We start from the raw sequence: 72,089 nt of genomic DNA, 5'->3' as shown, positions 1-72,089 counted from the left end.
TACATCGAGATGACAGGCTGGACCGCAGCAGAACGCTGCCATCCAGCCTGTCATCCCGCAGACACTGAGAAGCGCAGGCTTGCTTGCGCTCCTCAGTGTCTCTGTGTGACGGCATAAAGATGAGCCGAGGTCATGTCCAATGAACTCAGCTCACCTCATGCACGTCACTGACAGCGTGGGAAAATTCTCACGCTGAAGCGCTGAGTGCAGGAGAATTCTCCCACGCTGTCAGTGATGTGCATGAGGTGAGCTGAGTTCATTGGACATGAACTCGGCTCATCTGGATGCCGTCACAGCCAGACACTGAGGAGCGCAAGCAAGCCTGCGCTTCTCAGTGTCTGCGGGATGACAGGCTGGATGGCAGCGTTCTGCTGCGGTCCAGCCTGTCATCTCGATGTAGCAGAGCTGGAGCCGTCCTGGGAACCATGGAAAGGTAAGGATGAGGTAGCTTTATTATTTTTCTTTTATTGCAGGAGATCGTTGGCTTCAGCTGGAATGGGCATGATGGTAAGTAGAGTTTAATTTAGAACAATAAAGAATTGTGTGTTTATTTCAATTAAAGGACTTTATTCTGGGTGTTTGTGGGTTTTTTTTAACTTTGACTATGGGGTTAGTAATGGGGGTGTCTTATAGACTCCTCTCCATTACTAACCTGGGCTTGATGTCAGCTGGCATTATAAGCTGACATCAACCCCAGCTCTATTACCCCACTGCCACCGCTACAGGGCAGTGGGAAGAGCGAGGCTAAGTGCCAGAATTGGCGCATCCTATGGATGCGCCATTTCTGGGGCGGCTGACGGCTGGTGTTTCTAGCCTGGGAGGGGGCCAATATTCATGGCACCCTTCCTGAGCTATTAATATCAGCCCCCAGCTGTCTGCCTAGCCTTTGCTAGCTATTAAATTAGGGGGGACCCCACGTCATTTTTTTGAGGGGGTCCCCCATTTTAATAGCTAGTAAAGGCTAGGTATTCAGCTGGGGGCTCATATTAGTAGCCTGGGAAGCTCCGTGGGTATTACCCCCTTCCCAGGCTTCAAACATCTGCCCCAGCCGTCTGCTTACCCTCCTCTAGAGACTAAAATTACGGGGAACCCCACGCCAATTTATTTTAAAATAAATCCTTTATTTTAACACTAAATGACAAGTACAGTAACCAACACTATCACTGTACTTCATATATATGTGACTGACATGTTTCTATCTATCTAATCTATGTATGATTCTCTATTCCTTCTATTCTAAATTGTCGGGTACCGCTGCTGAATTGCCGGCCGGCTTTTTTAAAGAGACGGTGCATGAAAATACTATTATATTTTTAAATAAATCCTTTACACTAAATGACAAGTACAGTAAGCAACACTGTCACTGTACTTCATATATATGTGACTGACATGTTTCTATCTATCTAATCTATGTGTGAAGCTCTATTCTTTCTGTTGTAAATTGTCGGGTACCGTTGTATGCCGCTGCTGAATTGCCGGCTTTTCATGTAATACATTCTACATTATTCTTAGTTGTTTTACTTCATGTAGAATTAACCTACAAGGAAAGAAAGGGTTTATTTTCATTCCGATATTTGTGTCCCATTCACTTGCATTGGTTTCCGGTATCGGAATCGGCGATATCTGATACTTTTTGGGTATCGGTCCGATCCAATCCGATACGATATTTCCTGATATCGGAAGGTATCGCTCAACACTAATTATGTTGCATTATTATTTTAATTTTGTTACGGGAGACATGGGCTTCAGTGGATTAGGCATTAGGTAAGTAAAATTGTTTTTGGTAAATTAAGAATCATGACTAAAGGAGTCTGTGTTTTTATTTCAAATAAAGGATTTTTTTCTGGTTGTGTCTTTATTTCACAAATTTTACTATTGGGTTAGTAATGGGGGCGTCTTTTAGACGTCTCTCCATTACTGATCTGGGCTTCATGTCAGCTGCCAATACAATTCTGACATGAACCCCAACCCTATTACCCCACTTGCCACCGCATCAGGGCAAGTGGGAAGAGCAAGGATAAGCGCACCACTTCTGGGGCTGCTGAGGACTGATATTATTAGCCCTGGAGCGGACCAGCGTCCAAAGCCCCTTCCCTGGCTGTTAACAGGGCTCCCACCTGGAATTTCAGGGTCCCATACTGGGAAAAGTTTTGGGCCCCCTTCAGACTCTGCCAAGGCTCCACCCCAGCTCCACCTCCACCCAGCTCCGCCTCCACCCCTCAAACCTTCCATAGTGCCACCGCCCACTCTTGGAAAAACTCCACTTCTGCACCACGTCCTCACCAATCACACATTAGCAGTTCCCATCGAACACCATATCATATACATAGCCAGCAGCTTTTGTTTTGGCCAAAAGAATTTTTAAGCCGCCACCAGGACAAGGTAGACTCTAACCGGGCCCTACTCTACTCTAACCTATTAAACGTTTCTTAAATATCCAGTACTTTTTGATATATTTTTCTTTATGGAAATGTGTTACATAGATTTTTAAAAAATGTCCAATAATACCACATACAAGGGACAAATACCGCCACACCATGACCAGACCACATATTACCATCACATAGTGATGGAATACTACAATACTGATCATTAATAAAAAAAAATACTAATATTACCATAAATGCCATTATACACAGGAGCTCTGTATATAGTATACAGTGTATAGTGTAAGTGTACGGGTAATACAGGGATAACCAGTGACATTATACACAGAAGCTCTATATATAGTGTATAGTGTCAGTGTACAGGTAACACACCAACTCACCAGTGACATCTCTAGGTGAAGTCCTTCATCTTCGCTTTTCCCCTTCATCCAGCGCAGACTGCCATCACTTCTTCCAGCCAGGACTCGTCTCTGCAGAAAATAACAGTTATCTAGAGCAGTTTCCAGAGCACATTCCCCAATTTTTCCTCAACTTCTACACTACACCAGATGAACAAAAAAAGTGACATAGTGCCACCCTGCACAGTAACAGGACCTCCCCCCACTGAAAACAGTATCCTCAAAAATAAAATACATCCTGCCCCCACTTGTCTCATCATCACCACCCTGCCCCCACGTGTCTCATCACCACCAGCCTGCCCCCATGTGTCTCATCAACACCAGCCTGCCCCCATGTGTCTCATCAACACCAGCCTGCCCCCATGTGTCTCATCATCACCAGCCTGCCCCCATGTGTCTCATCATCATCCTGCCCCCATGTGTCTCATCACCATCCTGCCCCCACGTGTCTCATCACCATCAGCCTGCCCCAACGTGTCTCATCACCACCAGCCTGCCCCCACTTCTCATCATCACCAGCCTGCCCCCACATGTCTCATCACAACCAGCCTGCCCCATGTGTCTCATCAACACCAGCCTGCCCCCATGTGTCTCATCACCATCCTGCCCCCACGTGTCTCATCACCATCCTGCCCCCACGTGTCTCATCACCACCAGCCTGCCCAATGTGTCTCATCACCACCAGCCTACCCCAATGTGTCTCATCAACACCAGCCCGCCCCCATGTGTCTCATCACCATCCTGCCCCCATGTGTCTCATCACCACCAGCCTGCCCCATGTGTCTCATCATCACCAGCCTGCCCCAATGTGTCTCATCACCACCAGCCTGCCCCCACATGTCTCATCACCACCAGCCTGCCCCCATGTGTCTCATCAACACCAGCCTGCCCCCATGTGTCTCATCAACACCAGCTTGCCCCCATGTGTCTCATCACCACCAGCCTGCCCCATGTGTCTCATCATCACCAGCCAGCCCCATGTCTCATCACCACCAGCCTGCCCCCATGTGTCTCATCAACACCAGCCTGCCCCCATGTGTCTCATCAACACCAGCCTGCCCCATGTGTCTCATCAACACCAGCCTGCCCCATGTGTCTCATCACCACCAGCTTGCCCCCATGTGTCTCATCATCATCCTGCCCCCATGTGTTTCATCATCACTAGTGGTAGGTGAACCCGAACACTAAAGTTCGGGGTCCGAACCGAAGACCTACTGTTCAGGCACGGACACCGAACACGGACTTCCTCAGGAAGTCAGTGTTAATGTTCGGGTGTTTCCTGTGCTGTCATTTGTGTGACAGCGCAGGAAACACATGCTCTGATTGGCGGTAATAGCATTACTGTGGTCAGAGCGCTGACAGGTGTCAGCATGATGCCACATCTGTGACAGTGACCCGCGGTAAAAAGCTTACCGCGGGTCATAGGCGCCGGCTGATTGTACTACTACCACCATCAGCCGACGCCTACTGGCATAGGAAACAGAGAGTGCAGGCACCGCTGGATGGGAGCAGTGGTCTCCCATCCGCCAGCGCCTGTGCTCTGCTGAAAGTAAAAAAAAAATGTTAAAATGAATAAAAAAAAATGAAAATAAAAATAAAACACATTATACTCACCTACACCTTGTCCCCGGTGTTCTCCGCCCTTGCAAAAAATAAAAAGTAAAAAACACCATATACTCACCTTACACCTAATCCCCGAAGCCCACGATCACCTGTAATAAAAGTAAAATAATAAACTAACCTCATCCTTACCTTTCCAACGCAGTCCAAATAACGAAAGTCCCACAAAGATCCCATGAACAGCTCGGCCACAATGTATGTGACTGCTCTGTTCATTTCCCGGCAATACACTGACGCTCAGTGTATTGCTGGCAAATGAGGTCAGCGCATGCGCGGTGAGTATTTTCCCACGCTGCACTGACATCAATGAGTTGAACTGAGTTCAACTCATTGACGCAAGCATGGGAAAATGACAATGTGGGAAACCAGGTAAATTCGGCTCCCCATTCACATGAATGGGGTCCGTTTTTGGGTACGGGGTTCGAGTACTGTTCTGTTACCCGAGCTCAAACTTTTAATAAACTGTTCGGTGTTCAGCTCAATTAATCGAACCCGAACAGTATAGGGTTCGCCCATCACTAATTCATCACCAGCCTGCCCCCATGTGTCTCATCATCACCATTCTGCCCTCATGTGTCTCATCATCATCCTGCCCCCATGTCTCATCATCATCCTGCCCCGATTTGGCTGTTCATCATCCTGCCCCCACGTGTCTCACCATCATTTTGCCCCCACGTGTCTCATCATCATCCTGCCCCCATGTCTCATCTGTTATGCACACGACCCGGACTGACTGGCGTGTGCGTGATTAGTGATCCCACTGTACCATGAACCGAGGAGTGTCTGGAGGGGCGTAACTAAGTATCAAACCGATCCGACCAAGGTCGTACGGCGGCTCAGTCGACTCCGTGAACCAAGGAGGAACCGAGCAGAGGGACCAGGTGCTACTCCAGGTCAGACCCTGGTCACAGCTGTTGACCCACACCGGGGAATGCAGGAACAGGCAGGTTAGGCTGGCATACAGACAGGTGGGTATTGGCAGGCACAGCTGGTATGCAGACAGGTGGGTACTGGCAAGCACGGCTGGTATGCAGACAGGTGGGTATTGGCAAGCACGGCTGGTGTGCAGACAGGGAGATACTGGCAAGCATGGCTGGAGTGCAGACAGGGAGGTACTCGCAGGTTGGAGCGCAGGCTGGATAGGGTCCAGTACAGACTGGGAGACAGGAACAGAGCCGCAGATGCGCTAGACAAGCAGAGTAAAGCGAAACTGCCAGAGCGGAGGACAAGGCAGAGCAGAGCGGAACCGCCGGAGTAGTGGACAAGGCAGAGCGAAACCGCCGGTGCGGTGAGTAAGCAGAGCAGAGCGAAACCGCAGGTGAGGTGGACAAGGCAGAGCAGAGCGAAACCGCCGGATAGGTGGACAAGGCAGAGCAGAGAGGAACCGCCGGAGCGGAGAACAAGGCAGAGCAGAGAGGAACCACTGGTGCGGTGAGCAAGCAGAGCGGAGCGAAACCGCCAGATCGGTGGACAAGGCAGAGCAGAGTGAAACCGCAGGTGCGGTGAGCAAGCAGAGCAGAGTGAAACCGCAGGTGAGGTGGACAAGGCAGAGCAGAGTGAAACCGCCAGAGCGGTGGACAAGGCAGAGCAGAGCGAAACCGCAGGTGCGGTGGACAAGGCAGAGCAGAGAGGAACCGCCGGAGCGGTGGACAAGGCAGAGCAGAGCGAAACCGCAAGTGCGGTGAGCAAGCAGAGCAGAGCGAAACCGCAGGTGTGGTGGACAAGGCAAAGCAGAGAGGAACCACCGGAGCGGAAGACAAGGCAGAGCAGAGAGGAGCCACTGGTGCAGTGAGCAAGCAGAGCGGAGCGAAACCGCCGGAGCGGTGGACAAGGCAGAGCAGAGCGAAACCTCAGGTGCGGTGGACAAGGCAGAGCAGAGAGGAACCGCCGGAGCGGTGGACAAGGCAGAGCAGAGCGAAACCGCACATGCGGTGAGCAAGCAGAGCAGAGAGAAACCGCCGGAGCGGTGGACAAGGCAGAGCAGAGAGGAACCGCCGGAGCGGAGGACTAGGCAGAGCAGAAAGGAACCACTGGTGCGGTGAGCAAGCAGAGCGGAGCGAAACTGCCAGAGCGGTGGACAAGGCAGAGCAGAGCGAAACCGTAGGTGCGGTGAGCAAGCAGAGCAGAGCGAAACCGCAGGTGCGGTGGACAAGGCAGAGCAGAGTGAAACCGCCGGAGCGGTGGACAAGGCAGAGCAGAGCGAAACCGCAGGTGCGGTGGACAAGGCAGAGCAGAGAGGAACCTCCGGAGCGGTGGACAAGGCAGAGCAGAGCGAAACCGCAAGTGCGGTGAGCAAGCAGAGCAGAGCGAAACCGCAGGTGCGGTGGACAAGGCAGAGCAGAGAGGAACCGCCGGAGCAGTGGGCAAGGCAGAGCAGAGAGAAACCGCTGGAGCGGTGAGCAAGCAGAGCAGAACAGGGCTGCAGGTGCAGGCAGAGAGGACAGGGCTCTGTTCACATGGAACAGACTGGGAAATACAGGAAGATGGTTAGAACACAGGAGGTAGATACGGAAGAAGGGAAAAGGGACAAACAGAACCAGATACACACAAGGTACTTACAATGAAGTAGCAAGTGGACACAAAACTCACAAACAGAAGTACAGAGACGAGTTGGAGTTAGGTGCAGGTTCAGACACTGCAGGAAAAGGGAGGGTACGGACATAGAGACAGACAGGTAACAGGCTAGGAGACAGTTCAGACAGGAACTGATACTGCAACGAGATACAGGAACAAGCCTGGGTATACAGCCCCCAGGGTGGCAGAAATGGACTAGAAGTCACAGATAACAGGCCTGGGTATACAGCCCCCAGGGTAGCGGAAACAGACTAGAAGTCAGAGATAACAGGCCTGGGTATACAGCCCCCAGGGTGGCAGAAACAAACTAGAAGTCAGAGATAACAGGCCTGGGTATGCAGCCCCCAGGGTGGCAGAAACAGACAAGATACAGGACAAGACCTGGCAACTCAGAGGCGGAGAGCACACTGATAGTGTTGCTCAGGCACCTCCTTCTGGGTGGAGGGGGTTTAAATATCCAGTGACTCACAGCAATAGGCTGGGGATGCATTTGGAGTGCTCACTGCAGCTATAAGAATCAGGAAGTAACCGGGCCGCCGCCCTAAGCAATCAGACAAGAGACATGCACACAGCATGAACTGGAGCAAGGTTTGCAGGCTGGACTGATGGGTAAGATTGCGGTCTTGCATGGTGGGACGTGGTGCACTATGCAAGCACGCCGCCAGCGATGTTACATCATCATCATTCTGCCCCCATGTGTCTCATCATCATTCTGCCCCCATGAGTCTCATCATCATCCTGCCCCCATGTGTCTCATCATCATCCTGCCCCCCTGTGTCTCATCATCATCCTGCCCCCATGTGTCTCATCATCATCCTGCCCCATGTGTCTCATCATCATTCTGCCCCCATGTGTCTCATCATCATCCTGTCCCCATGTGTCTCACCATCATTCTGCCCCCATGTGCCTGATCATCATTCTGCCCTCATGTGCCTGATCATCATCCTGCTCCCATGTGCCTCAACATCATCCTGCTCCCATGTGCCTCATCATCATCCTGCCCCATGTGTCTCATCCTCATTCTGCCCCCATGTGCCTGATCATCATTCTGCCCTCATGTGCCTGATCATCATCCTGCTCCCATGTGCCTCAACATCATCCTGCTCCCATGTGCCTCATCATCATCCTGCCCCATGTGTCTCATCCTCATTCTGCCCCCATGTGTCTCATCATCATTCTGCCCTCATGTGTCTCATCATCATTCTGCCCCGATGTGCCTGATCATCCTGTCCCCATGTGCCTCATCATTTTGCCTCCATGTGCCTCATCATCATCCTGCCCCTATGTGCCTCATCATCATCCTGCCCCCATGTGCCTCATCATCATCCTGCCCCATGTGTCTCATCATCATCCTGCTCCCATGTGTCTCATCATCATCCTGCCCCCATGTGTCTCATCATCATCCTGCCCTAACGTGTCTCATCATCATCCCGCCCCCACCAAATGTTCCTTTTTACCTTGCCATCACTCCAGCGGCAACTTTCCTGATCTGAGGCGCGGACACCAACCAGTCACAGGCCGGCAGTGACATCATACGCCGGTGAAAAGCGCACTGACATCAGGCAGCTGCCAGCCTGTGATTGGCTGGCGGCCGTTAACTATTGCCGTGCGGGAGCGCTCCCGCACGGTAACAGATTTAAAGTAAACCTGGGTCCGAGGATGCAAGTTCAGTTCACTGGGGCCCGGTAAGCAGAGGGGGGGCAAGGCAGAAAAGGCTAGGCAGACAGCTGTGAGCTGATATTAATAGCCAGGGAAGGAGCCTTAGGATGCTGGTCCCCTCCGAGGCTAATAATATCAGTCCTCAGCGGCCCCAGAAATGGCTCATCAATAAGATGCACCAAATCTTGAGTTTAACCTCGCTCTTCCCACTTGCCCTGATGCTGTGGCAAGTGGGGTAATAGGGTTAGAGTTCATGTCAGCCTTGTATTGGCAGCTGACATGAACCCAGGTTAGTAATGGAGAGGCGTCTATAAGACGCCCCCATTACTAACCCCATAGTAAAGGTTTTTAAATAAACACACTGCCTGAAAAAAATCCTTTATTTGAAATAAAACTCCACATGGTTTTACTAATTTATTTAAAAATAAAAAACACAGTATACTCACCTAACGCCTAATCCGCTGAAGCCATTGTCACCTGTGAAAAACAGCGCTGCAGTAAATAAGGTCACCGGAGCTCTTCAGCTGATCATCAGTTGATGAACTCATGTGACCTCTGTCCCGGCAGCTCAGCGCTATACACTGCCAGGAGCGATCGCACTCCTGTCAGTATATAGCCAGCTGCTGGGTGATCAGATCGTCGGGGGAGTCTCGGGATTATGGCGGATAGGTGAGTAAAATGTGTTTTTTATTTTAATATCCATTTATTTTAACTTTTTCTTTTTTACACTGTGAGTACAGATGCCGGCTGATGAGACTACTATTCCCATCAGCAGCGCCTGCTCTCGCTATTATCAGTGGCAGCAGCCGTAGGCTGATTGGAGGAGTATTCTCTCATCAGTCGACGCCTGCAACCCGCGGTCAATTCTTTGTGCGTTTTTGTTGCATTTTTGACCCATTGACTTCAATTGAGTCAGTCAAATACTCAGCAAAAATCAGCAGCAAATTCGCAAATATTTTTATGCCTGCGTTTTTGCTGCGGATTTCACTGACTCAATTGAAGTCAATGGGTGAAAAACGCTGTAAAAACGCTCAAAGAATTGACATGCTGCAAATTTAAACACAATGACGATCCTGACAGGAAAATTCCTGATAATGTGCATCAGCATTGTCATTGCATTAGCTGACACAAGGACTCGCTAGCGTATTTGGCCCTTTTCTGTGCAGAAAAAACGCTGCACACAGCTTAAAGTACTTTCAGCACTGATTTCTCCTGGAAACTGCAGCAGGTGCCATATGTGCAGCAGGTAGCCACTGAACAAGGCTATTCTGCAAAGAGATCTACAGCAGCTGAAACTGTAAATCCACAATGAAAGGATCTGCCCCGAATTGCTGCCGCTGATCACATTGCAAATGCACAATAAATAATTCCACAAAAATGGAAAAAATTATAGTATTAACAAAAAAAAAACTACTTTGTAGATAACAGAGCCCTAGGAATACATTACTGACATACCAGGGTGCTCTGCTTCTTGTTCCAGGCATTAAACTCGAGGAGGCTCTTAGCCTGGAGTTTCTTACACACAGAATCAGACATACACTGTATCTATGCAATTACTGATTCATCTTTTTTAAAGTAAAATATAGTTTATGGACATTAATGGTTATCACGAATACCCAGGACTGTTATCAGATCGCTGTGTATGATAGGGGGACGCATGGTGCATCTGCATCATTATGTCTTACATGATTATCGCTTTGTATAGAAAGATGTACAAGTTATCCATAGAAGAATGCAGGGGAGACAGCACTGGAGATAAGGGCTCAATAGTTTTATAAAGTTATTCAGACACCGCAACACACATTAACCCACATTCACTAAGGTCTTGGAGAAAAGGGGACAAGAGGAAAGAGGAGAGAGAAGAGAAAAGAGAGAGAGAGGCGAGAGAAGGGAAAGAGTGAGCAAAAGGGAAAGAGAGAGAAGAGAAAGTGATAGAAAGGGAAAGAGAGCAAAGAAAGAGAGAAAGGTGAAGAGAGAGAAAAGAAAGGAAAGAGAAATAGAGAAGACAGAGAAAAGAAAGAACAGAGTGAGAGAGAACATATCCAAAAAGATATATACATGGGGAGAGAAAGAGAGAGTGTAGAGAAAGAGGAGGAAGAGGAAGAGAAAGAGGGGAGAGAGAGAGGAGAGGAGAGTGAAGAGAAAGTGTGAAAAGAGAAAGACAGCACAGAGTGAGAGAAGAAATCAAGATAGAGATATATACATAGAGAGAAAGATACGAGAGTGACAGAGAATAGAGAGTGAGCTGGAAGAGAGGAGAAAACGAAAGGAAGAGGCAAGAGAGAGGAAGGGAAAAGAGTGAGAGCTAGTTTCATTGAAGGAACATGGGGGCGCTTTGCACATATAGATATATACTAATGAGCGACTGCGAGTCCGGCACTGGGAACTCATTAGTCCGACCCTCGCGCTGCCATTGTGACAACCGGCTGCTGTGAACTGAGATTACCTTACTGACGTCAACTCACAGCAGCCGGGTATCGCGGATCACTTTGTGAGGCTTGGCAGTGGCTGTTGTTTCTTAGACTGAATAACGAAGACTGGGATCATCGTGGGACATCCATATTATGGATTACGGCGGACCCTGTGGATGATTTTTAGTTTAATAAATGGGAGAAAGAGGAAAACTGTTGGGGAGTTTTTAGTTTTTTTTCAAATAAAGTTTTTTTTTTGGTTTGTTAACTTCTATTTTTACTTACTGGGTTAGTAATGGGGGTGTATTATAGATGCATCTCCATTACTAATCCGTGGATTTGATGTCAGCTGACATTACACAGCTGACATCAACCCCACAAGCCCATTACCCCGACTGCCATCGCACCAGGGCAATCGAGAAAAGCTGAGGCAAAGCACCAGAATTGGCGCACGTAATGGATGTACCATTTCTGGGGCGGCTGAGGGCTGGTGTTATTAGTCTGGGAAGGGGCCAATATCCATGGCTCTTCCCAGCTTATTAATATTAGCAGGGCTGTGGAGTCGGTGTCCATTTTGGTGGAGTCGGTATAAAATGGACTGACTCCGACACATAAAATACAAGTGCTTCTCACTAAATTAGAATATCATCAAAAAGTTAATTTATTTCAGTTCTTCAATACAAAAAGTGAAACTCATATATTATATAGAGTCATTACAAACAGAGTGATCTATTTCAAGTGTTTATTTCTGTTAATGTTGATTATGGCTTACAGCCAATGAAAATACAAAAGTCATTACTAGTGTTGAGCCACCCCCGTAGTGTTCGAGTTCGGTTCGGTTCGTCGAACACCCGTGTGTTCGCCGAACTGTTCGTCGAACTGTTCGTCGAACACCTTCGAACACCGTTAAAACCAATGGCAGGCAAACAAAAACACATAGAAACACATAGAAAACACCTTCAAAGGTGTCCAAAAGCTGACAAACTGCTCAGAAGACATAACTAACACATGGAAAAGTGACAAGTACATATAGTCATGCGAAAATAAAAGAGGTGGAGGAGTAAAAGGAGGGGGAGACACAGATATAGGCATGTCATGCCCTTCTAAAATCCAAAAAGTGAGAAGCCGACACGGCCAGTCCGCTCCTGCCCGTGCCACCTCCGTGTCGCCGGGTTTGTGCCAGAGCCGCGGTGAACCCTGATGGCCAGCCCCCATCTCCCAACACTGGTGTCTGTACGCTGGTGGGTCGAGCGAGCCCCCCTGTGGTGGAGGCAGCTCTAAGCTTTTTAATTTAAATTGTTTCTCTAATTTGAATGAATACACTTTAAATCCATTTACAAGGATCTATTGGAGGGCAAGTCTCATGCCAGCAGCCGCGGTAATTCCAGCTCCAGTAGCGTCCACTAAAGCTGCTGCAGTTAAAAAGCTTTTATAAGGATCGAGCTCGGCTGTCCACCGCAAGGCATCCTACTGCCAGTCCCAGCCCCTATGCCTTGGGGTGCCTCCTGATGCTCTTCACTAAGTATCCCATGGTCCCGAAGCATTTCCTTTGAAAAAATTAAGTGTCTAAACTACAGCTGGTGCAGCTTGCTTAACAGCCGGGATAATCCGCTCACTAGCAGACACTGCTACTAGGCACAAAGTATTTCCTGGGCTAGATGCAGTTAAAAATTTGTAAGTAGATACTCTCGTTGGATGCTGAGAAAGCATTCCATAGAGTCTCCTGGCACGCCATATATGATTCTCTTAAAAAGCTTGGGGTAGGGGTCTAGGGGACCTTTTTATAGCCAAAATCACGGCCCTGTATCGCAATACGTCACCTAGGCTGAAGATAAATGGAACTGTAGCACCCTGAGGGCTCGGTTGCTACAGACGTATTGCACCTCACCCAGAGGTGTGATATCTCACTCTCAGGTAAGGATGGAGTGTGGATCAGGACCCGACACCTGCATGCATTACACCACATTGCCGTGGGGCAGGGCGACCAATATGCCCCTGAGATGGGCACGACAGTCCCTGTCCCTGGCTGGAGTGGGGGGAGGGAACACTGAGGAAGGGGAACCCTGTAGTGCAGGAGCAGGGAGGAAGCAGTTCCTGGGTGCATTGAGAAGGGAGTATAAAAGGTGGGCACCATCTTAGTTCAGTGCAGAGAAGTCTGAGCAGAAGTGGCAGGGAGCAGGGGCTCTGCATGAGCTCTGCTCCGGAGGCGGGCCTAGTAACAGAGGCCCAGGCCTGGAAGAGGGAGAAGGAAGGAAGAGGAGCGGAGAAGGCTCCAGGAACGAGGAATGAAGGGATCCCAGGGGTGCGGACGGGCGAGTCGCCACCGCACGCCCGAATCCACCTGCGTGGAGGGGTCAGGCCAAAGGGGGAGACCGGTCCCCGAACTAGTGGAGGCAGGAAACGACCCTCAGCTAGAAACCGGATGCTCTGACATTTTATGTGGCGCAGCCCCTCGCTACACCCGCTAGGAAGGCACCACATAGGGTCAGGGAAACTGGCGCCAAGTTTACCAAGAGGAGGCCCGAGGCAGCCGGACAGAAGTGTTGGTAAGAAAGGCCAGACAAAGGACACACAAAGGGGGTCCTGTGAAGCGCTCCAAAGTTATCTGGGAGTTGTCTGAGCCCCTCACCTGGTGAGCACAGTACGACGTGGGCAGCCGTTACCTGCAGACGTGGTCTGGATAATAAGAACTGTGAGTAAAGGCCCTGAACTGCATCACTGACTCCGTGTCGTTATTGCTGCTGCCCTGCACCATCACCCCCATCCTCCGCATACACTGCCCTGAGGCTATACTCCTCCCGTGGGGAGTTATGCTACGCTCTGCTGCACCCACAACACCAGCCTCAGTGGTCTGCCCTGTAGCGGCGGTTCACTCTGACCGCAATCCACGGGTGGCGTAGTCCGACATTTAAACATGAAAACCACATAAATAGTTCCGCCACTGGTTTGACCGCCCTGAGCCACGGAACTGGGTCGCCGCCACGAAGACTACAACCACCAGCATCCACCAAAAAGGGTCCGGCTCCGGGTGTCCCAAGGCCCAGGGGGTGCGTCAGAACATTTTCATCACCTTTCACAATCACCAATGGGACAAGGCAGTGATGTCCTCTGTCCCCTCTCTTATACATCCTAGTGACGGAGCACCTGCTCTCATCAATTCGCCATAACCCCAATATTAGGTGGATTGAGGTGGGAGGCACCGAGTACAAGTGCTCTCTATTTGCTGATGATGTCCTAGTATATATCACTCAATCACATATATCCATCCATGCTGTTATGGCTGAAATAGATCACTTTGTTACATGGTAAAATTTTAAAATCAATGCAGCGAAGTCTGAGGCCCTCGATGTCTCCCTCCCCAAATCCATATAGGATTCCATCCAGTCCAACTTTCCCTTTGCCTGGCCCTCACAGGGTATCAAATACTTAGGAATTCCTATTCATAGAGACCTCTCCCATCTATGTTATCTTAATTTTGGGCCCTTTATTGAACAACTCCATACAGACCACGGTTGGCAAGTTAGAACTGTAAAATTCACTACGTGAACCACTGGTGTTTTGTGGAAAAGCACATGTACACTGCGTTCCAAATTATTATACAAAAAGTGTTTAGGAGTGATAAGGGAAGAATTTGTTTGTTTGTCAGTTAAACTCATTGATGGTGATGTGTGTCAGGGCTCTTTATATCACTGTAAGCAATTGCAGACACCTGTGCTAATTAGTTTGGCAGGTGTGTCCAATGAAAGGCAAGACTACTTAAGAAGGCTCTCTCACATTATTAAGCAGCCTACATTTTCTGCCAAAATGGGAAAGAAAAAGGATGTGTCGGCTGCTGAGAAGCAACAAATTGTGGAGTGTTTAGGTCAAGGCATGACTACAATCAACATTGTGCGATGATCAGGATGAAGTGTCTTGGCAATCAAGAAGTATGTAGCTGATTCACAGTACACACGTGTGCGTGCTGATAAGGGCAAATTGAGGACTCTTTCCTACAGGCAATTACGTCAGGTTGAAAGAGCAGCGGCAAAAAAGCCTTGTCATAGCAGCAGACAAGTTTTTGAAGCTGCTTGTGCCTCCAACGTCCCCCGAACAACAAGATGCAGGGTCCTTCAGAGGTTTGCAGCTGTGCATGCGCCATCCTGTCGACCTCCTCTATCCACTTCACACAAGCAGAAACGGCTCCAGTGGGCCAAACATTACATGAAGACTGATTTCAAAACTGTTTTGTTCACGGATGAGTGCCGTGCAGCGCTCGATGGTCCAGATGGATGGAGTGGAGGATGGCTGGTTGATGGACACCCCACGCAAACACGGCTACAGCGCCAACAAGGAGGAGGTGGAGTAATGTTTTGGGCTGGAATCATGGGGAGAGAGATTGTCAGCCCCTTTAGGATCCCTGAAGGCGCTAAAGATGAACTCCATAATGTATGTGGATTTTCTCAAACAGCACTTCCTGCCATGGTTCAAGAAGAAGAACCGTGTATTTCACAGCAAGATCATTTTTCTGCATGATAATGCACCATCTCATGCTGCACATAAAACATCTGCATCTCTGGCTGATATGGGCATAAAAGGGGACAAACTTATGGTGTGACCCCTATGCTCCGCTGACCTCTACCCCATTCAGAACCTTTGGAGCATCATTAAAAGGAGTGTCTATGATGGCGGGAGGCAGTTCACATCTAAGCAACAGCTCTGGGAGGGTATTCTGTCCTCATGCAAAACAATTGAAGCAGAAACCATCCAAAACCTGACAAATTCAATGGATGAGAGAGTTCAGAAGCTCCTTTCGAACTATGTGAAAATGTAACATCACCTAGAATAAAGTTTTGAGTTGAAAACTGTTTGATTTCAGTTTCTAACAACCTGCTAATGCTTATAATTTCAAAAATGACCATTTTTTGGTCTTTATTAAAATGAAAAGGTTGATCGAAAAGTTTGGGGGATCTAAGAGTGTGGCAACCCAGTAGTCATGATTACTTCGAATTCTGACAATATGAGGGTCATGCTGCAGGTAGTGCAGCAAGAAGGCACTTATGTGCCTTGCGCATCTCGGAGCCCCAAAATTATTTTCCGGGCTAGATGCAGCTAAAAATTATTTTTAATTTTAAATCTGGTGAAGCTTTAGTATAGATGGCCTAATAGGATCAGTGCTGCACACTGCTACAAAGCCCAAATTATTTTCCAGTCAAGATACAGATAAACATGATTAGTAATTTGAAAGCTTAAAACGGTTGGTAGGGTGATTTTAACCAATCATCAAGCTTTTACTCTCCCCAGGATGACACAGGGGTAGAAAAGTCGTTTCGGATCCATGATTTGTTCATCTTTATGAACGTGAGTCTGTCTACATTATCAGTGGAGAGCCGCGTGCGCTTATCTGTCAGCACACCACCAGCAGCGCTGAACACACGTTCAGACAGAACGCTGGCTGCGGGGCATGACAAGATCTCCAAGGCGTAAGTGGCTAGCTCCGGCCATTTATCCAGATTGGAAGCCCAAAAAGAGCAAGGGTCCAGTGACACAGTCGTGGCTTCAATGTTTACTTGGAGATACTCCTGTACCATCGTCTCTAGGCGTTGACTATGTGTCAGACTTCTTGTCTCCTGTGGCCTTGCAAAGGATGGGCTAAAAAAGTGGTGAAATGATTCCGCAAAATTGATGTTACCAGCAGATACTGTGGTTCTGTTACGGTTTGAGTGCTGAACACTTGACGGTCCCACGGTTGGCAAGTTGGAACTGTGAGATTCACTACGTGCACCACTGGTATTTTGTGGAAAAGCACATGTAAGATTCTGCAACAGTCTCTGCTGATACTCCTGCATGCGTGCATCCCTTACTATGGCAGGAATAATTTCTGCAAATTTACTTTTGTACCGGGGATCTAACAGTGTGGCAACCCAGTAGTCAGGATTATTTCTAATTCTCACAATTCGAGGGTCATGTTGCAGGTAGTGCAGCAAGAAGGCACTCATGTGTGTTGCGCATCCAGGAGCACCAAGTCCCTGTTGTGTTGGTGGCGAGGTAACAATCATGCTTCCTTCCTCTGTCCTCTCCCCCCAACCTCGCACAACAGAAATGTGATCAAGGTCTCCCTCATCTGATGAGTCTTCCATCAGTTCGTCCTCCACTTCTTCCTGGGCTCCTGCACCTTCCTCACTAGTTTGGCTGCTACCATGCGCCCTGGTAAAACCATCTCCCCCACCCTCACATGCCTGCCGCCTTGGTGCTGCCGACCGTCTGGACCTTGCAGATGTTAGCCCTTCCGCATACAACTCCTCCTCCTCTACTTCCTCCACCTCCTCTTGTGCCACCACCTGACTCCGAATTCTGTTTAACATGTGCTCCAGCATGTAAATCACCGGAATAGTCATGCTGATAATGGCATCGTCAGCACTAAACATCTTCGTCGCCATTTCAAAACTGTGCAGAAGGGTGCATAGGTCCCTGATCTGAGACCACTCCTCCAGCGTGATTTGCCCCACCTCTGAATCTCGTTGGCCCAGGCTATACGTCAGAACGTATTGCACCAGGGCTTGTCGGTGCTGCCACAGTCGCTGCAACATGTGCAGAGTTGAATTCCACCGGGTAGGCACATCGCATTTTAGCCAGTGAAGTGGCAGGCCCAACGACTTCTGTAGAGATGTAAGTCGCTGAGCTGCGGGATGCGAACGGCGGAAGTGAGCACACAGCGACCGTGCCCTCTGCAGAAGGCCATCTAGTCTGGGATAGTGGGCTAAAAATTGCTGGACAACCAGGTTCAACACGTGAGCCATACAAGGCACGTGTGTGACATTGCCCCGGCGAAGGGCCGCACCCAGGTTTGCAGCATTGTCGCACACGGCCTTCCCTGGTTTCAGGTCCAGTGGAGACAACCATTCATGAAATTGGTTCTCCAGAGCTGACCACAACTCCTCAGCTGTGTGACTCACATTTCCCAGACATTTCAATGTAAAAACCGCCTGATGACGTTGAGCCCTACTGCCAGCATAGTAAGGAGGTGTGCAGGATCCCTTCTGCGCAGTTAGAAAGCTTGTGGCATGACCAGACAGGCTTTGGGTGCAGGTGGAAGACCGAGAGGAGGTTGAGGAGGCAGAAGCAGTGGAGGAACTTTGACATAAAGAGGATTGACGCACAACTCGTGGGGACGGCAAGACTTGGACAGCAGCCCCTTGTCCTGCTGTCACCATAGTTACCCAGTGCCCAGTCAGCGACATGTAACGCCCCTGTCCATGCCTACTCGTCCAAGTGTCTGTGGTGAAATGCACCCTGTCACACACAGAGTTTCTCAAAGAAGCGGTGATGTTGTGTGCAACATGCTGGTGGAGCGCAGGCACACCTTTCTTTGAGAAGTAGTGCCGACTGGGCATCTGGTACTGGGGCACTGCGACGGACATAAGGTCTCGAAAATCCTCTGTGTCCACCAGGCGGAAAGGCAGCATTTCTGTAGCCAACAGCTTGCAGATGGTGAAATTCAACCTCTTAGCTTTCTCATGGCTAGGAGGAAATGGTCTTTTACTTGTCCACATCTGAGGGACCGAGGGCTGGCTATTGTGCTTAGACGGGGTTGATAAGGGTGTCCCCGGCAAACTGCCGGTCTGTGAGGAAGATGCAGGCGGACATGTTAGGTTGCCTTGATCCAAAGGTGGTGCTATCGATGTCGGACAGCGCTCAACACCAGCTGGTGTTACCACCTCCAAAGAAAATGATGACCTGCCAATCACGCTGGCTGTTGCGGGTAAAGAGGTGGCAGGTCTGCGCCCCAAAACAGGTGTGACTGCTGTCCCCCCAGTCACAGAGGATGAAGAGGCCGCGGATGCACAAGATATGGCAGACGGTGATTGGCCCGGCCGGCTAGGCCGCATTGTAGCACACTGAGCTTCCCACTGCAACTTATGCTTCATGTCCATGTGCCGGTTCATGCATGAAGTACTCAAACTATGTATTTTTTGGCCTCTACTTAGCTTTTGCTGACAAATGTTACAGATAACACGAGTTGGGTCATCTTTATCGATCTGAAAAAATGCCCAGGCTATGCAAGGCTTAGCACCCATGCGACCTGAAGAGCCACCACGACTTGTGGTGAGAGGCAGAGTTGTGTTTGAGGATGCAGTTGTTGACGTGCTTCCAGTACTACGTCTCTGTCCAGGAAGGCGCAACCTGACCTCGTCGTCACTAGCATCTTCCTCCACCTCCTCTGCTGACCTCATCTCTTGGCTGACTGTGGGTTGACAGTAAGTGGGATCTCCGACCTCATCATCATCACCCTGTGCGTTATCACACCCGTCGTCCTCAGAGCCAACCTGCTCCTGCCCTGACAAAAAACTAAAGTTGTCGCTCCAATCAGGTATTTGAGTCTTATCATCGTCTTCCTCATTGTCTCCACCAACAGGAGTTACAGTTTGGGAATGAGGGTCTACATTATGGTCAGAACCTTCTGCGTCTGGTCCTGGATCCGACTCATAAAGATTCTGGGCATCAGTGCAGATCATTTCCTCGTCTGGATTCACAGAAGCGCTGGAGTCGACCTCTGATTCCCAGGCTATAGTATGAGTAAACAGCTCTGCAGACTCAACCATCTGTTCTACCTCATACTCAGACGGGCAGCTGGAGATTTGGGAGCTGTGAGGAAGCAAGTGCGATTTGGGTGACACCTTTGAGGACTGGAGTATTTGTGATGTTGAAGTTGATGTGGAGGAGAGCCCACTTAAAGGAGCACTTGATATCCGTTGAAGCACCTGCTGTTTTTGTGCCTCATCTGGAATTTGTAGCGATTGGCGTGGCCGTAAGAAAGGGATCTTATCACATTGTCCGCTAAAAGAAGTAGACATTTTAGTTTGGCTGGAAGATGGTCTTTCTTCTGCAGATGTTACTGTTGCTTTAACACCTACCCCACGGACACAACCTTTTTTCCCCTTCCCAACACGCCTATTCCCCTTTCCACCAGCAGCAGGCCTTTTTCCACTCATTTTGGTGGTTAACTAATTCACATCTCTGGAGTTGTTTGCACAAAAAAACAATGGATGGTAACCGAGCAGAGCTGAGTGGCCAAACTGTGGTATTAGGCCAAAACTATTGGCTGGGTTAGATGCAGAAAAAAATTATTTTGAATTTGCAACCTGATGGAGGTCAGTATAGATGGACTAATAGAACAAGTCCCACACACTGCTAGAAGCCCAAATATTTTTTCAGAGCTAGATGCAGAAAAAAATTATTTTTAATTTGCAACCTGATGGAGGTCAGTATAGATGGACTAATAGACCAAGTCCCACACACCGCTAGAAGCCCAACTATTTTTTCAGAGCTAGATGCAGAAAAAAATTATATTCAATTTGCAACCTGCTGGAGGTCAGTATAGAAGGACTAATAGAACAAGTCCCACACACTGCTAGAAGCCCAAATATTTTTTCAGAGCTAAATGAAGAAAAAAATTATTTTTAATTTGCAACCTGATGGAGGTCAGTATAGATGGACTAATAGATCAAGTCCCACACACTGCTAGAAGCCCAAATATTTTTTCAGAGCTAGATGCAGAAAAAAATTATTTTTAATTTGCAACCTGATGGAGGTCAGTATAGATGGACTAATAGACCAAGTCCCACACACTGCTAGAAGCCCAAATATTTTTTCAGAGCTAGATGCAGAAAAAAATTATTTTTAATTTGCAACCTGATGGAGGTCAGTATAGATGGACTAATAGACCAAGTCCCACACACTGCTAGAAGCCCAAATATTTTTTCAGAGCTAGATGCAGAAAAAAATTATTTTTAATTTGCAACCTGATGGAGGTCAGTATAGATGGACTAATAGACCAAGTCCCACACACCGCTAGAAGCCCAAATATTTTTTCAGAGCTAGATGCAGAAAAAAATTATTTTTAATTTGCAACCTGATGGAGGTCAGTATAGATGGACTAATAGACCAAGTCCCACACACTGCTAGAAGCCCAAATATTTTTTCAGAGCTAGATGCAGAAAAAAATTATTTTTAATTTGCAACCTGATGGAGGTCAGTATAGATGGACTAATAGACCAAGTCCCACACACCGCTAGAAGCCCAACTATTTTTTCAGAGCTAGATGCAGAAAAAAATTATATTCAATTTGCAACCTGCTGGAGGTCAGTATAGAAGGTCTAATAGAACAAGTCCCACACACTGCTAGAAGCCCAAATATTTTTTCAGAGCTAAATGAAGAAAAAAATTATTTTTAATTTGCAACCTGATGGAGGTCAGTATAGATGGACTAATAGACCAAGTCCCACACACTGCTAGAAGCCCAAATATTTTTTCAGAGCTAGATGCAGAAAAAAAATATTTTTAATTTGCAACCTGATGGAGGTCAGTATAGATGGACTAATAGACCAAGTCCCACACACTGCTAGAAGCCCAAATATTTTTTCAGAGCTAGATGCAGAAAAAAATTATTTTTAATTTGCAACCTGATGGAGGTCAGTATAGATGGACTAATAGACCAAGTCCCACACACCGCTAGAAGCCCAACTATTTTTTCAGAGCTAGATGCAGAAAAAAATTATATTCAATTTGCAACCTGCTGGAGGTCAGTATAGAAGGACTAATAGAACAAGTCCCACACACTGCTAGAAGCCCAAATATTTTTTCAGAGCTAAATGAAGAAAAAAATTATTTTTAATTTGCAACCTGATGGAGGTCAGTATAGATGGACTAATAGACCAAGTCCCACACACTGCTAGAAGCCCAAATATTTTTTCAGAGCTAGATGCAGAAAAAAATTATTTTTAATTTGCAACCTGATGAAGGTCAGTATAGATGGACTAATAGACCAAGTCCCACACACCGCTAGAAGCCCAAATATTTTTTCAGAGCTAGATGCCGAAAAAAATTATTTTTAATTTGCAACCTGATGGAGGTCAGTATAGATGGACTAATAGACCAAGTCCCACACACTGCTAGAAGCCCAAATATTTTTTCAGAGCTAGATGCAGAAAAAAATTATTTTTAATTTGCAACCTGATGGAGGTCAGTATAGATGGACTAATAGACCAAGTCCCACACACTGCTAGAAGCCCAAATATTTTTTCAGAGCTAGATGCAGAAAAAAATTATTTTTAATTTGCAACCTGATGGAGGTCAGTATAGATGGACTAATAGACCAAGTCCCACACACTGCTAGAAGCCCAAATATTTTTTCAGAGCTAAATGAAGAAAAAAATTATTTTTAATTTGCAACCTGATGGAGGTCAGTATAGATGGACTAATAGACCAAGTCCCACACACTGCTAGAAGCCCAAATATTTTTTCAGAGCTAGATGCAGAAAAAAATTATATTCAGTTTGCAACCTGATGGAGGTCAGTATAGATGGACTAATAGAATGATGCTATGCCCAAAAGATTTTACTTCACTAGGTGCAGTAAAAAAATTGGTATTCTATACACAGGTGGTATATCTTGCAACACAGATAGGCTACTCCACTGACTAACACACTCTGCAATAGGCCAAAAAGGATTAGCTTTGCTAGATTCAGCCAAATGCTGTGAAAAAAACTTGCACAGCACTGGCACAGACCTGCCTGGCAAAAACTGATAGGAACTCATGTAACCTAGTCCTGAAAAGGACTCCAATTACAATTAGTCTTTACTCCCACAACCGATCTATTTAAGAGCACAGACCTCCCTGATAAAAGTCGTAGGAAATGCTGTAACCTAGTCCTTAAAAGGACTGCAATCACAACTATTCCCTACTCCCAAGCTATCTGTAGATTTGTGCGAAAATTGGCTTGAAATTAACAAGGTATAGCGCACACAGCAACAGCGGTGCCGTCTAACACGCAGCTGCAGCAGTGAGAAAATGGTGGCGACGGGGAAAATGGCTTGGTCTTATAGGGCAAGGACATGTGACATACACTGCCAATCACACATGCCCTTGCTTGTGTGAAAAAAAGCACTTCGCTCCGTGTGTGCGCTGCTGATAGGCTGACAGATTGCACCTCCCCACTGCAAATGCGGGAAAGAGAAAAAAAAAATGGAGATCTTCATTGTTCCTGCAGAGATCCATCCCCTGCCCCTCCCCCCACCCCGCTGTACACTCAAACTGCGTATTAACATTAATTTTCATCATTACTGAGAAAAAATCCAGTTATGATTTTGGTGCACGAACAGTTATCGAACATAACCTCGAACAGCCGAATTTTTCTCAAATTGTTCGTGTTCGCCGAACGGCTCGAACACCGCCCAAAACAGCTCGAATTTGAGATTGGCGAACAGTTCGAGTAGAACAACGCTCATCTCTAGTCATTATCTCAGTAAATTAGAATACTTTATAACAACAGCGTGAAAAATGTTTTTAAAATCTGAAATGTATGTACAGTAAATGCACTCAATACTTGGTCCTTTAGCATCAATTACTCCATCAATGCGGCGTGGCATGGAGGCGATCAGCCTGTGGCACTGCTGAGGTGTTATGGAAGCCCAGGTTGCTTTGATAGCAGCCTTCAGCTCGTCTGCACTGTTGGGTCTGGTGTCTCTCATCTTCCTCTTGACAATACCCTATAGATTCTCTATGGGGTTAAGGTCAGGCGAGTTTCCTGGCCAATCAAGCACAGTGATACTGTTGTTTGCAAACCAGGTATTGGTACTTTTAGCAGTGTGGACAGGTTCCAAGTCCTGCTGGAGAATGACATTTCCATCTCCAAAAAGCTTGTCGGCAGAGGGAAGCATGAAGTGCTCTAAAATTTCCCGATAAACGGCTGCGCTGACTTTGGTCTTGATAAAACACAGTGGACCTACACCAGCAGATGACATGGCTCCCCAAACCATCACTGATTGTGGAAACTTCACACTAGACCTCCAGCAGCTTGGATTGTGGCCTCTCCACTCTTCCTCTAGACTCTGGGACTTTGATCTCCAAATGAAATGCAAAACTTACTTTCATCTGCAAACAACACCTTGGACCACTGAGCAACAGTCCAGGTCTTTTTCTCCTTGGCCCAGGTAAGACGCTTCTATTGGTCATCAGTGGCTTGACACAAGTAATGTGACACTTGTAGCCCATGTCCTGGATACGTCTGTGTGTGCTGGCTCTTGAAGCAATGACTCCAGCAGCAGTCCACTCCTGGTGAATCTCCCCCCAGTTTTTGAATGGTCTTCTCTTAACAATCCTTTCAAGGCTGCAGTTATGCCGGATGCTTGTGTACCTTTTCCTACCACACTTTTTCCTTCCACTCGGCTTTCCATTAATATGCTTGGATACAGCAATCTGTTAACAGCCAGCTTCTTTAGCAATGACCTTTTGTGGCATACCCTCCTTGTGGAGTGTGTCAATGACTGCCTTCTGGACATCTGTCAAGTCAGCAGTCTTCCCCATGATTGTGGAGCCTACTGAAACAGACTAAGGGACCTTTTTAAATGCTTGTGAAGCCTTTGCAGGTGTTTTTTAATTATTCTAATTTACTGAGATAAAGACTTTTGTGTTTTCATTGGCTGTAAGCCATAATCATCAACATTAACAGAAATAAACACTTGAAATAGATCACTCTGTCTGTAATGACTCTATATAATATACGAGTTTCACTTTTTGTGTTGAAGAACTGAAATAAATTAACTTTTTGATGATATTCTAATTTAGTGAGAAGCACTTGTATATAGTAAATTGGGTTCAGTAGTACAATGCAGGATGTGCTCTAAATTTTTTCATAAGACTTTGGGAAAGTTATGGAATGTCCTATGTCTGTTCTATTCCTCATCTAAGGATCTCTGCTTTTAGTTGAGATGAATCCGTGCTGCACTTTATGTACATGCTCAGTAGTGAGGCAGGGCTGTGGAATTATGGAGTTGGAAGTCAGGGTAATTGAGGCCCCAACGTCAGTTTTTTTAGGGTCCCCCCATTTTTAATAACCAGTAAAGGCAAATCAGACAGCTGGAGGGTGATATTAATAGGTTAGGAAAGTCCATGGATATTGGCCCCTTCCCAGCACAATAAGACCAGCTCACATGTGTCTGCTTTCTCTTGGCTGGTTATTATTTTTTTCATTTATTTGTATTTTTCATTTATTAATAAGTAAATGAAAAAAAGTGTGGGGCCCCCCTTATTTTTAACAACCAGCCAAGGTAAAGCATACAGCTGGGGCCTGTATTCTCAGGCTGGGAATAGCTAAAAATAACAGCCGGCAGTCGCCCCAGAAAAGGAGCATCCATTAGATGCGCCAATTTTGCAGCTGTGTCAGGCTCTTCCCATCTGCCCTGGTGCATTGATAAGCGGGGTAACATTTTGGGGTTGATGTCAGCTGTATAATGTCCCCTGACATCAAGCCCAGAGATTAGTAATGGGGCAGGATCTATCAGACACCCCATTACTAAACCGGTAAGTGAACAGTTAAAAAAAAAACACAGACACACAGGAGAAAAACACTTTATTTGAATAAAGACCCCCTCATTTACCCATTTATTAATAAGGAAGTTCCGACGGTAATCCAATAGGGACATGTCCCACGGCGTCCATCGAATCCTATGGAATCTCGTCGTGAGAAAGTTCTCAGAACGAGACTTCATAGTTCACTCCCTTACAGCGCCAGGCACGTAAATTCACACACTCGTGCCTCCCTCTGACTGCGAGTAACCCTATCGAGCCTCGCTGCTGTCTGCTTTAGCTGCACTTTATAGCAAAAATAGGGGGAACTGCGTTTTTTTTTTCAACAAGCTTTGTTTGGGCTGCCGAACCCAAACAGTAACATGGACTTCCATGAGAAGTCCGTTTTCAGAGTCTGTGCACGGACACTAGGTGTCCAGTACGGACCCTGAACTTATTGTTCGGGTTCGCCCATCATTAGCGCACTTACTGTATTAGCTGAGCCTGCGTCACACATTGCCGATTCCAGCTGTGTTATACAGCCCTCACAGAGTCTCAGCTGTCATTAGAGCTAGCTGTGATCGCAATTGTTAAACCTCTTAGATGCCGCTGTCAATTGTGATGAGTAGTCATGGCAACAGGAGGCCTCCTGAAGGCCCCCGCATCTGCCAGGTCAGTCAAACCTATGAAGAAGATCATCAGTTTTAGGCTATGTTCACACATCATGTTTTTTTCAGTGTTTTTTTATGCAGTTTTTCTGCAAATTTTCAGCTGTCTTTTGCAGTGCTATCAAAGTCTATGAGAAACCAGAATTCTCTGTTCACACATCATGTTTTTTTTTGTTAAGGACTTTGTGCCTTTCATGGTTTTTTGGAAAATAGAGCATGTCACTTCTTTCAGCATTTTTTCAGTGTTTTTTCACCCATAGAAAGTAATGGGTGGTGAAAAAAATGATGAAAAAAAATGCATCAAAATTTGTATCAGCGTTTTTTGATGCCAAAATAGAATGGGGTTCTTTTTTTTTTCACAGAACTTTATGTACATGCATAACAGAGACAAAAGGACAGTGAGAAAAATTCATCAAAAAAGCAAGAAAATAGCAGAAAAAAAATCCTGAACAACCTGCTGGCAAAAGAGATCAGGTTTTGTTGCAGAAAATGAACGCTGAAAAAAACATGATGTGTGAACATAGCCTTACACTGCACTGTAATTCCATGGAAAACCATTTACACATACTATATAACATTCACATCACTATTTTTTTTCGAAAACAGGATTAGTGAAAACTAAAAAGTAACAGATGGGATATTAATGCATGCGGAATTAGGAAAATATCAACATACTTATCTAAATGGTGAACACCGGAATAAAAAAAAAAAATGTAAATGGCAGAATCAGTTTTTTTTGTCACTTTGTCACCCAAAATGGTAATGACAAAAATTACAGCTCGGCGCACATAAAATAGGTCCTGATACAACTCTATGGGATGAAAAGTAAAAAAGAAAAAAAAAGTATGGCTCTCAGAATCTGAAGAATGAAGATTTTTTTTTTTTTTTCAAGTATCCATTTTTTTTAACCCTTTTCTATCAAGACCAATTCTTTTTTCTATTTCTTATTGCCCCCTACCACAGATCTTCCAAGAACTTATTGATTGTTTTTGCCGACATAGCTAACCGTGCGAATGGCTTGTTTTACGGATAGTATATCCTACGTCAGATGCCGGTGTATGGGCCATCTGCCTTTTAGGCCTTGTTCACACGTTGAGTATTTGGTCAGTATTTTTACATCAGTATTTGTAAGCCAAAACCAGGAGTGGGGCAATCAGAGGAAAAGTATAAAGCCGGAATAACATTAGCGGTATGGCATTGGATGTGAGCGTGAGCCGAGTGTCAGTGCTCTGTGCTCCCGTCCGCTCTCATCAGAGAATCACAGCAAAGGAGCGGAGGAGACGGACTGAGTCATTTTTCCATTGCCTGTCTCCGCGTATATCGGACGGCACTCAGGTGACATCCGAGTGCAGTCCAATGTTTCACGCGCACCCATAGACTTGTATGGGTGCATGTAAAATACTGACCAAATCCTGAACGTGTGAACGTGGCCTGATTTTGTTGAGGTTTAACCATTGAAAGGGGTTGTCTGGTCTTTTCCTGTGTCCACAAGTATGAGATTACTTCCAGAAACATCCCGACTAGAGGAGAAGGCCTCGTTCAATACAAAGGGCTAACTAGCAAAAAAAAAAAAAAAAAAAAAACCCCAAAACCTTGCATTTGGTATCACCATAACCGTCGCCGCTCATAGAATAAAGCCATTTTTACTGCATAATGAACATCATAAAAATAAATTAAATAGGGGGGGGGGACTTTTTTTTTTTTGCGCCAATTTATTTTCCTGATTTTCAGTAAATTATACGGTAAAGTAAAGTCATTCAAAACTACATCACATTCTGAAAAAAATACATAAAAAGGAAACAATAAAACTTTATGAGGAAATAAAAAAAAAAAAAGTTCCTTCTCTTTGAAAAAAGGTGGAGGAAAAAACCCCATAAAGAAGTTAAAGGAGCCTCGGATTGGTAGAGATGTGAGATATACTGGTGATACAGGAGTTCGTGTGCGTGATTCCGGCTGTTGGCAGGCCATGTTGGGAGTTGTAGTTCCCCAGATGTCTGCAGACCTGTGTCCCCTCCTCCTCAGACTGCTCGGAGCTCCAGGCCCCTCCCGGCCCCTGACGTCAGGCCGCCGCCGTGCGTGCTCCAGCGGAGGGGACGGAGGGGCACTGGGGGCAGAGGAGCCCATGAACTCCCGCAGGAAGGATGAGCCTCCCCCGGGCTGTGCTGCTGCTGGGCGCCGTGCTGTGCTGGAGCTCCGGTGTCCGCGCCTCCCCAGGTAAGAGCAGCTGTGCCCCCGCCGCCTGGCATTGAGCCTGCTGGAGGCCGGGCACAGAGGTGTTAAGCGGAAAGTTCACTAAAGTTTTGGGGAGTTCTGCAACTTCTGTCACAGTGAGGAGGTGCCGGTACCTTGTGTCAGTCCTGCGCCATGTTCAGGATCTCTGCTTGCTGTCACTCTTTAGATCAGTGGTATTTCTTTCTGATTGCTTTAGGAACTGGTAAAAGGGGGCACACACCTATGATAAAGCGGTGAGTGCCGCCATCTCCGCATCCGTTTTTTGCAGTGTCCCTCATTATTTATATCAAGTAAAGTCCTTAGGCGCCAATCATTATTACATTTGTGCATGTTTTTGTGATTTTATTATATATTTTTTTCCGCCATATATATTCTTCTATTTGCGCCTTTCTTAAAGTTACTTTTTTTGGGGGGGTCTATTTTTTGTGATTTTTTTTTTTATTATATATTTTTTTCCTCCACCTTCATTCTTCTATTTGCACCTTTTTTGTGTTTTTTTTTTTTTTTCATTATAATTCACCACTGTGGTCGGAGTTTAGAGATTTCCAGATGTTTTACTTTCTGATTCTTCATTTGCAACTTTTTTCAAAAAGTTGCCACATTTTTCACAATTGTTCCTCCAGCCCCCTATATCCCCCCCCCCACACCCCATTCCTGGAGAGATTATATGTACATAGTAATATTTTGTGCAGATTTTGCTACCTGTTTAGTGGAATGTGCCAATTTTTGTTCCATAATGTCGCAACACAGGTGAATTTGGGGAAGAAAAAAAAAGTCAGCGACTACCACAAGACGGAAAAAGAAAAGTGACTTTAAAAAAAAATCACAAATTTTGAATGGGGAAACTAATGCTTTCCACAATTGTATCCGGCCTAGACAATCCTGTGTGAGCTAAAGATATAAAAGCCCAACAGGCCGCGATTTATCATTTGCGTTTTTTATTAAGTTTCTTTTCTTTTTTGACTTGTGGTATTCGTTGTCATTTTTTTGTGCAAAATTTTTCAAAAATTGCATGTAGACTGTTCATGAATTTTGCGCAGTCAAAATTTTTTTTTTTTAAAACATTTTTGTGCCTTTTCTAAAACAAAAAATTAGCATATTCCACAAAATACAAAAAAAAAAAATTTGCCATATGTATATAACATAATTCCGGAAGGGGGAACTGGAGTAAAATTATGCAAAAATGTGACAACTTTTTAAAGAGCCGCATTTGATGAATCAGTCTAAAAGTATCTGGATACAATTGTATTGAGAATGAAGGTGCCTATATACATGGGGTGCGTTCACATTGCGTTTTGGCACCCGCTCGTTGGTCCCGTTGGGGCTTACGGCCGAACCCCCCCAGCAAAATAGGATTTGGGCGTCTGGGCCATAGACTATAATGGTAATAAATAAATTGCATTTGAAACAAGAGTTTGCGGTGAATATTCCTCATTGATGGAAAAACAGGTTAAAAAAAAAATGCATGTCTGAATGAGATCTAAGGGCCCCATAGACAATAGATATGTCTCTAGATGTTGATTTGGCTCAGCGCACCCATACACAGGAGCGCACTCATACACAGGAGCGCACCCTCTGCCGAGAGCTCCTGTGTTCTCTATGAGAGAGAAGCTGCCTGACATCAAAGGGCTGTCAATCCGAAATCGGACATGTCTGAGCTTTATGTTATCGGGTGGCCGCCGTACACATTGGACTGTAGGACGAACCCTTTGATATCACAGGTTTAACCAAGGGCGATCGTTTCTGGTTGCAGTCACCCCCTTCACCTCTCGTTGAGATTGCGGGAAGCCGTTAGGTTTCGCTGCCATCTTGGTTCCTGCGGCTGGGCTTCATAGGAGAACAGTGATCATATTCTATACAGTCATACGGTCTCATTGCAGTATATAGTACAAGCGATCAAATGATCCCAGCTACAAGTGAAAAAATATATATAAAAGTTTAAATCACCCGTCTTTGATTCATAAAAAAACAACTTTTGATTTTGTGTCCTTAAATGTCTGTTCTATCAACATATATTATTATTTAATCCATACATTAAACACCCAAAAGAGCAAATAAATCAAAATACCAGAATTTCCATTTTTTTTGGTTGCTACCTTCCCTACCCCATCAAAATGTTGTATGTACCCCAAAAAACTTCAGCTCCGCATATAAAAAAAAAAAAAAAAAAAAAAAAAAGTCCCCGCATGGCCCTATCTACTGAAAGAGCAATTAAAAAGTTATGTGTTTTCGAAGATGGCGTTTAAAAGCAAATTTTTTTTTTTTATTTTTTTTTTTTTTATACAAAGTTCATAATTTTTTTTAGCCACTAAGACTTGAAAAAATTCTTAATGAGTTTGGTTTTGCCGTAAATTATACCGACTTGAAGAATCATTTTGCCAGTTAATTTTTACTGCATAACGAAAATGCAAAAACACAATCCAGAAATAAGGGCGCAGTTTCCTTTTTTTTTACACCACACATTTTATGGTACTACTAATTTAAAACTACAACTTGTCTTGCAGAAAACAAGCTCTCATATGACTGTGTCTATGGAGAAAAATGGATGTCTCTTGGAAGAAGGCGAGGAAATAAAAAAAACGCAAACACAAAAATCCCCGTGGTCAGGAACGGGTTAAACCAACCACAAATTAATTTGCTCCACGGCGAGAGTCTCCTAAATTCTCCGCTGCTCTTTGCAAACTGCGATGATGATGATATAAACTCAATAATAAAATCCTAGCAGCCTGAATAGCGATCGCTCCCTGCTGGGGGACATCTCATCCTCGCTGATCTATAAGGCCACGTTCACACTATCAGTATCTAGTCAGTATTTTACATCAGTATTTGTAAGCCAAAACCAGGAGTGGAACAATCAGAGGAAAAATATAATAGAAACACGTCACCACTTCTGCATTTATCACCCACTCCTGGTGTTAGCTTACAAATACTGATGTAAAATACTGACCAAATACTGAATGTGTGAACGAGGCCTAAAGCTCAACATGATAAACGTGTCCACCCTTAGTTTATCAGCTTCATTCCCAGCCTCTGGACTCGTGTGCGTCCCACCACATTTCTACCTCTCTTTACGTGCCATCCGTAGTGACAATGCACCAGATCACATAATCGGCCTCCACGGTCACCTGATGTCCCACTAATGTGATCACACAACGAGCGCCGGGAGATCCCCAAGACCTGCTTCGGAGACCAAAGAGGAATCCATTTTGTTAATTTTAAGCTCAAATTATTGTTTTGTAAGTCCTTTTTAACTTCCTAGAGTGGACCTGTCACTAGGTTTCAGAATAGAAGCTGCATAGATTTTTAAATCAATCTCTTATACCTGACGAGGCTGGTGTACTCACTGTGAAAATTCATGTCAGAATGGCTGCAGAATTATTTTTGGAACAATTTTTTCATCTTCTAATAAAATGAGACTGGTTTAGCTGGAATTCCTAATACACTCCATTTTATTTTCAGGATTATACTGTCATTCTGTCTATATAATCCTGTATCTTGGATGTCCTAATTTTTAACCTGATGGAATAAAGATTTGGAATTTTATTTTCCTTTTTTTGGCGGATCCTCTTTATCTTATAGCCATTCTGACATGGGTTTTCAACGCAAGTGCACCAGCCTCCTCATGTCTAAGAAATATATGTAATGTTTATTTTCTGAAATCTAGTGACAGTTCTCATTTAAGTGAATGAGTATAAATAAAGCTATTAATATTACAGGGGTATCCCCATCTCCAAAATCCTATTCCAAATATGTAGTTGGTGTAATAATAATATTATCAAATTCCTCCAACTAGAAATGTAGTATAGTTCTTCCGATTTGCTATGTCACTTTTCCCATGTGCAGGGCATTTCAGTAGCTTAGGTAGCCATGGTTATGAACGCTAACAACAAACTGTCACTATGAGTGGTCATAACCATGGATACCTAAGCTACTGCAATGTCCTGCACATGGGGTAAGTGACATAGCGAATCAGAAGAACTATACTACATTTCTAATTGGAGGGATTTGATAATATTTTTAGTATCATACCTACTACATATTGGGATAGGATCTTGGAGATGGGAATATCCCTGTAAGTCCTACATAAAAATTATTCTCTACACCACTGGATTCACGCAAACCCCTACACCAAATCAGCAGTCAGGTGAACTGGGTGTCCCATTGTACATAATAGTGAACAGGAGAGGCCTAGAGAGTTTTCCAAACATAATATGAAGTCTTCCCCTTATCATGACAGGTCTCTTAAAGGGGTTATCCAGCTGCACTCCTGCATTGGAGGTGAGCGTTATGTAGAGACCACCTCGGCGAGTGTATGGGGTCATAACATCATCGGCAATGCTCACCTGCGATGCAGAAGTCAGTGGAGCTGGATAACCCTTTAATACATTTCGCCCCTATATTCTTCACGTGCCTCGTCTTCTTTCTGACTTCTGGTTTGGTCTCCGCCTGCAGCCATGGTCTCTCTCCTCTATCATCTACGTTTCTCCAGCTTGTAATCTGTGAGTTACAGGGATTAGAAAGCAGATGTCATGTGCCGCTTCAAAGTCCAACAGCTGAGACCGTTTCGCCCTCCGAAAATATACTGACGGGTGACTGTAGTCCTCCCACATGCCCTAGAGATCTGTAACCCATTCAGCGCCATATTGTGAAGCAACTTGGAGTGCAATATCCGTATCCTCTGAAAAATTTGTTAAAGGCCCGTGCACGCTGCCATATTACAGCCGCATATTGTATGTGGAGGACCTTGAGTCGTCTACTGTACCTATATATGCCCCAAATATTGCAGAATGCTCAGACGTGGCGTGTACGGAGATATTCTGCCCTAGGAAATGGCACCAGTTCAGTGGATAGGTGATAATTTGTTTTAAAATGGAATATCCCTCTAAAAGAGTTGTCCCCACTTTAGACGTTATCACCTATCAAAGGATATTCCTATATATGAAAATATTAAATTTATTTTAAAAAAAAAATGCCGGCTCTCTAAGGGTTTGGAAAATATATTGATTTTATTTCTATAAAGTATATAAAAATATATATGTTATTTATTGAGCATACAATGATATAACAAAACCCCTATCAGAGGCTAATTAAATATATTTAAAGGGCTTGTTCAGGCTCGGGGTACAAGTCTGCAGTCACTTTTAGGCATTTTGGAGAGGTTTTTTTCCTGAACCTTTTGATTGGATAGTGTCTAGTTTGGAGTGGATTCCATCAGAAGCTGGTTTCTTCTCTCCCACCAGGCTTTTTTTTCAAAGTGGAAAGCGAAAAATAGACTCTCAAAACACTGAACATATGGACAGCAATAGAAATCAATAGAAAGAGTCTTTAGATTGCTTTAAAGGGAATCTGTCAGCAGGTTTTTGTTACCTCATCTGAGATCAGCATAATGTAGGCGAAGAGACCCTGAATCCAGTAATGTATCACTTACTTTACTGGGTGCAGCTGTTCTGACACAATCAGAGATTTTAGATTTAGAAGGAAGCAGAGCTGAGAAAGCTAACCCCACCCACACCATGCTCTTGTGTACAAAGTCCATAGACAGTGAGGTGCTTATCACAGGAGGGGGCAGAGCCAGACTAGTCCTTAGTGATAAATCCTTCACAGTTAGGCTGTGTGCCCACGATGCGTTTTTTAAGCATTTCTGCAGCGACAGAAACGCTTAATTAACGCATGGCAGAAGGCCTGCCATGTTCCCCAATGATAATCCGCATCTGCTATGCACATGCTGCGGAAATTTCCGCTGCGGATTATCATTGCGGAAAAAAACGCAGCACTACCAATTATTTTGTGGAAGCGCTGCGTTTTTGCCGCCATTGACTTGCATTGGAACGCATGGAATCCGCTGTACATGCGGATTCCATGCGTTTCAATGTGCGGATGGTACCCGGGTGTGGAGGACAGGAGACTCTCCTCCAGACCCGGGTACCATAGAACCTGTAAAAAAAAAAGTATAAAATAAAAAATATACATTACACTTACCTTCTGATGGCCCGAGGTGTGCTCGTCCTCCCTTGCCGGAAGATCGCGGTGGACTGAAGGACCTGCGCTGAAGTCGTTTAGTCATGTGATGGTCACGCGACGCTGATGTCGGCAGGTTCTTCAGTGTAGTGTACCGCGATCTGCCGGCAGCGAGGACGGATCGAATAAAGACTCCGGGGGCCATCGGAAGGTAAGTATAGATTTATTCTTTTATTTTTTTACCATTCTTTCGGTCACACTATATAAATCCATGCCGGCTGCAAGCACTTGTAAAGCACTTTCCAAGTGATGCTAAAATCTCTTGGAAAGCGCTTGTCAACCCGCATGCGGAGATGTATGTGAAGAACGCTTCACATCCGCATGTCCCTGGCAGGAAAAATGCATGTACAATCCTCATGTACAATCCTCATGTACAATCCTCATGTACAATCCGCATGTACAATCCTCATGTACAATCCGCATGCGTTTTTTCTGCCAGGGAGATGCAGAAACGCTCAGGAAAAATCCGGAGCATTTCTGCATTGTGTGCACATAGCCTTAGTAAATAACAGCATTCACACTGACAAGTGACACATCCCTGAACTCTGTGTTTCAGCCCCTATCTCCTGCTGTCTTTAGATTACATAGCAAAAACCTGCTGACAGATTCCCTTTAAGCAATTTTTTAGACTTTTTTTTATATATTTTTTAGAGAAACTTTTGGAAATAAAAAGCGTTGATCTTATTGTTTTCTTTAGGCGACTGGTACATTACCATTCCGAAATATTATAGATTGGCATGTACAATCCACATTGGCAGTAACAGTAAGCCCGCCTAGTGATTGGCTGCAGCGGACACGAATGCTGTGACTGGTGTAGGGGGAAAGGGCAAAGCTCTTCAGCTATAACACCTGGGTGCTAGCACAACATATGAATGGGCATGCTGGTTAGCCAAGAACAGCTGACAAACAGCCTAATGGCTCCGTCCTGTTGCCTTTTTTTAGGACGTATACAGCCGTCCACACCTTCAGGCTAACGACATTGTTTATAGCACCTTTATCTAATGAGACGCACCTTGATTGCACTTGTAAAAATGTCTTAATGGCGGAAATTGCTACAAGTCCTTACAGGCCTGAGCACACCGCACCTGGAATGTAGGAATACTGTGGATTTGTTGTGTTTGCTGTATTACCGTCTTTACTTAGCAGAGGAATTTTGGAGTAAAATTTTACATATTCCTGCCAGTTTTTATCACAACTTTGCTACATGATTGCAGAGAAAAATACTTATTGTAGTTTGATTTACGCTTGATTTTTTTTGGTGTTTTCGGTTTTGGTACATTATCACTAAACCTCCCAGGAAAGAGAACACGCCAAGTAATTTTTCTGTGCCCATTCAGAAATGATGCCCCTTTTGAAGCTCCTAAGTGTTCCCACACAGTTCACCCTTTTTATGCCCTCCCCCACGCAGTATGACGCTTTTACAATTACCCTGCACACATTATGATGCCCACACATCATATTATGTCACCACAGTGCTCCCTTCCCCCAAGTATGATGACCGTTCTTCCACGGTATAATAACTCCCACATATTATGAAGCACCCCCCAGTACACTTAGTGTCTCCATTTTGCCACACTTACTCATTAAGATGCCACCGCACTGCTCCCTACACAGTGATGTCCCACAGTGTCCCCCACACAATGATGTCCCACAGTGTCCCCCACACAATGATGTCCCACAGTGTCCCCCACACAATGATGTCCCACAGTGTCCCCCACACAATGATGTCCCACAGTGTCCCCCACACAATGATGTCCCACAGTGTCCCCTCACACAGTATGATGACCTTGCTGTTCTCCCTTCACCCGAGTATAGTGACCCTCCACTGCCAAATAATAATAAAAATAAACAGCTTAGTTCCGTTCCCACGATAAACGGAACAATCTCCGTTTTGTGATGTTTGGGGCCCGGGGCAGCAGGCACAATATAATGGCGTCTCCTGTGCAGAACCTCAAAGCACATGTGAATGGTGGAGCAGGGAGCTGACCGCACACTGCTCCACCACTATATTCAACTGCATCCTAAAGACACAGATACAGTTGAAAGTGGAATAAGCAGGACCGTGGACCAGCATCTTAAATCCAGGTCTCTCCTGAGTGAAGGGTTACTGCATGTAGGCAGCTTTTTGCTTAAAAGGGTATTCCCATATCCAAGATCCTATCTCAACATATAGTAGGTGTAATAATACCTCCAATTAGAAATGTAGTGTAACATCCCTGGCGGCATGCTTGCATGGCTTACCATCTCCCACCATGCAAGATCGCAATCTTACCTATCAGGCCAGGCTGCACACTTTGCTCCAGTTCCTGCTGTTTGTATGTCTCTTGTCTGCTGGCTTAGGGCAGCGGCGCTGTTGCTTCCTGATTCTTAAAGCTACAGTGTGCGCAGTCCTAATGCGTCCCAAGCGTATTGCTGAGTCACTGGATACTTAAACCCCCTCCACCCAGTAGGAGGTGCCTGAGCAACACTTTCTTAGTGTGTTCTGTGCAACTGTGAGTTGCCAGGTCCTGTCCTGAATCTTGTCTGTTTCCGTCTCCCTGGGGGCTGAGTTCCCAGGCTCGTTCCTGTATCTTGTTCCCGGTTCAGTCCCTGTCTGAACAGTGTCCTACCTCGTTTCCTGTTTGTCTCTATGTTCGAACCTTCCCTTTTTCCTGCAGTGTCTGAACCTGCACCTAACTCCAACTCGTTGTCTATGTACTTCTGTTTGTGAGTTTTGTGTACACTCGCTACTTCATTGTAAGTACCTTGTGTTTATCTGGTTCTGCTTGTTGACCGCACCTGCGGTTTTGCTTTGCTCTGCTTGTTGACCGCACCTGCGGTTTTGCTTTGCTCTGCTTGTTCACCACATCGGCGGTTTTGCTCTGCTCTTCTTGTTCACCGCACCTGCGGTTTGCTTTGCTCTGCTTGTTCACAGCACCGGCGGTTTTGCTCTGCGCTGCTTGTTCACCGCACCTACGGTTTTGCTCTGCGCTGCTTGTTCACCGCACCTGCGGGTTTTGTTCTGCTCTGCTTGTTCACCGCATCTGTGGGTTTTGCTCTGCTTGTTCACCGCATCTGTGGGTTTTGCTCTGCTCTGCTTGTCTACCGCATCTGCGGGTTTTGCTCTGCTCTGCTTGTCTACCGCATCTGCGGGTTTTGCTCTGCTTGTCTACCGCATCTGCGGGTTTTGCTCTGCTCTGCTTGTCTACCGCATCTGCGGGTTTTGCTCTGCTCTGCTTGTCTACCGCATCTGCGGGTTTTGCTCTGCTCTGCTTGTCTACCGCATCTGCGGGTTTTGCTTTGCTCTGCTTGTCTACCGCACCTGCGGTTCCGTTCCTGTGTTCCAGTCTGTACTGGTCCCTATTCTGCCTGCGTTCCTACCTGCCAGTAGCCGCCTGTCTGCATGCCAGCCGTGCCTGCCAGTGCCCACCTGTCTGCATGCTAGCCGTGCTTGCTAGTGCCCACCTGTCTGCATACCGGCTGTGCCTGCCAATACCCACCTGTCTGCATATCAGCCGTGCCTGCCAGTATCCACCTGTCTGTATGCCAGCCTAACTTGCCTGTTCCTGCATTCCCCGGTGTGGGTCAACAGCTGTGACTGGGGTCTGACCTGGAGTAGCACCTGGTCCCTCTGCTCGGTTCTTCCCTGGTTCACGGAGTCGACTGAGCCGCCGTGTGACCTTGGTCGGACCGAGTTGATACTTAGTTACGCCCCTCCAGGCACTCCTCAGTTCATGGTCCAGTGGGATCACTAATCATGCTCACGCCAGCCTGTCCGGGCATGGTTACAACCACTCATAGTGACAGTTGCTAGTGGTTGTAACCATGGATACCTAAGCTACTGTAATGCCCTGCACATGGGGTAAGCAGCAAAGGAATCAGAAGAACTATACTACATTTCTAATTGGAGGTATTTGCTAATAATATTATTATTACACCAACTACATACTGGGATAGAATCTTGGAGATGGGAATACCCCTTTAACTTTGACAACTCCTTTAACCCTACGTCTGTCCCGTGGATTTGGAGCTATACACCGCGTGCAAAATTATTAGGCAAATGCGTATTTTGATCACTTTTTCTCCTACTCCAAGCTGCATAGGCTTGAGAGCCAACTGCCAATTAAGTAAATCTGGTGATGTGCATCTCTGTAATGAGGAGGGGTGTTGACTAATGACATCAACACTCTATATAAGGTGTGCTTAATTATTAGGCAACTTCCTTTCCTTTGGCAAAATGGGTCAGAAGAGAGATTTGACGGGCTCTGAAAAGTCCAAAATTGTGAGATGTCTTGCAGAGGGATGCAGCAGTCTTGAAATTTCCAAACTTTTGAAGCGTGATCACCAAACAATCAAGCGTTTCATGGCAAATAGCCAACAGGGTCGCAAGAAGCGTGTTGGCCAAAAAAGGCGCAAAATAACTGCCCATGAATTGAGGAAAATCAAGCATGAAGCTGCCAAGATGCCATTCGCAACCAGTTTTGCCATATTTCAGAGCTGCAACGTTACTGGAGTATCAAAAAGCACAAGGTGGGCGATACACAGGGACATGGCCAAGGTAAGGAAGGCTGAAAAACGACCACCTTTGAACCAGAAACAAAAGATAAAACTTCAAGAATGGGTCAAGAAATATCTTAAGACTGATTTTTCAAAGGTTTTATGGACTGATGAAATGAGCGTGACTCTTGATGGGCCAGATGGATGGGCCAGAGGCTGGATCAGTAAAGGGCAGAGAGCTCCACTCCAACTCAGACGCCAGCAAGGTGGAGGTGGGGTACTGGTATGGGCTGGTATCATCAAAGATGAAATTGTGGGACCTTTTCGGGTTGAGGATGAAGTGAAGTTCAACTCCCAGACCTACTGCCAGTTTCTGGAAGACAACTTCTTCAAGCAGTGGTACAGGAAGAAGTCTGTATTGTTCAAGAAAAACATGATTTTCATGCAGGACAATGCTCCATCACATGCATCCAACTACTCCACAGCGTGGCTGGCCAGTAAAGGTCTAAATGAAGAAAAAATAATGACATGGCACCCTTGTTCACCTGATCTGAACCCCATATAGAACCTGTGGTCCATCATAAAATGTGAGATCTACAGGGAGGGAAAACAGTACACCTCTGGGAAGAGTGTCTGGGAGGCCGTGGTGACTTTTGCACGCAATGTTGATCAAAAACAGATCAAGCAACTGACAGAGTCTTTTCGGTTGATTGAGAACATAGTTGTTGATCAATAATAAAAATAATCCTCTAAAATACAACTTGCCTAATAATTCTGCACACAGTGTATATCCAATAATCAGCTCTGTCCATTATAAATTATCTTACAATGCCGTTGCATTTACTGCATCTATAATCATACAATTCTTTATTCTAATATTGTTTGATTTTTCCGTTTTGCAGCTTCTTTTTTTGGTGAAAGTTATGTAGAACTGAAGAAAGCAGAATCGTTCTCTAAGTCCTCACTCCAGTTACGTTTCCGAACCAGTAAATCGAATGGATTACTCTTCTTGGCAGCTGGGAAACATGATTATTGCTTGGTGGAGCTGCGCTCTGGACATGTTCAGGTGACGTGTGTGCAGGAAATCACAGCAGCTTAGTAATGCCATCTCCTTGTTCTTGGTATCGTAGTATCCTGTATCCACTCTTCTGTTTTAAATTTTAACATAAAGTTTAAAAAAAAAAAAGAAATTGCTTGCTGTTTTTTTTGGGTTCAATAAGTTTTTTCCCCCCTCATTTTTCCCCTGCTTAACCATAGACTACACTATATTTCTTAAGTGTGCCCAACCTCACAGTTTGTGAGGTGCCTTCGTACCTTGCTCCCTGCTAATTGGGCAGGCTGGTGAAAAAGTGTTGATTTATGCTGCCCGAATCACAGGTGGCGTGAATCAGAGACAGACACCATTATCACAAATCCCTATGTTTCACTCTAAAACCCTGCAACATTTCGAAAAAAAAAATATACTTTGAACAGGGAGCTGGGAACAAGGTGACTGAGATGACTAATTGCTGAGATGACTAGTCACGGAGGCAGATCCTTATCGGCTTCTCTCTGCCTGCCTAGTTCTACTTGACTTTAAGAGAATAGGAACTGATGGGCAGTTCTCGGCAGCGGCCTCTACATATTGAATGGAGCTGTTCAGCTCCATTCAGTGTATATCCGGCCCATGCCAGAGCTGATAACAGCTCATCAATGGCGATGCCAAGTGTTGGACCCTAACTGATCTAATATTGACCTATCCTAGGAATAAATCCTCAATCTAAGATGCCCGCACAACCAAATTAGAGCTAACCTGATGCCATGCCCAGGGTTGTCAACTTGACTTTTTACTTTTTCTGGACAGCTTATCAAAAAATCGCAACAGCCAAAAAATTTTACGGACAGAAAAAAAAAGTCCTCAATTTGTATGGGCTGTCCTGGATTTTCTGGACAGTTGGCAACCCCGGCAATACCTATGCCCAGATTAGTAGACAATAGGCTTATCTGCTAAATAGATTTGTGCCTTCATACCCACCATCACATAGTCTATGACATATAACTTACGTGGTTGAGCTACAACACTTGCAAGCCTCCTTGAAGGATGAGCAGTATTAAAAGACTGAAGGTACCCACATTAGTAAATACCGTCATGCTGATTTTTTCCAAACCGGTGAAACATCTAATACGCATGGGGTTTCGCAACTGTTCCTTGACAGATGAATGAAGGACCAGGTATATTGAATTTCAATACCTGATTGTTCTGTTATTAGTGAGATAAGCTACTGCCTTCACCCCACACATGCACGCTGTGGCCATAGAGCAAAGGGAGGATTGAGGGATAGCTGACCAAAATTTTAGGCTTGGCTCCATATTGTTCGATATCAGAAATTTTATGTGGGTTATAGTGCTTTAACTCACATCCTTCTTGTATTTTGTATTTTATATTGCATTTTGTAGTTATGCTTTAAAAACATGTTTTAATTTTTTTTATTACCTTTAGGCAAAATTGAGTCTTGGAAATGATGAAGTGATACTTTTCCTCAACCAAGGACCTCGTTCAGATGACATGGAGTGGCACATGGTCAAAATGAACTATGAAAACACTGAAGTGACCCTCACGGTCGATACAAGTATTAAATCAAGTGTTATAAATGCTGTTGGGGCCAGCGAGCTTCACGTTGCGCATGGCTTCTATGTTGGTGGACTTGGAAACCTGAAAGCTTCATATCTAAAAGACACTCATGAATATTTCAGAGGTTGTCTAGATGATGTTGTGTTCAATGAGTATGCATTACTTTCTTCACTTCGTCCATACCCTGGTCAGAAAAATGTTCATGAGGTTTCCCTTGGATGCAGTGATGAGTTCTTCATAAGCGAAGATGACCCCATCAGTTTGTTCAGTTCTAAGTCCTTCTTAGCTTTTCATCGTTGGACTATTGTGGACGATGCCGTCTGGGAGTGCATGATACAAGCAACAGCTGGAAGAGGCTTATTGCTTTATCACTCAGGAAAAGCGGATGAGTTCATTTCCCTAGAAATAGTAGACTGGGTGTTGAAAGCCAATATTGGCAAAGGGGAAAATGTTGTAAATGTGGATTTTTCCAGTGTTCTTACAGAAAATAAATGGCATTATATTAAACTTACAATAACCTCAAGGCATCTTCAACTGACTGTAAATGACAAAACTGAGAAAGCTTTACTCAACTTCCGCATTAAAACCCACGGCTCTTTGTACATAGGTGGCATTGATGATGCTTCTCGAGACCATGTAAAGAGGATCGGTTTAACAACACTTTCTGGGAAAAATACCAAAGGAGGATCGTTTAAAGGGTGTATTAAAAACATAAAAGTGAACTCTATTAAGTTTGGATTAAAGAACGCCTTAGCTACAAAAGATGTATCACCTGGCTGCAAAACTGAGATTGCGTTGAGCACTGTTCCAACATCAGAATCCAGAACCTTACAATTTATATCAGTAGCTACTCCAATTTCACTGGTTACTACTATGGTACCCAAGAATAATCAAAAAGATAACTTCCTCGTACTTAATAATTTGGTGGTATCAGAAGGAAGCAAAGCCGCCTTACAATCGAAACATATCAAACTGAATTTGGATTATAAAAGGTTAGGGCTTCGGCAGTCGCAAGTTTCATTCAAGGTTGTGAAGCTTCCTTTACATGGACAATTAAAACTAGATGTTTCTCCACAAGAAGACAAGGGAACTTTTACTATGCTTGACCTGTGGCATGGACGAATTAGTTATATCCACGATGGCTCGGAGGGAACAAGTGATCACTTTAGTTTTTCTGTTACTGCTACTAGCAAGAATGAGATGCCCTCATATCTGAAAGGAGAAGAGGTCCACATGTTTAACATCACTGTGACACCATCTAACGATGCTCCTGAACTGTCTCTACCAGAAGGAAATTTGTTCACATTACTTGAAACTTCCAAGAAACGCCTAACTGGTAATCTGATAAAAATTTCCGATGTGGACTCGGAACCACAAAATCTAAATCTGGTAGTACTTGGCAACCTCAACATAGATGCTGGATATCTAGAAAACATGAAAGATCCAGGAAAAGCTCTTACCAGCTTTCCTTATTCTGAGCTCCTTGAAGAGAATATTTTTTACGTCCACCATGGGTTGAAGAATGCAAGGCTTGTGTTGAGGGTTAGCGATGCTGATAAAGTGAGTAACACTGTTGTGTTGCGAATTTTGGCTATTCCTCTAGAATATAAAATTGTGAACAATACCAGGATTGAAGTAATACAAGGATCTAATGCTTTCCTTAAGATCAGCAATTTAGCAGTTGAAACCAATGCTGTAAATCAGGAGATGGAAATACGGTATGATATTACGGACACACCAAAGTTTGGTCACATTCAAAGAAAGAGTTCTGGAAATAATTGGAAACCAGTGGCTTCATTTACTCAACGGTCTCTTGAGCGAGATCGAATTCGATACCTTAATACCTTTAAAAAAATTCAAGAATTCGATGTAATGGATGGCTTTAAATTCAGAGTTACCGTAGGGAACCATTCCAGTGAAGAATTTTTCTTTCCAATTAAAGTCCACTGGCTTAAATATGCATTGAGTAAACATTTTCCTTTGACCATCGAGAATGCGAAAAAGGCTAAATTTGGTTATAATAACCTTGCAGCTGCCGTGGAAGGAGACATCATGGACGACATATTAATATATTATAAGATACAATCTTTGCCTACTAAAGGAACGCTTATGTACAGAAATAACAATTTAAGCAAAGACGACATGTTCAGCCAGACAGATATAATGGAAGGAAACATTGAGTATTTATTAAATGGGCAGCCACGTGAAGATTCCCAGGATTCCTTTGCATTTACACTATTCACAAAATATGCAGAATCAAAGCCATTTACTTTCATCATTAACATTAAAGCCGACTTGAACAGCATCCTTTTGACGAACAAAGGCTTGTCCTTAGCCGAAGGTGAAAGAAGACTTATTACAAAAGATGAACTCTTTGTACAAACCTTAAGTAACAGAACTTTTTCCTTTAGGGTTTTGAAAAGTCCTCTCCATGGAAAGCTAAAGCTAATTAATTTTTCAGATTCTCTTGTAAGCAATGATAACATCACAAACTTCTCTAGCCAAGATATTTTGAGTGAACGTCTTATGTATGTTCATGATAATTCCGAGATGGTGTCCGATGCCTTTGTTGTTCTTGCATCCTCTGTACTTTCGGATCAAGAAAATATTGATTCGGATGCAACACCCTTGGAGACAGAATTTGCTTTTAATGTATCCGTAGAATTGAGGAATGACGAGAAGCCTGTCCGTGTTGTCGATAAGCTGTTTCACGTAGTTAGGAATGGTAAGAAATTGGTCACGTTGGAGGACTTGTGCTACCATGATCCGGACACAGATTTCGATGATGGGCAGTTACTCTACACCAGGCGAGGTATTCCCAATGGAGATCTTGTTTCATCTAATGATACTTCAAAAAAGTTGTACCAGTTTACCCAAGAGGACTTGGAAAATAAACGTGTGCTCTACATACATCATGGAGCGGATTACGGTCGCTTTGTCTTGTTTGTTACAGATGGAAAACATTACACCTCTTCACTTCTAGAAGTTAGTGCTTCCGAGCCCTACATCAAGATGGTCAACAACACGGGGTTGTTGGTACAAAAAGGCAAAGAGAACGTATTAACCTCCACCAACTTTAGCATTGCCACTAATATGTATATTGAAAGTGACCATAATGTTCTGTATTACATTACATCCCCACCAAAACATGGAAGGATTTACATCCAGAATTTGCTGAAAGAATCCTTTACAAACCAAGACCTAAAAAATGGTCATGTGGTTTACAGGCACAATGATGGCAATCATCTTATAGACGTGATTACCGTTGCGGTAAAAATCGATACAATGACTCTGGGTGTCGACATTAAAGTTCGTATCCATTTGGAAAGTCATCAGAAACTTCCAACTGTGCAGAGTCATGAAAGCCTTCTGGTAGAAGAAGGAAAGCCAGTCAAAATCGGGAAAGACAGGCTGCAAGTGAGTATATCGGGCCTTTTGTCAAAGTTAAAAGGAATCCATCATCAGGTGTTCGTTATGTAATCTGAGAGCAGCAGGATGTGGAGGCAGAGACCCTGATTCCAGCAATGTATCACATACTGGGCTACTTAGTATAAATTTTATTAAATCACTGTTTTATCGGGAGATTATCACTAGAGGACAATTTGGCCTGCTGCCAAGTAGTCCAACCATGCCTCCGCCACTGATTGGCATCTTTCTTCCTATGCACAGTTTACACAGAAAGCTGCCAGTCAGTGATGTGAGCGGTGTTATACAGAGCTCATCATTCAGATCACTGGCAGCATATAAAATAGTTTTTAATCAAAAAAAGTAAATGGCATGTCGCTGAAATCGGGGTCTCTGCCCCTACATTATGCTTCCCTCTGATGGAGGAGCAAAAACCTAATGACAGATTCCCTTTAATAAAAAAAAAAAAAAGTTGCTATAACATTCCAGTAAATATTTCTATTTGTTGTACAATAGGTTGTTCAATACATATGTCATTAAGGACAACAGAGTGTATGGAAAGTTTCGCCCCATCTGTTTTGCTTCTTCTGAGGCACTATTTGGTTTAAATGTATCTCCCCTTAAATAGTATATGAAACGTAGAGTTTTGGAATATACGCTATATTTTGGGGCCTTGAGATGAGACGAGAAAACTGTGATGCACTCGCTACTTTTAATTGAAGTATAGTTGAAATAACAATCCGTTTCAAATAATTTGTGAGTAATGGTGAATCTTACTGTACTAAAAATATTAAACCCCCTTTTCATATGAAAGTTCTTTTAAAACTAGACTAGGTTGGATTGCTCACTTTTTGCCTGACTCTTATTTTAGGTCGTCCACGAAGATAACGTGCCAAGCGAGATTGTGTTCACTGTAGTGACAAGTCCGTCACATGGATACATTCGTCGTTTTGAATCCACCGAAGGACTTTTTCCCGATGATCCAAAATCCATTACAACATTCACACAGCAAGATATTAACCGAGGAAACGTTCAGTATGTGCAGACTGCATCCGGCCAAGTACAGGACAACTTTACATTAGACGTCACAAACGGCGTACGAGAAATTAGTGGGATTACAGTGTCTGTTGATATAATTCCAATCCTTATTCCACTGGAAATCCAGAATATTACTGTGAGGGAAGGAGCATCTAAAGCCTTGACCCCGGACTATCTACGAGTTGTGAATAAACACTTCCAAGATCTCAATTTTGAGTTTCTTCTTTTGGATAGCCCCCAAAATGGTTATGTGGAAAATACTAGATTTCCTGGGGTAAAGTTATCAAGATTTTCCATAAAACAGGTAAAATGTTTTCAGTTTGCGATTTATTTTTTTTTGGAGGGGGCATACTGATTCCAAAAAATGTTTGTAGGATAGTTAGTTAATTAAAAAATATATATTTTTTTGTGCATCTGAGGGCCTACTGTTAGATTGCATCATTTACGGGGCCAAAATGTAGTATTGACTTACTAATAACCATATTTAATTCACAGACCCACTAAGGAAATCACCCCCCCCCCCCTAGATCTGAACATCGTGCTGCAAAGGTCAAGTGTCTTCAAATCTAGGACACTTGACCACCGTCGCCAATTATTTGTTGCAGACGATCGCCTTTGTTTGACCACAGCTACAGTTTTTTGCTCCAAGCAGAGGGTTGTATAAATCGGACCAGGAAATTTATAATCATTTGTACATACCCTTAAAGTGAACCTGTTAGGTCCCCCATGCCTTCTAAAGAGGTTCTGTCACCAGTTTTCAAAGCATACACCACATACATTAATGAATAGAGCACTTAAACCATGTGGAACTGGTATATTTACTGTGAGAATCCACTTCAGAATGGCTGAAATAATCCTGAGCATTTTTGATTCCAACTAAATAGTGAGACCACTCAAGTCCAATGTATTCAGCCTCCACCTGTCCAACCTGACTGACTATTGCAGCTTGTACTGAGCTGTGTGAGATCTCAACAGGGAGGAGGCACAGTGAGGAGTTGTCAATCAGGCTAGGTGGGTGGAGATTCAACAGCAGGGGAGAAGGACGCTGAGGAGTTGTCAGTAAGGCTCATCGGGAAGAGACTTTCAAAAAGGATTATACAGCCGTTCTGACAGATTATCAAAATTAGTATACAAGTCTCATAGGGTCTAAGAAGTATTTAATAATGTATGTAGTTTGTAATGTGAAATCCGGAGAATACTGATGGAGACACTTTAAAAAATTAGCTTTCAAGTTGTAATATATCAAAATTAATTCATTGATATAAGTTTTTCGTTTCTGTCATCTTATTTGTTTGGTACATAATTCCTTGATATTTGCTGGTTGCGGAACCAATGAGGTTAGACTATAATCGGATGTGACACGTTGGGTTGTCAGTGTGCTCCCTCATCATTTCTTTTTTTTTTTTCTCCGACTCCGGTGTGATATGAGCAGAAATGCCTCACAATTATTTATACATAAAGTCGCTTGTTATTTCTGATGTCACAGCAAATCCTATCAATGATCTGGAAAACTCTGATTTATGTATGTTGCATGTTTTTAATTTTTCAAGATGGAACAAGAACTGATATATTACATCCACGATGACGGTGAGACCTCGCAGGATAACTTTACCATCGTTGTGAACAGTACAGAACTTTCCAAGCAAAGTCTTCCGCAGACGATATTTGTCACCATCACTCCCGTGAATGATGAATTCCCAGTTATTACTGTTAATAAGATTTTTCGGGTAAGGATATTTTATTTTCATGTTGTGTGTTTTCTTATCCTTTTTTCTCCTTCCCCCATGACGGCACCACGGAGAGAGGGGATCCGCCCTTCAAGGACAGGAAACCTACAGATAAAAGGGCGGTACCTCTCTCCCGCATCAGTTGGTTTCCTGTCCTTGACGGTATCCTACAGTTCCTGAGGAGGCATACCTGCGGGGTGCCAAGAAGAGGATCGTCGTGGGATGCCAGGCCCGACCAGTCCGATCCAGGCAGCGGGGGTCCCCTGCCTCGGCTGGTGCGGTGCCCTGATGCTCCACCGCTGGGGTCAGTGGGCCTCCAGGGTGTGTGCCGGGGGGGTCCAGGAGAAGAGGACAGAGCTGTCGGATGCTTTGCTGGACCCCCTGGTTGCGGCAGGTGAAGAGCGCGGCGCGGCCCGGCAGCGTACTTTTAAACTTCCAGGTTCTGCCGCGCATGCGCGAGCGCGCCGGGCGCCTCCGAATGGCGCTGCGCCGCGGTGCATGACTGGGTAATCCAGTCTGCGCCGGCGTCCTCCTGCAGTTGCGGGGGAGGAGGGGGCGCTGGGTCACCACAGGCACTGGGGGTGGATCTCCCAGTGCCTTAAAAGACAGCGCAGGATGCCAGATAATGCTGCTAACAGCTCTGGCACGCTGTCAAAAAAACAGACAAAAACATATATATATATATATATATATATATATATATATATATATATATATATATATATATATATATATATATATATATATATATATATATATATATATTATACATTTACATTAGCCAATATAAACTATTGGCTGCATTTACAAAAAAAAATTGAATGACCAGGAATTGCTGGAGAAGCAAGAGTTGCATCCTCAGTCGCAACCACCACCGCCAGCCCAGTGAAAGAAAAAGGCGGAAGAAACAGGGCACCAGGGCCGTAGCAGTGGAAGCGGGCGCTCCGGCCGATCGTCGCAGCGCAGCAAAGACTCCACCTCAGCGTCTTCCAGGAGGACCCCACCTGCAAAGATGGCTCCACCTCCTGAACCGGTACCCTCTCTTCCGTCGGGTTGGTAAGTGAGCTTCGTGAAAGTCCACTTTGTAACCCGGGGCCCCGCTCTCTCATTTTTGTCTCTCGTCAGGGAAGGAAGAGTACGGGGAAACTAAAGAATAGGACCTGTGCACTTTGCACAGAAGCCCTACCCACTTCTTGGGATAAAAGACTCTGCAGCTCTTGCATTGAGCAAACTATATGCGAGGGTACCCCGAGATTTGCAACTGAGCTTAGAGACCTAATTGTTAGAAAAAACCTAACAGGAGAGTTCTATCTTGCTGGTCACATGACCTTGTTTGCCTATTTAATCCTGCTCCGCCCTCCTGGCCTTCTTTGTAATTTCTACTCTTAAGTTAGCCTGGTGCTTAGTTACCTTTCTCAGTCAGTTTAGCTTGGTCTTCGGACCTTTATGTTCTATGTTGTGTGTTTGTCTTTTACTGCTACAATTTCTGCTAGGAGGTGCCCAACTTTATCCCAGTCCCTAGTTCTTGTAGGGATCCCTCCCTTGCATCTATAGGTCTTCGTACAGACTAGCCGAGGACCTTAGCGGGTCTGATCGCAGGATCAGGTTCCCCGTTACATCGTAGGTATCTAGCTTAGTTCTATTGTAGGGACAGATCGCCTTTCTTTCCTTAGTGCTTGTAGCAGATCATAACAGTAAGTCCAGCCCAAAAATATCTCTAAGGAAAGACTTCCAGTTTCCATCATGGTGTCGGTTCAGGATTTGGCTCAACGCCTGCAGGGACTCTCTCTGGAGGTGTCCGAGCTCCAACAACACGTGAGTAGCTGTTCTGTAGCACATTTTGTGGAGCCAAAGGTACGTTTGCCTGATTTATTCTTTGGTGATCAACAGGAATTTTTTTCCTTTAAAAATGCTTGTTTATTGTATTTTCGTTTGAGACCCAGATCCTCTGGTGATGAATCACAGCGCATAGGGTTCATAATGTCACTTTTGCGCAAAGAACCTCAGGGATGGGCCTTTTCTCTCCAACCTAGTGATCCATGCTTTAGATCAGTGGATAGTTTTTTTTCTGCTTTGGGTTTGTTGTATGATGATCCTGATCGTGTCTCATCAGCTGAGACTGAATTAAGACATTTGAGGCAGGGATCAGGTAATGTGGAAAAATATTGTTCTCACTTCCGTCCGTGGTCTGCCCAGGTGGGGTGGAACGATTCAGCTTTGAAAAGTTTGTTTCTTGCGGGGCTAGGTGAAAGGGTTAAGGATTTGCTGATTGCTTATCCCACACCTGGAAACTTGCAGGAGGCTATGCAATTAGCTATACGGGTGGACAGGAGACTGTGTGCAAGGGTTAATGAAAGTAAATCCTCTGCCATGTCAGCTCCGAGTCTTGAGAGGGTCTGTACTGACATTGGAGAGCCAATGGAGATTGGGGCGATGGCACCCCGCTCTGAGGAAAAAGACCGCAGATCTTCTGAAGGTTTGTGCTTTTATTGCGGGAAATCTGACCATTTTATTAAGAACTGTGTGCTTCGTATGAACAAAGAAAAAAAAAAAGGTCAGTTACGCCCGTATTGCCTGTTTAAATTCTAAGGGGGCATTTCTTTCTGCTACTACTGCTGCTCAGAAGAATTAATTGAATTTCGGATATTTGTGGATTGTGGTTCTACTCTGAATGTGATTGATGGGGGATTCTTGGAAAAACTTAAATTAAAACCCAAACCTTTGTCATCCCCTATTGCTGTGGTTTCTGTCGATGGCTCCCCCTTGAAGAGTGTTACTCACAAGGTCTGTGAATTTCCCCTCACTATTAATGGTATTCACCAAGAAAATTTGGATTTGGTTGTATTAAATAATTTGCCTTCTCCAGTAATTTTGGGGTTACCCTGGTTAAAATTGCACAATCCTGTACTGGATTGGTCTACCAATGAAATTAAGTCCTGGAGTCCTAAGTGTTATGACAAGTGTTGTAACGGACGTATTGCTGCGGTGGAAAAAGGGGAATTACCTGCACCTATTCAGGATTTTTGGAGAGTTTTTTCTGAGGAGGAGTCACAAATATTGCCTCCCCATAGAGACTATGATTGTACCATTGAATTTGTCCCTGGAGCGACTCTTCCTAAAAGTCGTTTATTTAATCTTACTATTCCTGAGAGAAAGGCTTTGGAGGAATACATACAGACAAGCTTGGCCGCCGGTCACATTAGGCCTTCCAAGTCTCCTGTGGCTGTTGGATTTTTTTTTTGTTAAAAAAAAGGACGGTGGTTTACGTCCTTGTCTGGATTTTCGTGAGATTAATAAAATTACTGTACGCAATCCTTACCCACTGCCATTGATTCCTGATTTGTTTAACCAGTTAGTGGGGGCCAAGTGGTTCTCTAAAATTGATCTCCGGGGGGCATACAATTTATTGCGCATGAAGGAGGGTGATGAATGGAAGACTGCTTTTAACACTCCTGTGGGTCATTTTGAGAATCTGGTTATGCCTTTTGGTCTTACCAATACTCCAGCATTTTTTCAGAATCTTATTAATGACATCCTTAGACCTTTGATCGGCAAAAATGTGGTTGTGTATTTGGATGACATTCTGATTTATTCGCCTGATCTGGAGTCTCATTGGCGGAGCGTACGTGAGGTATTACAGTTATTAATTGACAATTCGCTTTTTGCTAAGCTGGAGAAATGTGAGTTTGCTGTACAGAGAATTAGTTTTTTGGGCTACATTATCTCCAGCGAGGGCTTTGAGATGGACCCTGTGAAGGTTCAGGCGGTTCAGGAATGGCCTAGGCCTATTGGTTTGAAATCGATACAGAGGTTTTTGGGTTTCGCCAATTATTACAGAAAATTCATTAAAAAATTTTCTATTATTGTCAAACCACTGACCGATCTCACCAGGAAAGGTGCTAATGCGGTTCAGTGGACTACTGAGGCCATTGAAGCTTTTGTGTTTCTAAAGGAGAGGTTCAGCTCTGCTCCCATCCTTATGCAGCCTGATGTGACTAAGCCGTTTTTGGTTGAGGTTGATGCTTCTTCGGTGGGGGTCGGTGCGGTGTTGTCTTAGGAAAGCAAGGATGGAGTACATCCCTGTGCCTTTTTTTCAAAAAAATTTTCTGAGACTGAACTTAATTACGATATTGGTAATCGGGAATTGCTGGCTATTAAACTCGCATTTGAACACTGGCGTCATTTCTTGGAAGGTGCTGAATTTCCCATTCAGGTTTTCACTGATCATAAAAATCTATCTTGATGCTGCCAAGCGCTTGAATGCCCGTCAGGCTAGGTGGGCACTTTTTTTCTCGCGGTTTAATTTTTCCGTTACTTACATCCCGGGTACCAAGAATGTTAAAGCTGATGCTTTGTCTCGCAGCTTTTCTCCCATGGTCGGTGCTGAGGAGGAGGGGAGCATTTTACAAGAAGGTGTTGTGATTGCTGCATTGGACTCCGTTTTGGAAGATGAGATTCTTAAAGCACAGGAGAATGCCCCATCTAACACTCCCCATGGGAGGTTGTTTGTGCCTAGGACCTTTAGGAGAGATTTGTTTGTTGAGTGTCATGAGTCTCGGTTGGCAGGTCATCCAGGAATTTCTGAGACCAAGAGACTTGTGGGTCGCAGTTTTTGGTGGCCTGGATGGCAGAAGGAAGTCATTAAGTGGGTGCATCAATGTACGGTGTGTGCTAGATCTAAGTCTTCACATACTCCTGCTGCGGGGTTGCTTTGCCCTCTGGAGGTTCCTAGTGCACCTTGGACACATCTGGCTATGGACCTTATTACTGACCTTCCCCCCTCTGAGGGTTTCACAGTCATCTGGGTGGTCGTGGACCGTTTTAGCAAGATGTGTCACTTGGTTCCTTTCATCAAACTGCCCTGCGCTAAGACACTCGCTAAGGCCTTTGTCAAGGAAATTGTCAGACTACATGGCGTTCCTACTGACATTGTTTCGGATAGGGGACCTCAGTTCGTGGCTCGTTTTTGGCGTGCTTTTTGTGACAGGTTGGGAGTTCATTTGTCGTTTTCATCCGGATATCATCCTGAGTCTAATGGCCAGACAGAAAGGAAGAATCAGGATGTTGAGCAGTTCTTGCGTTGTTTTGTGGCAGACAATCAGGAGGGGTGGTCTGAGTTTCTGCCACTTGCTGAGTTTGCTCTTAACAACCATACATCCTCTTCTGCTGGTTGTTCTCCTTTTTTTTTTTGTTCTGGGAGACATCCGTTTTTTGGGTCATTCTCCAAATTGGTATCGGCTGTGCCTGAGGAGGAGAGTTTTTCCGGTGACTTGGAGAGAGTTTGGACGGTTGTACGTGGTAATCTTCAGGAGGCTAACAAAAAATCTAAGAGGTACTTTGATAGGAAACGGCAAGAGGTTTTGTTTGCTATTGGTGACATGGTTTGGTTGTCCTCTAAGAATCTGCGGTTGAGGATTCCTTCTAAAAAATTGGGTCCCAAATTTGTAGGGCCCTTTAAGGTGCTTCAGGTAGTTAACCAATCTGCTGTTAGGTTGGAGGTTCCTACCTCCTGGAAGATTAATCCGGTGTTTCATGTTTCTCTGTTGAAAAGAGCTTATGTGTCGGATGGAGACGTCTCTGCCACTGTTCCTCCGGTGGTGAAGGACGGGGAATACGAAATTTCCCGCATCCTAAATTCTAGACGGTATAGAGGGAGTTTGCAGTATCTCGTCGCTTGGAAAGGTTTCGGACCCGAGGATAACTCATGGGTGAGGGCGGATGATGTTTCTGCTTCCAGACTTGTCAGAGCGTTTCACAAGAGGTTTCCTGATAAGCCTGGGCCTAGGGGATCCGGAGGATCCTCATAGAAGAGGGGGTACTGTTAGAAAAAACCTAACAGGAGAGGTCTATCTTGCTGGTCACATGACCTTGTTTGCCTATTTAATCCTGCTCCGCCCTCCTGGACTTCATTGTAATTTCTACTCTTAAGTTAGCCTGGTGCTTAGTTACCTTTCTCAGTCAGTTTAGCTTGGTCTTCGGACCTTTATGTTCTATGTTGTGTGTTTGTCTTTTACTGCTACAATTTCTGCTAGGAGGTGCCCAACTTTATCCCAGTCCCTAGTTCTTGTAGGGATCCCTCCCTTGCATCTATAGGTCTTCGTACAGACTAGCCGAGGACTTTAGCGGGTCTGATCGCAGGATCAGGTTCCCCGTTACATCGTAGGTATCTAGCTTAGTTCTATTGTAGGGACAGATCTCCTTTCTTTCCTTAGTGCTTGTAGCAGATCATAACACTAATCAAGCTGCAAGTCGAGAACACCATTAAATCCATCCGGGGGGGGTAAAAGGTTGAAAAAAATCAAAAACATATCCCCCGAGTCCCGATCTAGTAGTTCTGAAAATGGCGAAGTTTCGGACACATCCATCTCTTCATCTTCCTCTTCCTCGTCTACAGATAGAGGAGGACGGAGCTGCTTCCCTATAGAGGAAACAGTCTTATTAAAGCAGTCAGGTCTACCATGGGGTTAGCAGACCCCCGGCCCAAAAAATCCATCCAAGATATAATGTTCAGCGATCTAGAGCAAAAAAAGAGGAGGTCTTTTCCGCTAAATGAACATATCCTCTCTTTAATTAATAAGGAGTGGAGTAAACCAGAGAGGAAGGGCTTCCTTTCACCTAAATGGAAGTACCCGTTCGAGGACCCTGCATGTTCCTTTTGGGAGAAGGCGCCAAAGTTGGACGTCGCTATAGCCAAAGCCTCAAGGAAATACTCCCTTCCTTTCGAGGATATGGGCGTCTTAAAAGACCCCATGGATAAGAAAGCAGACTCCTTTCTGAAGGGTTCCTGGGAAGCCGCTGGTGGGGGGCTAAAACCGGCAGTAGCAGCCACTTGTACGGCCAGGTCATTATTGGTCTGGCTGGATCAGCTTGAAACGCAACTAAGGCAGAAAACCTCTAGAGACACGATTCTTGAATCTATCCCAGTGTTGAAAGGGGCTGCAGCCTTCCTAGCTGATGCCTCGGCGGATTCCGTCAGAGCAGGCGCTAGGGCGACAGGGCTTGCTAACGCGGCCAGGCGAGCCCTCTGGCTCAAATGTTGGCCCGGGGATCTGCAGACTTAAACAAGATTGTGCTCGATCCCCTGTGAGGGAGAGTTTCTATTTGGGCCGGCTCTTGATGATATCTTAGAAAAAGCAGGAGACAACTAGAAGCGTTTCCCTATCCTGTCTAGCAATACTTACAGAAAACCTTTTCGGAGTAAGAGATTTATCCGTAGGAAACCCCCCAAGGAGCAGGATAGGTGGAAAGACAGGAGAAGGAAGACCAAAGGATTCCTATTTAATAAACCCCCTAACGATAGCAGAAAGACCTCCCAATGAAGATTTGCCCCGGGTGGGGGGGAGGCTTTCAGGCTTTCTCTCGGCCTGGGAGTTAATATCCAACAACTCGTGGATCCTGAGCATAATACAATCGGGCCTGAAACTCCAGTTCCTCACATTTCCTCAACAAAACTTTGTCTTGACCCCCGAAAGGTCCTCAAGTGAGGGGCAGCGGGCCTTGGAGCAAGAAATCCAAGGGCTAGTAGGGAAGGCAGTCCTGCAGGAAGTCCCGGAGGAGGAGGAAGGCAGGGGTTTCTATTCTCCATTATTCCTGAGGAAAAAGCCAGATGGGACGTACAGGACAATTGTAAATCTAAAAAAGCTAAACAAACTTTTAAAAGTGGAAGGCTTCAAAATGGAAACAATAAAATCATCTGTAAAAATGCTGTTTCCCGATTGTTTTATGGCCGTCCTGGATTTAAAAGACGCTTATTATCACGTCCCGATACACAAAGACTACCGGAAGTTCCTCAGAGTAGCAGTCTCCATGGGGGGAGTGGTCAGGCACTATCAATATACGGTCCTCCCTTTCGGCATCGCCATAGCCCCAAGGGTTTTCACCAAGATTGTGGCAGAGGTAATCGCTCATCTAAGGGAACAGAATACCCTGGTCGTCCCATACCTAGACGACTTCCTTGTAATAGGCTGCTCCTCCCTAGATTGCAAATCCCATCTAGGGAAAGTCATGGATTCTTTGACTCGTTTAGGATGGCTTTTGAATCTGGAGAAATCCAAAATAGTACCATGCCAGATACAGGAATACCTTGGCATGGTGCTGGATTCGAAAAGACAGAAGTGTCGTCTCCCCACAGAGAAAATTTGCAAAATCATGGGCCAGATGTCCCGGGCAAAGTCCCACCCATCCATGTCCCTACGGAAAGCCATGTCCCATCTGGGTTCCCTGACAGCATGTTTCCCGGCCGTCCAGTGGGCCCAAATTCATACCAGGACCCTACAGTGGGAAATTCTGAAGGCAGAAAAATCCCTAAAAGGGCATTTAGAAGGGCAGTTAACGCTGTCTGCAGAAACCACACTTTCCCTAGAGTGGTGGGGGAACGTAGACAATTTAGGCCGGGGGATTCCTTGGACTATCCCGACACCTCAAATCCTGACCACAGATGCAAGTCCTGGGGGTTGGGGAGCTCACCTCAACAATCTTGTAGCTCAGGGGGTCTAGTCAGAGAGCCAAAAACTAATGTCCTCAAACATGAAGGAGCTCCTAGCGGTAGAGCGGGCCCTCCGGGAATTCAGGCATACACTACAAAGACATCACGTGAGGGTCTTTTCAGTCAATCAAGTAGTAGTCGCGTACCTGAACCACCAGGGGGGTACACGGTCCCAGTCCCTAATGCGAACGACAGAGGTCATCTTTCGCTTAGCCAAGGAGAACTTACAATCCCTATCCACTCTACACATAAAAGGAATAGAAAATCGTACCGCAGACTTTCTGAGTCGGACACAGCTGAAACAGGGCGAGTGGGAATTAAGTCACTCAGTTTTTCGACAAATTGTACAAATGTGGGGCCGGCCCTCCATAGATCTGTTCGCCAACAATCGCAACAAGAAAACACACTCTTTTTGCTCCCTAGATCCCAGGGGGAATCCCGTAGCCGTGGATGCCTTCATGATCCCATGGAAATACCCTCTAGCCTACGCTTTTCCTCCGACTTCTCTGATTCCGGCCGTTCTGAGGAAAATCAGGGAAGAGAAAGCAAGGGTAATCCTGATAGCCCCCTTTTGGCCAAAAAGAGCATGGTTTCCATGGCTGAGGAGATTATCAATCTCCGACCCATGGGTCCTTCCAGAGCTTCCGGACCTTCTTTCTCAAGGTCCGGTTCTCCATCCTCGGGCGTCAAGCTTACACTTGACAGCCTGGAATTTGAGAGGGCTCTTCTGAAAGACAAAGGTTTCTCCCCAAATCTTGTCACCACACTACTTCAAAGTATAAAACCAGTGACCACCAAACTATATGGGAAAACCTGGAAGAAGTTCCTTGCAGTCTCAGGTTCCAGGTGGGACGGGGAGGTTCCTTTGACAGCTATCCTGGAATTTTTACAGAGGGGTCTAGAGCAGGGTCTGGCCACAAGTACCCTAAAAGTTCAAGTCGCAGCCCTGGGAGCACTCTACACTGTTGATCTAGCTAGGGATAGATGGGTATCTAGATTTATTAAAGCATCAGCTAGGTCCAGACCCATCCCATCCCGAAATACTACACCGTGGGATTTAAACTTGGTCCTTTCAGCAATAACGGAGGCCCGTTTTGAACCTCTGTCGGAAGCGTCCCTAAAAATTCTGTCCTTAAAAACAGCACTCCTGGTAGCTCTCACATCCGCACGTAGGGTTAGTGACATTCAGGCCCTATCGGCAGGCCCCTCCTTCACACAAATCTCGGAGGATAGGGTTACTCTGAGAACCGACCCGGCCTATCTAACGAAAGTGGCATCAAGATTTCACAGGTCCCAGGAAATCACCCTCCCTTCTTTCTGCCCTAACCCTAGGAACACGAAAGAGAAGGTCTTACATACACTAGATGTCAGAAGGTGTCTAATCCGATATCTAGAGGCAACACAGGAGTGTAGGCAGGATAGCTCTCTCTTTGTTTGCTTTCAGGGCCCTTGTAAGGGGAAAAAAGCTTCTAAGGGCACGCTGGCCAGATGGATAAGGGAGGCCATCACACTGTCATACTCCTCACGTGGAGAAGCTGCCACGGAGAGACTGAAGGCCCACTCAACAAGAGCGGTGGCGGCCTCCTGGGCGGAGAAGGCCGGTGCTACGATAGAGCAGATATGTAGAGCGGCAACCTGGTCTTCCCCCTCTACCTTCTTTAATCACTACCGGCTAGACTTAACCTCTTCTTCGGACCTTTCTTTTGGGAGAAGGGTTCTGGAAGCTGTGGTCCCCCCCCCCCTAATGAGTCACTTCTCTGCAACTCTCTCCGTGGTGCCGTCATGGGGGAAAGAGAAAGACGTAGTTACTTACCGGTAACGGGATTTCTCAGAGCCCATGACGGCACCCGTACATTCCCTCCCTTCACGTGTGGGTGCGCACACTTATTAGTTACTTATTGTAGCCACGAGTTCTTAATTTGTAAAATTTCGTGTTACTAACCTGGTGGTCCTCTCATGCTCTGTAAACAACTGATGCGGGAGAGAGATACCGCCCTTTTATCTGTAGGTTTCCTACAGAGCTGCAACGTTACTGGAGTATCAAAAAGCACAAGGTGTGCGATACTCAGGGACATGGCCAAGGTAAGGAAGGCTGAAAAATGACCACATTTGAACAAGAAACATAAGATAAAACGTCAAGAATGGGACAAGAAATATCTTAAGACTGATTTTTCAAAGGTTTTATGGACTGATGAAATGAGAGTGACTCTTGATGGGCCAGATGGATGGGCCAGAGGCCGGATCTGTAAAGGGCAGAGAGCTCCACTTGGACTCAGATGCCAGCAAGGTGGAGGTGGGGTACTGTTTTGGGCTGGTATCATCAAAGATGAACTTGTGGGACCTTTTAGGGTTGAGGATGGAGTGAAGCTCAACTCCCAGACCTACTTCCAGTTTCTGGAAGACAACTTCTTCAAGCAGTGGTACAGGAAGAAGTTGGTATCGTTCAAGAAAAACATGATTTTCATGCAGGACAATGCTCCATCACATGCATCCAACTACTCCACAGCGTGGCTGGCCAGTAAAGGTCTAAAAGAAGAAAAAATAATGATATGGCCCCCATGTTCACCTGATCTGAACCCCATAGAGAACCTGTGGTCCATCATAAAATGTGAGATCTACAGGGAAGGAAAACAGTACACCTCTCGGAACAGTGTCTGGGAGGCTGTGGTGGCTGCTGCACGCAATGTTGATCGAAAATAAATCAAGCAACTGACAGAATCTATGGTTGGAAGGCTGCTGAGTGTCATCATAAAGAAAGGTGGCTATATTGATCACTAATTTTTTTTGTTTTTGTTTTTGCATTTCTAAATTTTGTGCACTGATATTGGTTTACCTGGTGAAAATAAACAAGTGAGATGGGATTATATTTGGTTTTTATTAAGTTGCCTAATAATTCTGCACAGTAATAGTTACCTGCACAAACAGATATCCTCCTAAGATAGCCAAATCGAAAAAAAAACCCACTCCAACTTCCAAAAATATTAAGCTTGGATATTTATGAGTCTTTTGGGTTGATTGAGAACATAGTTGTTGATCAATAATAAAAATAATCCTCTAAAATACAACTTGCCTAATAATTCTGCACACAGTGTTTATGGGATTTGGAAAGTTCGTGACGCCACCTGTGGAATGCAGCTAAGGGGTGCCACCGCTGCGGAGCAGTCCTCTGAGGCAGATGGTAGGGCAGCTTGTGATGGAATGGCTCCCCACAGGTGGAGCGGGCCTCAGGGCAGCATGGGGTGTACTGGATGGTGGTGCAGGGGAGAGATGGCAGGACGATCCCAGAGGAAAGACGGACACTCACACGGGGGTAAGCTTCAGTACCTTTACTGGTGATGCTGCAGGCACGGTCCAGGGTACTCCAGGTGAAGGGCGCTTCCCCAGTGAGTGGGTATAGGGCCTCCTGATCCGTTGCTTTCTTCTCTAAGCTTCTGACCTGCCTGGAGCTAGGCCTAGCTTGGTTACAGTCTCACTTTGCACCTGCTGACCTGGTGGTAGGGCCTTCACTTTGGAGATCACTCTCCCTGGACGCTGGGACCTCCGTGACTCCTAGCCCTGGTACTGTAGCCAGCGTTTGGTGAACCTGGGACCTGTAGTCCTCCGGTGGTTCCTACGGAGTATAAATGTCCCTGTAGGCGCGGACCCGGTGTCCGGTATATATCGGGGCGAGCCTGGTATGCTCCTCTGCCCTATTGCTACTTCTTCCTTCTCCTCTCGCCTTCGGCCCACTCAAGGCCCTCGCTAAGCCTTCACACGTGCTGTAGGCCTTGGCTCGACTAAGCACAGCAGCCAGCTTGCTGCTCTCTAAGCGTCAGCACGCTCTCTGCTCAACTCTGAGCTGTGTTCCTCTCTGTCTCTGAACACTGATCTCAGCTGCCTGGCTTCACCCTCCCTATATATGTCCCTAACGGGCTCCCTCTGCTTGTCTGAGGTGGTAGGGTGGAGGTGTGTGAATGTGTGAGGGCCTCTTGTGGAGAAGTCCATCCATGCACCCTTCTGGGTTCTGTGGCACCAGTGCGTAGCAGGGCGCCACATTTACCTGGGCAGGAAAAATGAAAATTGTATCTACAGAATAGGAGGAATAGAACTAAGCGACATCACATGTGAAAAAGACTTGGGTATACTAATAGATCACAGACTGCACATGAGTCAACAGTGTGATGCAGCTGCAAAAAAGGCAAACACAGTTCTAGGATGAATCAAGAGAAGTATAGTCTAGATCACGTGAAGTAATTATCCCCCCCCCCCTACTCCTCCTTGATCAGACCTCATCTGGAATACTGTGTCCAGTTTTGGGCACCACATTTTAAAAAAGAAATCGAAAAACTGTAACAAGTTCTGAGAAGAGCGACCAGGATGGTGAGCGAACTGCAAACTATGTCCTTCGAGGAACGGTTAAAGGATCTGGGAATGCAAAATAGAAGTCTAAGAGGAGACTTAATAGCTGTGTACAAATATCTGAAGGGCTGTCACAGTGTAGAGGGATCATCCTTATTCTCATTTACATATGGAAACACGAGAAGCAATGGAATGAAACTGAAAGGGAGAAGATACAGAGAGGTTGTGAGTTCTCCTTCAATGGAAGTCTTCACACAGAGGCTGGACAGACATCTGTCTGTGATGGTTTGGTGAATCCTGCATTGAGCAGGGGGTTGGACACGATGACCCTGGAGGTCCCTTCCAACTCTAACACTCTGATATCAGCCGCATTTCACCAATATACTGAGAAATTATTTGCGGCCTAAGTGGTCATTATGTCTAAAGCATTATGTCTACTATTGCCTAATTTTGGAGTTGTTCCCGCTCCCCACAGAGTAGGTGCCAGCTGTGTTATACAGCCAGTACTTGTCTCTTGCAGGCTGGGCTTTTTAGAAGACTTTGATTTTTATTATATTTTACAATTCTGTATACTAACGTATTGCAATGTATAGTACAAACGATTTAAGGTAAAATGTATATTATTATTATATTATTTTATTGCATAATAGATACATACAATAAAAAGATTGGATATATTCAAAGGTGGTATCAATAAAAAATTCAGCTCGCCCTACGAAAAACAGGCTTTAGTATAGCTCCATCAACAGAAACATAATAAACTTATTGGTTTTGGAAGATGGTAACACAAACCAATATTATTTTAAACCACTAAAACATACAAAACAACTCAAGTTTGGAATTGCTTTATGGTTATGTGCAAATGGAGTCTATTTGCTGAGATTTCGGAGTAGAAACTCAAAGTATTTGAGGAGTTTTGAAAATTTGGTGGAGCTCAATTTCTGCTCCAAGAACTCTTCAAAAAACTCTGTGCGCATAGCCCAGTAGTAGTAACCTGAAGAATAATGTTTCCAGGTCATTTTTACTGCACTATGAATGTCCTAAAATCAAAACCCAAAAAACAGTGGGGGAATTGTTTTTTTTCCCATTTTTTGTGGTAAAATAAATGGTGTCATTCAAAACTACAACTTGTCCTGCAAAAAGCAAGTCCTCATATAACTATGTCATCAAAAAATAAAGGTATGACTCTTGTAAGAAAAGGTGGAAGAAAAATTTAAAACTCAAAAACGAAGCTCTCCTGTTACCACAGAAGCATATACTTGGGTTAAAACAATGTACGTTTTGGCAGTGTACTCTTTTCCTATAAATATTGAGTGCATAAGAAGTGAGACTTGCTTATTCTGTCTTCTAGGTGTGGGTTGGCTCAGTGACTGAAGTGACAACCAATGATCTATCTGCTGAAGATAAGGACTCCTCCCCTGAGGAGCTTGTTTTCTCCATTACACCACCAAGCAATGGTCATCTAGCCCTCAAATCTCATCCGGATGAAAGCATTCTGAATTTTACCCAGCAACACATAAGTGATGGTCACTTGGTGTTTGTGCACAGTGGTAAGTCATTATGGTGTTTAGATGTCCATATCTCTTTCTTTTTTAACAAAGACTTTTAGCCAGGCGGTCTGTTAGGTTTTACCCCTTAGCACAATGTAATAGGTCCTCGTCTGTCAACAGGGCACAGTGCATATTGAGACACTTAGAAGTGCATCTCACTAAATTAGAATATCATCAAAAAGTTAATTTATTTCAGTTCTTAAATACAAAAAGTGAAACTCCTATATTATATAGAGTCACTACAAACAGAGTGATCTATTTCAAGTGTTCATTTCTGTTAATGTTGATGATTATGGCTTACAGTCAATGGAAACACAAAAGTCATTATCTCAGTAAAGTAGAATACTTTATAACAACAGCTTTAAAAATGTTTTTACAATCCGAAATGTATGTTCAGTAAATGCACTCAATACTTGGCCGGGGATCCTTTTGCATCAATTACTGCGTCAATGCGGTGTGGCATCGAGGCGATCAGCCTGTGGCACTGCTGAGGTGTTATGGAGTCCCAGGTTGCTTTGAACCAAGCAATGTGAACTGAGGTCTAAGATGGTACACATGCAAGAAATAAGAGCATGTTCACACTAGCAAAAAGATACAAAACCTACAAAAGACAAAAAATATATCAAATACCCTACCATCATTATATATAAATGTAAAGCAAAGTTGCATATGAAATATAGGGTACTTAGTGAACTATTTTTGATCAAAAGAAGTATACAAGCCGTCCCACCAGCGACAAGGTGACCCTAATTGGGACGGTCCTACACTGTCTATATTAAAAACCTTACTGTATATCAAAGTTGAAGTAATGCATATAAAAGGGTAGACAAATAGAACCGGGTCCCAAAATCAGACCACCTAAGCCCGTGGTAAGCTACATACAGTGGTGGCCAAAAGTATTGGCACCCCTGCAATTCTGTCAGATAATACTCAGTTTCTTCCTGAAAATGATTGCAATCACAAATTCTTTGGTATTATTATCTTCATTTAATTTGCTTGCAAGGAAAAAACACAAAAGAGAATGAAGCAAAAATCAAATCATTGATCATTTCACACAAAACTCCAAAAATGGGCCAGACAAAAGTATTGGCACCCTCAACCTAATACTTAATTGCACAACCTTTAGCCAAAATAACTGCGAACAACCGCTTCCAGTAACCATCAATGAGTTTCTTACAATGCACTGCTGGAATTGTAGACCATTCTTCTTTGGCAAACTGCTCCAGGTCCCTGATATTTGAAGGGTGCCTTCTCCAAACTGCCATTTTGAGATCTCTCCACAGGTGTTCTATGGGATTCAGGTCTGGACTCATTGCTGGCCACCTTAGAAGTCTCCAGTGCTTTCTCTCAAACCATTTTATAGTGCTTTTGGCAGTGTGTTTTGGGTCATTGTCCTGCTGGAAGACCCATGACCTCTGAGGGAGACCCAGCTTTCTCACACTGGGCCCTACATTATGCTGCAAAATTTGTTGGTAGTCTTCAGACTTCATAATGCCATGCACACGGTCAAGCAGTCCAGTGCCAGAGGCAGCAAAGCAACCCCAAAACATCAGGGAACCTCCGCCATGTTTGACTGTAGGGACCGTGTTCTTTTCTTTGAATGCCTCTTTTTTTTTCCTGTACTCTCTATGTTGATGCTTTTTCCCAAAAAGCTCTACTTTTGTCTCATCTGACCAGAGAACATTCTTCCAAAACGTTCTAGGCTTTCTTAGGTAAGTTTTGGCAAACTCCAGCCTGGCTTTTTTATGTCTCGGGGTAAGAAGTGGGGTCTTCCTGGGTATCCTACCATACAGTCCCTTTTCATTCAGACGCCGACGGATAGTACGGGTTGACACTGTTGTACCCTCGGACTGCATGGCAGCTTGAACTTGTTTGGATGTTAGTCGAGGTTCTTTATCCACCATCCGCACAATCTTGCGTTGAAATCTCTCGTCAATTTTTCTTTTCCGTCCACATCTAGGGAGGTTAGCCACAGTGCCATGGGCTTTAAACTTCTTGATGACACTGCGCACGGAAGACACAGGAACATTCAGGTCTTTGGAGATGGACTTGTAGCCTTGAGATTGCTCATGCTTCCTCACAATTTGGTTTCTCAAGTCCTCAGACAGTTCTTTGGTCTTCTTTCTTTTCTCCATGCTCAATGTGGTACACACAAGGACACAGGACAGAGGTTGAGTCAACTTTAATCCATGTTAACTGGCTGCAAGTGTGATTTAGTTATTGCCAACACTTGTTAGGTGCCACAGGTAAGTTACAGGTGCTGTTAATTACACGAATTAGAGAAGCATCACATGATTTTTCAAACAGTGTCAATACTTTTGTCCACCCCCTTTTTTAGGTTTGGTGTGGAATTGTATCCAATTTGGCTTTAGGACAATTCTTTTTGTGTTTTTTCATTGAAGACAAATTAAATGAAGATAATAATACCAAAAAATTTGTGATTGCAATCATTTTCAGGAATAAACTGAGTATTATCTTACAGAATTGTAGGGGTGCCAATACTTTTGGCCACCACTGTATATACTGACCAGCTCAACAAGGGGGATGCCACACCCCTAATTTGCACAGAATGCAAACAAGACAGAAAACCAAGCAATGTGAACTGAGGTCTAAGATGGTACACATGCAAGAAATAAGAGCATGTTCACACTAGCAAAAAGATACAAAACCTACAAAAGACAAAAAATATATCACATACCCTACCATCATTATATATAAATGTAAAGCAAAGTTGCATATGAAATATAGGGTACTTAGTGAACTATTTTTGATCAAAAAAAGTATACAAGCCGTCCCACCAGCGACAAGGTCACCCTAATTTGATAGCAGCCTTCAGCTCGTCTGCATTGTCGGTCTGGTGTCTCATCTTCCTCTTGACAATACCCCATAGATTCTCTATAATAGATTCTCTATGGGGTTAAGATCAGGCGAGTTTGCTGTCCAATCAAGCACAGTGATACTGTTGTGTGTAAACCAGGTATTGGTACTTTTGGCAGTGTGGACAGGTGCCTAGTCCTGCTGGAGAATGAAATTTCCATCTCCAAAAAGCTTGTCAGCAGAGGGAAGCATGAAGTGCTCTAAAATTTCCTGGTAGACGGCTGCGCTGACTATGGTCTTGATGAAACACAGTGGACCTAAGCCACCAGATGACATGGCTCCCCAAACGATCGCTGATTGTGGAGACTTCACATTAGACCTCCAGCAGCTTGGATTGTGGCCTCTCCACTCTTCCTCCAGACTCTGGGACCTTGATTTCCAAATGAAAATTGGAACTCTGGGACCTTGCGGAGTGTGTCAATGACTGCCTTCTGGACATCTGTCAAGTCAGCAGTCTTCCCCATGATTGTGGAGCCTACTAAAACAGACTAAGGGACCTTTTAAAACACTTAGGAAGCCTTTGCGGGTGCTTTTTGTTAATTATTTTAATTTACTGAGATAATGACTTTTGTGTTTTCATTGGCTGTAAGCCATAATCATCAACATTAACAGAAATAAACACTTGAAATAGATCACTCTGCTTGTAATGACTCTATATGATATGAGTTTCACTTTTTGTATTGAAGAACTGAAATAAATTAACTTTTTGATATTCTAATTTAGTGAGATGCACCTGTATTTGAGACAGTTATCATGAGTAACCATTTTAAAAGGACATCACAAGTATCACATATAAAAATAGTTTAACTCATCCTCAACTATAAGATGGACACATCATTATTGTCTTCTATGTAAATCAGTATTATTATGTAACCTTATAAAGCTTTGTAATATAAGTTATTAAGGGAAAGTGGAAACTACCTCTTCTCTGTAACTGGTCTATAACCATTTAATGAAAAATTGCATACACAAAACATGGAGGAGGGGGATGCAGCTGCAGATTCTCAAAGGCCGATTCATCATTGCTTTTTGCACTTTTTTTGTCTACTTTTGTGCAGGTTTGGAGCTTCAAGATATATTCGCCTGATTCATCTTTCGAGACTTTTCCAAACGTTGTACATTTTTTACACAAACAAAATCCAGTCCCCTCTCTAGAGTGATTTTTTTTTATGGAAATTTCGGGACATTTTTTGCGACATTTAATGGCACCTGACTTTTTTCGCACTAAAAAGTGGCAAATAAGGTTGAGGACAAAAATAATGATAATTTTTGACATTGCGCTAAATTAAAGTGCGCTATTTTGAAGAATTTGGCTCAAAAAAATAAAACATCTGCAAATACCACGAGCCAAAAAAGAAAAGTAACTTAAAACCGCAAATGATGAATCTGAGCCTGAGCGTTTTAGTAGAATGACACAAAGGGAATTGGCTGACAGCAGATTAGGAAGAGTCCGCATAGCAAATATGGAGAAGGAAGAAGTCTCCAAACACAAGAGTTATACAAAACATTTCAGTCTTTCCTACTTATAATATACTTCTGTAGCTGCTGAAAGAGTATTTGTGTGGGTTTTTTTTTTATTCTTATTTTTTTTATTTTTTTTTAATTGTACAGATAACTACCATTTAGTTAGCTAGTTACTATGTAGTATTTATCATGAGAATAATTGATGTGGATGGTGATTTATAAGTACACATTTGGACAGATTTACTAAAGCTACTTAACTTTTAGACAGTGCAAAGTTGGATTAGAAAGTCTTTAAAATGCGGCAAATTTCTCAAAGTGTTTCCTACCGGCTGATCTATCCGGTGCATCCTAAGACTGCCTGGTCGAATACTATGCCATGTGTTAGTTGGTTTACCTTGGCCCATAAAGTAAATTCTGTCCATTTTTGGCACGATATAGGCCACCCCTTTCTCCAACCATTGCCTACTTTTGTCTAAAATATATCTAGAGCACCTAATAAACCTAAATAAATGTAAAACTCCTAATAAATGTGGTGTAAAGCAAGAAAGACAGTGTTAGCACAGATTAATCTGCATTTTTGGTACTTGTAGCTTTGTGAATCGGCCCCAATGTTTTTATTTCAGTTAAATTTAATGTCGATTTGAAATTTGCCTTTATGGTCGGCCACAATTAGATACGGACAACCAATACATCGTGTTTTCTATTTTTGGTTTTCTTCAGGTTCCATGTCTGGAGGTCTCAACTTCCAAGTTACAGACGGTGTGAACTTCGCACCTAGGCAAATTTTCAGTATCACCGCAAGGACTCTTGTCATCAACATGGAAATGAATAAAGGGTTGGGTGTGTTTCCAGGTATGAGTTGGGCTGGAGAAGCCTGGAGCGTACGTTACTGACATAGTAGTGATAACATATTTAGTAAAGCTAGCCTACATTTTAATTTACTGTGCATCAAAAGCAGCAGACAACCCAGTAATATGAATGAGTCCTGCATAGAGAAGAGCGGATCAAACAAAATTCAAATTCACCTGTTTGCGCCTTTTTTTCCAGGGAATTTTTGATTTGTGGAGAAGTTATTTCTCTTCAAATTGAATGTCCCTTATTATGCTCTGTGGTCTCTCCAAATCCAGAAGCATAATAAATGTAATATATAAAAAGTTCTGATTCAGCAGTACGACCTGTATAGGTGACACATGATGCCTTTCTTGTTAGATACTGCCATTACTAAGGTAGTACAGTTTTTTTTTCCAGGCATAAGGAGAACAATTTCTTCAGATGTATTAAAAGCTGCAACCAACGATGAGAACAACCTACATAACCGTTCAATCATTTATGACATCACTACTTCTCCCAAACACGGGAAGATCTTAAGAATTGTTCAAGAAAATACTACAGAGGAGGTCTCCAGCTTCACCCAACTGATGGTGAGAAGCACCAAATATTTTACATTTTACCTGGGTGGGCTTGTAAATGTGCATTGTGTCCTTCTTCACCTTTTTATCTCAATGTCATTTTTAGTTCCGCAAATTGTCTCTTCAGAGAGGAAGAGGACTTGAACTCTAGTGCCACCTATTGGAAGTAGCAATCCTACAATACCCCGAAACTCTGTGTCTGCAAATTGCGATTTTGATTTGGCTTTTATCCGAAGTCATATTGCAAGGGTCGATATTGACTTGCAGGATCGCTGCTCCAATAGGTGGCGCTAGAGTTCAAGTTCTCTTCCTCTCTAAAGAGACCATTTGCATATTTAATTTCCCAGAGGAGCATGCAAGGTGTTTAAGCCTCCTCATACTGATTTGCCAGACCTGGCATGTCACTCTCCATAAAGAGAAAACATAACCCTTAGATTTTTAGGTCCAACACTCTGTATCCTAGTACACCTATACATATTAGTTTGTGATGTGTTTTTTCCTGATACAGAGCTCCAAATCCTTTGCATAGTCTATGACCGGAGTTGGCTCTGATCGCTGCTGATCAACCATTAAGCTGCCATGACAATCACAGACAACTGCATTTAAATGGAGCAATCGCGAACCGACTCCCATCGAGTCCTCATTGGGGCCTGCTGAAGGTCCTCCTGTGAAGCTCAGCCACAGGCTACATTGGAAACCATCATTTACACTATATACTGCAATAATCTGGTATTGTAGTATAAGATTTGTTGGCAGGCTAACTGTGCATTTACACCGCATGATTATCGTGCAGTGTAAACGGGCTGGCGATCACTCGAAGTACAAGCAGAACTCTCGTTCATTGGGTGTAAAAATGTTTTGGTTTACACAAAAGATTGTTCTCAGCAGCAAACTATCTTGTGCAACAAGGATCTGTGCTGCGGACAACCATGGCAGCCTATGTGCCTTGAATGACCTATCACTGATCGTTCTGTGCCCAACTGAAGCTGGGTCGTCCTGTGTAAACAGGTTTTTAAACCTGCTCCGATCGGCAAACATTTTTACTAGTCGGTGGTCATTTAACGTCATGCATCACGCACTGTAAATTGACCCTAAGGCTCTGTTCACATCAGAACCATCTGTAGGATGTAAGCAGAAATGAAGCTGTGTGAATGAGGCTTGTGGTTGGATCCTTCTGCCACATCAGTCTGGTTTCTCTGTGTGTATTGTTACAGGATGTCACCTCGATGTTTCTTTATGGGAATCTGCTCCAGGAAAGTGCTGGATTTCTATAGGATCTATAGCCTCTATATCTTGCTAACATTTTGGAACTTTGTGCTTTTGCCTTTTGCAGATCGATGATGGAGAAATTGTATATGAGCACACCGACACTGAAGCCTTGGTGTGGAGTGTGCAGGATTCCTTTACCTTCTCTGTGTCCTCTCCTCCAGCTGTTCTAGAAATGCAAGTGTTCCTGATCAGAGTATCCTACGAGATCAGTGATCCCAGTAGATCCACTCGCCTTATTGCCAATACAGGTCAGCAGGCCTTAAGAACAATGGCTTGTACTTGCACAATTTGCATGCGATATTACTGAGGTATTTCATTTCCCTTTATTACCAGGTGCCTCTGTTGTGGAAGGAGGAAAAGTGCAAATAGACAAGTCAAAGTTAGATGGCTCAAATCTTTTAGCCAGACTGCCAGAATCCCAGCGTCCCTTCTATGAAGTCTGGTTCCAGGTGACCTCTTTGCCAAAACATGGTGTCATCATAGTAGGAGACAGGAACATTACGAAAGAGAAGCCAAACTTCTCCCAATACATCATCAGTAAATTTGGTATCATGTATGTACACGATGGAGCAGAGTCGCCTACAGATGACTTCACTTTTGCCACCTGGTTAAATTTAAAAAGCAAATCGGCAGTGAAACCGGACATGGATGTGATAGAAGAGAGGTTCAATATTACCGTCATTCCGGTTAACGACCAAGTGCCTGAGCTTAAGACAAAGAGGCCGAATTTAATAGTGCTGCAAGGAAGAATGATTGCCTTGGGTCCTGAAAACCTAAACGTTGAAGATTTGGACAATCCTCCTGAAGATATAAAATACACCATTATCAGCGTGCCAAACAATGGCTACTTGACAAAATCGGACAATCTCAATGCTTCCGTCCAGGCTTTTACACAGGCAGATATCAATAATGGTGACTTGTGGTTTATACAAGATGGAAGTTCACATTCTGGAGTATTTTATTTCAGCGTGTCTGATGGGAAGCATAAACCACTTTATAAACTCTTTAACCTGGATGTCATACCCGTCTCCATTACACTGGTTAACAAAACCAATCTGATCCTTTTGCAAGGGCGAACCTTTTTGACCCTGTCAAATAGTAATCTGGCAGCATCAACAGATGGAAAGAGTACGACCATTACGTATCAAGTATCAGAGCCTCCTAGATTTGGCAACTTCATGCTTGATAGGAGACCTGTGACGAAGTTTGACCAAGTCGATATAGACTTGGAGAAAGTGACGTACCATATCGAAAATTTCACAGTGTTTGAAGATAGGTTTGAGGTATCGATCTTTACTTCTGAAACCAACCTCACCGGACATGAAGTCAACATCACAGTGCAACCGCTAGTAAATATTAGACCTAATCTGAAAATCCCTGCTCGCCTCATGTACACTATAAAGACAATGGATTTGGATGCTACTGAACTAGGAAACCTGACCAACAGTGACCCAGAATATCTAATACTTAATCCACCAATGTATGGAAAAATACAAAGAAAAACACTCAAAAAAGATCTGTATGCAGATACTGAGATGTTCAATCAAAGTGATATAGATACAGGACATATATCAATATATATTGACGCCAACGTCACAGACCAGGAAATGTTGAATGATTCCTTTGTTTTCATGCTTAAAGCTCATGGCGTGCCATCTGCTTGGGGTTATTTCACATATTCTGTTGTCCCTTATGAACCATTGATGGTAGAGTCTACTACCACTTCAGGAGCTTCTTCAGTCACATCCCACTCTCCATTTTATACCACTTTGGGTTACGAAAGACGGACCTCAAATCATTGGCTAAATAAAAACCTTACAGAAGTTCCTATCAAAAGATTTGGTAACCGCTATCGTTGGGGCAACCAAAAAATTGAGGAACCCATCCCATCTGCAGATGTAGGACTCGCCACCCCTTCCGTTAGAGATACTACTACCATTAAACTGATGGCAGTTACTCGAAAAGCTGAACTAAAGCAAACCAGTCCTCTCTCTATTATTATTCCACTGGTTGTCCTTGCCATCCTTCTGCTCGCTGTCATCCTCATCATCTGGTTCCTTCTTAGAAAACGGAAGGCAAAGAAGAAGGCTCCACCACACGTTAGAAGCCATTCCTATAGCATGGTGCCCCAGGTGTCCTCCTCATATACAGAGCGAAGTGTCACTGTACCAACAGTGACAGTAACCCCTCTACATAAAAACAATGACTACTGTTCTGTAAGCCCATTACTGCCGTCGAGACATGACCACTTACGTACAAACTCCGCTCCCTCCTTGGGAGTCGCTACTCAACAAAACTCTTGGCTACAGATGGATCCTGAAATGACTGAGCATTGTCGGAAGACGAATCCAACCCTTAAAACTAATCAGTACTGGGTATAGAGAGCTGTGCCTAGGTCCACATTTATTATATAGGAAACATATTTTATAAATATGTGTATTTTTGGTATCCACTGAAGTAATCACCAATCTATTTATTTTGCCTTCTCATATACTATGAAGATTTACTGTTATAGTGATTTCTTAAAGGCTAGAAACAGCTTTTGAAGCGAAAAAAAATATAATATATTTTTATTTCATACTTTGGAGTTAAAGGGGTTGTCTCATCTTTGAAAATAGATACAATTGCAAAGTGTTTTTAAAAATAATCAATTTTGCAATTATTAAAAATACTGTCTGTTCTCAAGAATTTAGGGATTTTTAATCATATTGTTTAAGGCTCATTTTGTAGGTTACTGGTCATGTTTGCAGTCTGTGCTGAGTTGGCCGGTCTCCTAGGCAAAGAGCATAGCGCTGCCCTGGATCCTGCTAGGTTTAGTGCCCTTGTGATGTATGGGAGAGCGCGCAGTTGGTCCAAATGTTCAGTCATAAAGCAGAGATGATTCAAAAAAGAGGAGTGAAGACCCTGCTCACAAGCTTACAATCTATGTGGAAATAGGGGCGACACAAAAGGTAAAAAGCCATCTTTTATAATAAATAGGGGTATTCAAGGAAATTGGCATCAACTAGCCATTAGCCAATATCTGTACATGTCCAGATACATAGTGTTACTCAGTGTATGGGGGATGTGAAAACAGATGATAGATGGGACCAGATTCTGATGAAAATTTAGGAAGCGAGAGCAGAGAGGTGAGATTATAGGCCAGTTTAA

General features: G+C 44.4%; 1 protein-coding gene across 1 annotated transcript; it reads left to right on the top strand.

Annotated features, from left to right (window-relative positions):
* The first annotated feature begins 28,074 nt into the window (after positions 1–28,074).
* LOC141268469 (chondroitin sulfate proteoglycan 4-like) lies at positions 28,075–71,877 on the top strand. The gene is made up of 10 exons (XM_073680328.1): positions 28,075–28,254; positions 39,669–39,832; positions 41,246–44,794; positions 45,654–46,124; positions 47,371–47,547; positions 61,722–61,920; positions 66,982–67,113; positions 67,510–67,682; positions 69,004–69,187; positions 69,273–71,877. Exons 1-10 carry the CDS (start codon positions 28,182–28,184, stop codon positions 71,318–71,320), a joined length of 7,170 nt encoding a protein of 2,389 aa, XP_073536429.1. The 5' UTR covers positions 28,075–28,181; the 3' UTR covers positions 71,321–71,877.
* The last annotated feature ends 212 nt before the right edge of the window (positions 71,878–72,089 follow it).

The sequence above is a fragment of the Phyllobates terribilis genome, unplaced genomic scaffold (genome assembly GCF_046119375.1).
Source record: "Phyllobates terribilis strain yellow unplaced genomic scaffold, ASM4611937v1 Scaffold_1__5_contigs__length_1240528914, whole genome shotgun sequence".
NCBI classification, from domain to species: Eukaryota; Metazoa; Chordata; class Amphibia; order Anura; family Dendrobatidae; genus Phyllobates; species Phyllobates terribilis.
The sequence above is the reverse complement of the archived record's forward strand: the minus strand, read 5'-3'. Positions and strand labels throughout refer to the sequence as shown.

Bases quoted from the DNA above. Each gene is read 5' to 3' on its own strand.
- LOC141268469 (XM_073680328.1), top strand. From the start codon at position 28,182: ATGAGCCTCCCCCGGGCTGTGCTGCTGCTGGGCGCCGTGCTGTGCTGG. The intron at 46,125-47,370 runs GTAAAATGTTTT...TAATTTTTCAAG, and splicing joins CAAGATTTTCCATAAAACAG to ATGGAACAAGAACTGATATA. The intron at 67,683-69,003 runs GTGAGAAGCACC...TGCCTTTTGCAG, and splicing joins CCAGCTTCACCCAACTGATG to ATCGATGATGGAGAAATTGT.